At 54.3% G+C, this 70,213-nt stretch overlaps 1 protein-coding gene across 1 annotated transcript; it reads left to right on the top strand.

Annotated features, from left to right (window-relative positions):
- Nucleotides 1-43,078: 43,078 nt before the first annotated feature.
- On the top strand, nucleotides 43,079-65,511 carry NGFR (nerve growth factor receptor). Its single transcript, XM_059047815.2, has 6 exons — nucleotides 43,079-43,264; nucleotides 50,908-51,049; nucleotides 54,356-54,715; nucleotides 58,315-58,567; nucleotides 60,006-60,166; nucleotides 60,867-65,511. Exons 1-6 carry the CDS (start codon nucleotides 43,220-43,222, stop codon nucleotides 61,166-61,168), a joined length of 1,263 nt encoding a protein of 420 aa, XP_058903798.2. The 5' UTR covers nucleotides 43,079-43,219; the 3' UTR covers nucleotides 61,169-65,511.
- Nucleotides 65,512-70,213: the final 4,702 nt, after the last annotated feature.

Here is a 70,213-nt window from a genome sequence, read left to right as displayed (position 1 = left end):
GAAGAAAGTCTCAGCTTCTCAGAGGGTCCCTGACTGATTGGGGAGACACAGCGCCTTTGCTCAGGGCTCCCAATCCGACGAGGGAGTACGGTCACCTCTGGAGATGGGTGAAATAAAGGTGGGAACATCAGGATTGGGGAGACAGGGAGGGGACTGCTGGGCTGGGTTGGGATAGTTGTGGCCGGGGCTGGCGGTGGTGGCAGCTGCCAGGGGAGAAGAAGGTGTGGTGACAGGGTGCAGTAAGTTGGTTTCACCGCGGACCTCTTTCGACAGTCACCAGGAGAGCCCCAACTCAGGACAGCTGTGCCATCCACCCCATAGAGGGCAGAGCCCTCTGCCTTCTGCATTGTGTCCTGTGTGCTGGGCCAGGGCCATGCCTCCCCTTGCTTCCCCAACTGCCAGAGGATCTTCCAAGGTGCCTTAGGGCCCAGACTCGCCCAGACTGGTCCAGCCTGTCTCCAAGCAGCAGCCCCTCTGACTGGGCCCTGGGTGTTGCCTCAATCAGTTCACTTTGCTCCTCCAGCATCAGCTGCCTCACAGCCCCAAGTAAGCAAAAAAAGCAGCCCCGGGTCGGGGTGGGGTGGGTAGTCAGTGTGTGGAGGGGAGGGGGAGCCATTAGGGAGCTGAGCTACTGCAGGACTAGAGGATTCTAATCGATGAGCTCATGTTATATTTATCAGCCACAGTACTCAGGCGCTGCCCTGAGCAGGACTAATGGCCTCCACATTGGAGACGCCATTAAAGGAAGTGCAAGGGGAGGGGCCGGGGTGCTGAGAGGAGATGGGGACCTGGCAAGGTCTACTTCTCCTGGCAACCGCCCTCCATCACACCCACCGCCCCTACCACACGGGCAGCTGATCTGCAGGCTGCTGTCATGGAGTGTTCTTCCCCACCGACTTGGAGGAATCACCCAGAATCCTCAGCTAGAGTTCACCCCAGCCATCCCTCTGCCTCCCTTTCAGCGCCGTCTTTACCTCTACGCTTTCCGCTTTCCTTGGCTGAAGCCACACCCTCTCTGAATGACAGCCATGTGGGCCAACCAAGTGGCTCAGACTTTCCTGGGGTGGAGCCAGCAGTGGTTGCCATGGTGATATTTCAGGGTGGTGGGTGGAGGGGGGTCTGTGTACTTCCTGTAACAGCCTTAATTGCTCATTTATTTAGGGCAATTAGTCCCTGGTGACCCTCCCTTCCTTGACCCCAGCGGTGACTATTCTCAGCTAGCACAACATTCCACCAAGATGGGGTGGGGCCTGCACGGGAATGATTCTCGGGTGAGGAGGGGCGGGGAGGCAGGGTGCTCCCAAAGTCTGAGAATCCTTCCTTGCCCTGTCACTGACCCCTTGGCCCTCTCTGACCGTCCATTCAGCCCTGCGGGTGGACCCACCCCTCCACGCTCCCAACGTTGGTGGCCTTTGGACAGTCATACTCTCCACCACACTCTCCAACACCGTCTTCCCTGCCAGCATCAGTCATGGCTGGCTCCTGCAGAGCTTTGCCCCTCCCTCCCCGGGCAGCTGCTCCCATAGCTGAAGCTCCCGGGGGTGCCTCCCTGCCCTGCCAGGTTGCACCATGTCTCATCCAGTGACCACAAAGGCCCCCTTGGCTTGAGTCCCAGGTCTGCACCCCTGCACCCCGCTTCTTAGTCCAGACTACTAGAACTTTGGCTCCGGTAGGATCTCATTGCACAGATGGGGAAGACTGACCCAGAGAAGACAACTAGCCCAGAGCTCCTGGGTGAGTTAGAGGCAGAGCCAGGACTAGAAGCCAGCGCCCTTGATACCCAGCCTAGCGCCCAGTGATACCACAAGGACGCCTCCTCCAAACTCCACTTAGACCATCCCCTCCCCTGGCCTGCCCTCTTGTCCCTCTTATCCGCCTTCACCCCATCCTGACGGCAGAGGCTCCGGAAAGCCTCCCATCTCAGCTCCTCCCATCTCAGTACTTCAGACTCTGGCTTTGTTGCCCTTCCAGGCTGTGCACACTCTCCTCTGCCTTCTGCACCCCCAGCTTTTCCTGTGCTCTGGGCCCCAGACTCCCTCAGCTCCACTCAGTGCCTCCCCTGACTGTATCTGTACGACTCCCAGTTCAGCAAGCTCCTGGGGCGTCTAGGATCAGACCCCTCAGGTTTTTCCTTTTGGGTTTGGAACCATCTTTGTAGACCAAGCCACATGAGAGTCTGGAGATCATTGTGAGAAAGGATCAGCCTCTAAGCTGGGGACTTTTCCTCAGCCCCATTCCCTGGGTGTACCCATCTCGAACCTTCCGCACCTCTACCAGTGCCTGCTGCACCAGCCTCCCTCCTTGTTAGTTCTCCTTCCTGTGCCCCTGGGGAAGCCCTTATTTGGATGGGGGGTGGGTACCAAGGGGTTTGGAGACAGGGGACAGGGGAAGGATGCCTGGATTTAGCTTTGGTGTCTCCGTGGCTCTAGGACAAAGAGAGCCATGTTGGGGGTGACCTCACCCTTTGGGCATCCTCCTGTTGGACAAAGGGTCTAATTGTTCCCTGGCCTGGAAGCAGGAGGCAGGAAGACGACACTCTAATCCTCGGACCCTTTTTAAAGACCCTGCACTGTTAGCTGATGCTGCTTCAGCAGTGCAGTGAGGCAGGCTCCACGGAGGGAGGCTGACCCAATTTGGATGTCAAGATAAAGCCTGGTATATCTGTTAAGAAGTCCTTCCTAGGGTCTAACCTCAATCTTGGGACACTGGAGTCACTGCTCTGAACTTAGAAGCAGACACTCTCCGCTTTCTTTAGTTCCAGCAGTGACCTCTGTTTGGAGTGGGGTGGGAAATCTTGTCTTCTATTCCCAGGGAGAGAAGTGGTTTTCAATACTTCTTTTCCAACAGTATTGGGAGCCTTCCAGTGAAATCTTCCTGGAAGTCTGATTAGTAAAGAAGATGAAAGTGGAAGCAAAGCCCTCCCTTTGGTTGAAGTGGTGGGATTGGTGGGGTGGGAGGCAGAGATCTCCTCAAGCCCCTTTTCGCATCCACCTTCCCCCTATGGCGGTATCTTGGGGCTGGGGGCATCCACAAAGCATAGTTTGAAAACCACTGCTTTAGACTTCTTTGCTCCATGCTATTCCCCGTGCATCCAGGAGCCAGGTCTCTGTAGGTGCTTAAAACCTAGTTGCTAAGTAAATAAACGGATGTCTCAATCCCCTCACGGACTATGAGATTTTGTTCTCAGTTCTCTTAAGGACCTGGGTTGGGGCCTCTCCCACTTCCCCCTGCTCTAGGCTAATTGGGATCCTGGCATGTCCATCCCCAGTTCGGGGGCTCCCTGTTGATAATGCCAGAGTTATCCAATGTCCAGGTGGGAAGGGCCCCAGCAAGGGACATCAATGGTATCTGCTGAAGTAGCAAGCAGAGTGGGGGAGAGCATGCAGTGGGGCTGGACACTGGTTATTGCACAGAATCTGCCAACAGCCCAGACACAGATCGAGTCCCCAAGACAGAGCCTGAAGGGGCACAGAGCAATGAGGACCATCCTAACCTCATCCTCCTCCATAAGCCAGGAACCCTGGATTCTAGCCCCAGTTCTACCACTTACTGCCATGGACCCCTGGAGAGGTCACCTCCCTTCTCTGGGCCTCAGTTTCCTCCCCTGTAAAACGGATGGAACAGGACTAATGAGACACTCCAGGCTCTGGGGTCCTGTGCTGTGCTCCCAGGGTTGGGCAGGGGTGGGGCCAGAGCCCGGGGTTTTTTTTTGCCAGGGGAGGCTTACAGAGAAAGGGAGAGACATAATGCCTGCCCAGGAAAAGGTTCATCTGGAAGCTATGGAAGAGAGGCATGGTGAGACGGAGCCTCGCAATGTCCCCTCTCATACCCTTGGCTGCACAGCTGGGTCCTTGATTTGGAATTTCTCCTAGGGGTAGGCCAAGTTTCTCTGCTCCTTGCGCCATCGTCCTTTGCCACTTTGCCCATAGATGTTTCATATTCCTACCTCCCCTGAAGATAAACCTCCCCTCCTACACACCCATTCTTTTCTCGCCAATGTCTCTCTGCACTTTCATAATCCCCCTCCTCCAGGGAGCCCTCCCTGATCTCCACATCACTGTGCCCTGGCCTGGGTTCATAGCCCCTGAGCTGACTTCTGTCAAGGCCCTCCTCATGTGTTGTCATCGTTCTTTCACTTAGAAGCTCCTTGAGGATAGGGACACTGTCTTTTTTTTTTTTTTTTTTTTGACCTCACTACACGGCATGTGGGATATTAGTTCCCTGACCGGGGATTGAACCTGAGCCCCCTGCAGTGGAATCTTAACCACTGGACTGCCAGGGAAGTCCCCGGGACACTGTCTTTTCATTCCAGAATGCCCATTGCCTGGTTCACAGCAGGGCCTTGTGGAAGGCAAGATGGGAGTGACCCAGAGGGAAGCACTCGTTTTGGGACTTGTGAGGCTGGCCTTGTGTACACTTGGCCAGGAAAACGCTCCAGACCATCAAACTCACCCCCACGTATGCACAAATCCAGACAGTCAGGCGCAGACATACACACCCGGGAGCCAGCACCTCTCTCATACTGTGGCCCCCACGTGGGATGGGATGGGTTGCGGGGGAGGAGGTGGAGGGGACTGCCCTCCAGATGTTGTTGGAAATCCAACACATCCCCTCCACCCCTCCTTCTCCCACTTCCCATTTCATTTCCCCGAAATATTTACTGAATTTTATTTACATTCTTTGCCCGAGGTGCCCGGCCCCTGTCAGGTCCCATGTGCTGGCCCTTGCTCCCTCCTGCCAGCTGCCCTCCTCCTCCCTCAAATCTGGGACCAGGAGTTGCGTGTGGTTAGCAAAAACCTCCTCCAGGCTCATGGGGTGTTGGGGGTGGTGAAGCCAGTGGGCTGGCAGCTCTGGGCAGGGCTGGGGTGGACAAGGGACGGCTCGCCTACACACTGCCGCCTGTCCCCAGTCTGGGATCGCTCTCTCCTTGTTTCACAGAGGCTTCTGGAAGGGACTGATGGATGCCAGATGCCAGGAGCACAATCACCCAGAGAAGACCCTGAAGGGAGGGAGGAGGGAGAGCCCGGACAGACGTGATGGCGATGGGGACAGTTCTGTTCCTGGCATGCTGGGTGACGACTCCGGAGCTCGCCACGCACTCTGGCCACTCACCCCTAGCTGACTGAGGAGCCTGGAAAAATGAGTTTCCACTCCATTCTCAGCCTCCCAGCCCCACTTCTACCCTCTTAGTGTGTTACTCAGTCAAGATGTATTGAGTACCTACTATGTGCCAGGCGCTGTCCCAGGTGCTGATGATATATCAGTGAACCAACAGACAAGTTTTTCTTACCCCCTGGAGCTCGCTTTCTATGAGAGAGACTAGGGAAATCGTGGAACAGTTAGAAGGTTGTAAGTGCTATGGAGAGGGGCAGAGAGCCGGGTAAAGGGAGTGGGGAGTGCCAAGGGCGGGGTTGTGGAAGGGGTGGGATTTTAAATAACACTAGCAGGGGAGGTTGCACTGAGAAGAGGACACTTGAGCAAAGGCTCGCGGGAGAGGGAGTGAGCCGCGGGGCTGAGGTAATGGTTCTGGGAAGAGGCAGCAGCCTAAGGAGGCTGGCCATGTGTTTGAGGAGCAGGGAGGAGGCCAGCGTGGCTGAGCAGTGGGGTTTGGGGCAGGAGGGGAGTAGGAGGTGAGGGCAGAGCGGCAGGTCTTTGGCTTTTCTCTGAGTGAGATGGGAGCCTCTGGACGGCTTTGAGCAGAGAGTGACATGACCAGACATATTAATGTAACACAGTCATTCTTGCCTCCCTTGCACGCTCCCCTCCACCCTGGTCACACCGCCTTTCCCTTGCCTGCTGCCTCCTGCTTTTCAGCTACTCTCCCAGGCTGCCTATGGCTTCTGTAAAGCTCCTCTACTCCAGGAAGCCCTCCAGGATTGCTCAGAGGAGCCTGCCTGGCTCTGTCTGGACAGTAGATGGCCTTTTCTCTGTCTCTTCCCTTTTCAGGGAAGCAATGCGAAAGAGGAAGATTGTGATGTTCCCCCTTGGGCAGCCCAAGGACCAGAGAGGGTGAGTCACTTGCCCAAAGTGTCTCCCCAAACAGCCAACATCCTGCCTCCCACGAGCCTTTCTCCCTTCACCCTGAGTTTCTCAAGGATGCTCTGTCTTCCCTTTCCTTCCTCTTCATCCTTCTTCCTCCCACTAGGTCTCCACCCTTTAAGGAAGACACTGAAGCTTCCCACTTCTCTGCTTTGGGATGGGCCTGGGGAGAACTGTTTCAGACATAAAGGTGTAGCAAGCGCTGGGCTCCCAAGGCCAAGAACTAGAGCATTGAGATGGGGCAGCAGCAGTGTGTGCTGTGGTGGGATTCATTACTCTAATTGGTGCCCTCCTCTGTACCCAGTCTCTGGGGGACTGGTAGTTATGTAGCAAACTCTGTTTTCAAAGACCAACTAATTGCTGGCCTAGCAGAGAGATGGAGGTGTCCTCTTCCAGTAGGGCATGGCACTATGGCTTCCCCAGTGAGTCCCTGGGAGTTAACCTGAGGGCCCTGAGTTCCTGGTTCTGACTTGGTTAAGGCCTCCCTGGGTGACTTTCCACCGGGTGCATCATTCATCGGGGCCTCACTCATTTAAACAGCAACTATGTGTTGAGAGTCTACTATGTGTCAGGCACTGTGCTAGCCGTGGGGATACAGAGAGAGCAAAGCCAACTTGGCTCCTGCCCTCATGGAGGATGCAATCTAGTGGAGAGCAGACGTTCATTAAATAGCCATACAAAGGCAGTCCAAATGCCAAACTTGGTGAGTACAAAGAAAAGGTAGTTTCCTTGGCATTTGATCATCCAGGGAAACTGAGGAGCTTCCCCAAGGAGGTGATGCCCAAGCTGAAACCTGAAGGAATGGGAGGACAGTCCAAGCAGAGAAAACAGTATATGCAAAGGCCCTGTGGTGGGAGGAAGCATGTAAAGGGGGCTGCGAGAAGGTAGTTGTGGCTGGATTTCAAAGAGCAAAGGGGACAGGTAGAGGGAAAAGTGGGCAGAAACTGACCATGAAAGGTCTTCTGGGTCATGTTTAAAACCTTGACTGAAGAGCAGTGGCAGCCACTTAGTGTTTTGGGATGGTGTTGGAGGGGTGACACAATCATCTGAGGTTGGCTTCAGATTGTGGGTAATGAGAATGGAGGTGAGGAAACTTGTTAGAAGATGTTGGCAGATGTCCAGGCAAGAGCTGATGCCGGCTTGAACTAAGAGTTGGCAGGGAATTAGTAAGGCGGGGAGGCTGGTGACAGGAAGACTCCTGGATTCCTGCCTGCAGGGTTTTCCACCTGTGAAGAGGGAAGGAGCAGCTCTACTTTCTCCTGGCAATAAGTGAATTAATGGAGACCCAAATTCTCCTTCTCAGGAAGGCACTGGAGTGAACTCTCAGAAGAGCATGGCTTGCTCCCCCCAGCCAGAGCGCTGTACCTTGGATCTACCCCCAATCCTTCAGGCTATCCATACCCCTAGAGAACCTGAGAGGTAAGAAGATGCGCACCTTAAACCAAAGTGAGCATGATTTAGATTAGACTGCTCGCTGCCAGTGGGGCTAGAGGAAAGTCGGTAAGAACCAGGGGCAGGGGATGAAAAGACGAGACAGGATCCAGGCAGAGGGCCATGTGCTAGGAGCACGGGAGAGAGGCTGTAAACACCTGCAGAACAGTCAGGATCTGGCGGAGATGAGGTGGTGGTCTCTGAAGCTGGTGCTGGCCCAGGATGCAGCTTCAAAGGAGATCCTATACTCTATACCTGCAGAGGAGATGCTCTCCAGAAACCTCCACAGTCTCACGGGCCACAGACATTGGCCCACTGCCTGGAGCCCACATTTGATGGAGGCAGAGCACACCCAGGAAATAGAGAGATGGAGGCTGTAGGTACAGGAGCTGGGCAGACACACAGGGAACACTCTGGTGGGGTGCAGATGATCTGAGAAGTCTCCCTGGAGGAGGTGGAAGTGGAGGAGGAGGGGCACTCAGAAGTGGCTTTGGGACAGCTGGATTTGTCAGCCCTCCCTGGCGCAGCTGGGATGTACTCATTGAAGTTGAAAGCGAGTTGGGTGTTAGGTGATATTGTCTCCCGCTCCACGCAGTGTTTCCGTCCAGGATCCCATCTTGCTGTCAGTTTCCAGACCCCTGGTAAAATGATGGTGGTCTCATTACCTTGCCCTCTCTCCCCCCTTACTCTTTTCTCCCCTCCCACTCTGATTGCTAGTGCCACTGGCTTTGGGAGATCTGCACGCTTGGCTCCCTGCTCCCACTTTGCTTCTCTCAGCAGCCCTAGGGGGGCGGGCCCTGGAGTGATACTCACTTGGCTGATGGTGCAGGGTCTGCTCTGCCTTTGGCTCACATGCTGGCATTTGGGAAGGAACTGCAGATCCTGATCTTCCCCGAGCATTGCTTCACTCAAAGGAGGCCCCCGGGAGGAACCAGCCTTGGCCTGTAAGGTGTGGAAGTTCAAGCGCAAGAAAGACTTCCTGGGCTGCAATTCAAGGAATCAGTTCATGTGCACCCTGCTGTGTGGAAGGTCCACGACTGAGGGTTTGGCTGGAGGAGAGTCAGAGCTCCGAGAGGAATAGGGCCCATGATGACACACAGGTAAACAAAGGCAGCCAGACCGGACATCTGCACCGCCCTGTGACACAGTGCTCAGCCCAGAGTGGGCCTTTGGTGAATCCCTGTGGAGAGAAGAGGTTTTGGCTCCCAGCTCAGGTTTCCACTTGGTCTTCTTGAATCTCTAGCTTGTTGTCTGCAAAATGGGTCGTAATCCTTGTACTTCCTTTCTCATCAAGCTGTCATGGGGAACAAACGAAAGGATGACGGTGAGGGTCCTCTGTAATCACAGTCAACAGGGCTGAGCCCAGCACAGCGCCTGGCCCGTGGCGATGGCTCAGTGTTGAATAAATGCATGAATGATTCGGTCCCCAGCAGACTGAGCTCCACAAAGGCAGAGACCTGACTTGTTCTTCCTGGTGTTGTTTCTCCAGTGCCTGCCCCATTGGAGGTACCTGATAAATACTTGGGTTGAATGAATGATGGATGAATGAATAATGAAACTTAATCCTACCCTTGGGAATGTCTAAAACTTTGGAGGTGATGAGACTTAAACCACAGGGCAATGAACCAAACTGGCTTTGGAGACATCAAGATTTCCATTTGAATCCTGACTCCCTGCAAGCAGCTATTTCCCATTTTACAGATGAGGAAAAAGGCTCAGAGAGATTGGGCGACTTATTCACAGCCTCACTGCTCCTAGTAAGTAATGGAATCAGGATGGGAAGCTGGGATTCTGCCTCCAAAGTCTGTGCTTTTCTTTCCATAGAAGGTTCCTGCTGTAGCGGATCCATTGAGACATGGCCTCCGTGACTATCTACTTGACAAGCTGGAATATTCTTTTGGGTGGAGATCTCATAATCGGATACCATCTCAGTGACTCCCTCGTCAGGCGCTTCTGCGTCCAATGAGAGGACGTGATTCATTTGGGATGTGCCAGGTCACGCACCTGCCCAGGACATGCATGCTCAGATGAGGAAACAACCTAGAGAAGAGAATTGTTGATGGACCCGCCTGACCCACGGCCTCTGTCACACCTGCCCGCAGCCACACCTTCCCTTTGTCATCCTGGGCCAGCGCTGTTCCTCAGCTGCTCCTACAGACCCAGCTCCCTCGGGCAGGAACTTGTCATGTCACAGCTGCCCTTTCCCTCCCCAAATGGACTTACCATTCAGTTCACTGCTTCTCAAAATATGGGACTGTTTCTTGGGCTATTTAGAGGTATTTCTTGCAAAAAAATATTGTGCGTGATAGAATACGTTTGGGGGAAGCTGTGTCAAACACGCTAACTTTGCAGGACTTCTCAGAGCCTTTATTATGTTTGCGTGGAATGTGAATCTCAAAGGGGTGGGAAGCTCCAGTAAAGAGCATTTTCCAAACTTATTAGGCCCCCAGACCGTTTCTTCAGGAGCGTCACTTGGGACTGATATGCCCCAGGGCACACTTTGGGAATTATTGCTGCAACCCTGGAGAGTCCCTGCAGGCATTTAAGCAGAGACAGAGAATCTAAGCTGCATTTAGGGAAGACTGTTGGGTGGACTGGAGGAGCCAAGTCAGAAGCAGAGAAAGCACTTAGGAGGCTGAATCAACAGTGTGCAAAAGGGGAGCAGAGCTCTCCTGCCAGCCAGGCACCATATGCCAAAGCAAAGCCTCTGTCCTCAGCGAGCTTGCAGTCGAGGGTGGGAGGCTGAGGTCCCATCAGGAACTCTCCTCTAGGGAAGAAGATGCTAAGGGCACAAACTGAACCACATCTCCAATCCAAGAAGGGTCCTGATGACTTATTCAAATGGCAGCCAGTGGCTTTGGCTGGCTTCCTCTCCTTCCTCTTTTCAAGAATCAATAAATTATTTGAGATTAGGTCAGGTGGTCCTTTGTTGTTTCTCCACCTCGTTGATGGGTGAAAAATGGTTTCAGCATTCATCATCCCCCAAGCTAACATGGGATCAGTTTACTACCTCACTGGGGCCTTGAAACTCAAATCAGGAGACTTGCTTTCAAGGTTTAAGCTGCAATGCCTAGTTTATTTTTAGTCTATCATGTTGTCAAAGGTCCAATCCCTTGGCACTGAGGACAGCCTAGATTCAGCCAGGCTGGGGAGTAGAACACAGTAATACTGGCATCCTCCCCTCTCCCTACCTCTGCCCTGTCCCACGCCCACTCGGCAGCTCCAGTTATGGGGAAATGGGCTAATGCAGCACCCACCTCCCCAGGCAGGCCAGGCAGCAACCAGGTCCCCAGAAAAACTGGATAAGAACAAAGACTCCCTTCACCGTCCCTCCAAAGAGCTGATGTGGGAAACGGACAGTTCTTCTAAGTCTCTGCATCCAGCTTGGTTATTCATCCAGCTGTCATGGCTGTTAGGGTACCTTGGACCTCATAAGGACAATGGGTATTTGGGTCTTGCCCTCTGACTTGCTGAGATCCTGAAGCCCCCTCCTCCTTGGAGGTCTCCTCTGGGTTCACAGCTGGGGGCAATGAAAGCACCTTCTCATTCCTGCCCCAAAGGCTGAATTTGAATGGGATTCCCTCCCGAAGTCTCTTCTTTCTTTAGAACCAACTCAGAAGGCAGGTTTGTTTTCCAACATAAAATTTGATTGAGTCGCTCTCTTCTTCAGCAACCTTCAGTGGCTCCCTATTGGCTTCAGGATAAAATCATCCTTAGAAATGGCATAAAGAGCCCTTTGTCATTCAGCTCCTGCCTACTCTCCAAGCATCTCTTCTGCTTCTCAGCCACTTTGGTCTCCACCCTCCTGAATCTCACTGCAATTGCCTCTGAAGTTTCCACGTCCCACCCCACTCTGCTATTTTTTCTGCTCGGAACGGCTTCCTCCAGCTGGTTTACCCAACAAATTCCTACTCGGTCTTCAATCCTGGGCTCAAATTCTGACTCCTCTGTAAAGCCTTCCCTTTCCTGAGCACTTACTATGTATGTGCCAGGCTCTGTGCCAAGCACTCTCTGTCCACCACTATTTACTTTTCACAATCCCAGGAGGTAAGTGTTATAATTTGTCCTGCTTTGCAGATATGCAAGCTGAGGCTTAGAGAGGACAAGCAACTTGCCCAGGTCACAGAGCTCAGGACTGGAGCTTACTTGCTCACTTCTTTCTTGCAGCTCCTGTCCCCATGCAGGTTGCGGCTTGTGCTTGCCCACGCCGTCTCCTAAAAGCCACTCTTTTAAACTTGTACTTACAGTATAGTTGATTTACAGTGATTTATGTGTTACTTTCAGGTGGGCAGCATAATGATTGTTGTTGGGGTCTTTTTGCAGATTATATTCCATTACAGGTTATTACAAGATATTGGGTATAATTCCCCGTGCTATACAGTAAATCCTTGTTGCTTATCTATTTTATGTACAGCAGTGTGTATCTGTTAACCCCATACTCCTAATTTGTCCCTCCCCTTTGGTAGCCATAAATTTCCACTCTTTCACCAATGGTTCTCATGTGCTTGCCTGTCTGTAGTCCTATTAAACTGTAAGCTCCTCGAAGGCTGGGACTGTTATTTTATTACGTGCCTGTCACAAAAGAGGTGTGCAATTAACCCAGGGGAGGAAGGATGAAAGAACTCAAGGGGAGGGCTCATCAGAGTTCCCACTTGAGCCAACAAAGCCCTGTGTAATTAGTAATTAATTAGCAATTAGTTACCTAGTGCTGCTGTAACTAATCACTGTTTAGTAGTTTAAAAAATATAAATTCAGGTCAGAGGTTAGAAGTCTAAAATGGTCAGCAGGACTGCATGCTTCGGAAGGGGAGAATCTGTTTCCTTGTCATGTCCAGCACCTAGAGGCTGCCTGCATTCCTTGGCTCGTGGCCCCTTTCTCACATCATTCTGACCTCTGCTTCTGTCGTCACATGTCTGTGACTTTCCTCTTTCCCTTATATGGACCCTTGTGATTATATTGAGCTCATACAGGTAAGCCGTGATAATCCCAATCACAAAATCCTTAACTTAATCACACCTGCAAAGTCCCTTTTGCCATGGACGGTAACATATTCACAGGTTCCGGGGATTAGAACGTGGACATCTTTGGGGGAGGACATTTTTCTGCCCACTGTACCCTGGAAACTGAGAATGGATCCATTTGGGAAGAGGGAAGGTTTTGGAGTCTCAAATGAAACTGCTGTGGCCCCATTTGTAATCAGGGGATGGGACTGCAGGATCCCTAAAGTCCTCTTTGGGGACATTTTATGAGCCCAAGATTCTGCCCCTGAAGCAGGAGGGGGTGAGGCCAGACCACAGGAGGACCATCTCCTTCTCCTACCCCAGGTGACACCTGCTCCCTCTAATGTTAACTCTGACTCTCCCCAGAGCCCCTTCACCCCCCATCAGGCTGAAGTACTGCTGCTCCTAGGACCCCTCCTACCCTCGAGTCCTTGCCTTCTTCTCCTGGAGCAGGACAGGGGCCTCTGTCCCGGCATTCTGTGTCCCCGTGGAGCCCTGCGGCATGGCTCAAATGGGGGCATAGGGCTTCGTCAAGTGCCTCGAGTGGGCAAAGCCAAGGGGTGAAAAATGCACTGCTTCTCAAGTCAAAGATTTTTGAGGGAGGGCTACCCTCGTGGTGCAGTGCTTAAGAATCCGCCTGCCAATACAGGGGACACGGGTTCAAGCCCCAGTCCGGGAAGATCCCACATGCCGCGGAGCAACTAAGCCCGTGTGCCACAACTACTGAGCCTGTGCTGTAGAGCCCGCGTGCCACAACTGCTGAGCCCGCGTGCCACAACGACCGAAGCCCGCGCGCCTAGAGCCCGTGCTCCACAAGAGAAGCCACCGCGATGAGAAACCCGTGTACCGCAATGAAGAGTAGCCCCGGCTCCACGCAGCTAAAGAAAGCCCGCGCACAGCAATGAAGACCCAAAGCAGCCATCAATCAATCAATAAATTTTTTTTTAAAAAACATTTTTCAGGGAAACATTTGGTAATTTAACTGAAAATAAAATATTTTCGCTTAGAACATCATGGATATGCTATGGAGTAGAATACAAAATTGGCTAGAATTTTGGAAACAAAACTGCAGAATCCATTGCGCAGCAGCCACTGAAGGAAAAGCTGAAGGAAGCAAAGCGGAGGCCCTATAGGGGGCCCTGGAGGGGCCACACGAGGAGCTGAGAGAGAAAACAGGTGTGTGTTGGGGGCTGGCAGGAGTGAAGGAAAGGGAGATTAAGGGCAAATCTGTGTTGAATGAGGCCCCGGGGAGGTGGGGGTGAGGAAGGTGCACCTCCTGCTCTTTCCAGCCGCTGCCCCCGCCTCAGCCGTGGCCTCCACTGGCTCTTCTTTCAGAGCCTTAACTGGGACTTCAGATGTTTCCAGATGAGGCCAGATGCTGAGAAACGGGGAGGGGCCTGACCCCTTCCGGGCATGATGGAAGGACAGGAAATGAGGGAGGAGGGAGTGTGATCTCTAGCCAGGGCCTTTGTAGACAGGGTCTTGGCTAATCTTCACGGCAACTGGGAAGGCAGGTGCCGGGCCCATTATAACAGATGAGCCAACCGAGACTCAGCAGCGCTGCCTCAGCTTCTGAGATTGCCTTCCTGCCCCACCGCCTACCACCCCTTCCACACTCAGATGGACAAACCACCCATACCTCCCCGGTAGGCCCCTCTTCCCTCTCCCAGTCTCACCATTGATGCTTCCTCTGTTCCTTGGCCTCTCCTTGCCTCCTCCTCCAGGAAGCCCACCCGAGGCCGTCACTCAGCTCTGTCCTGCTGTCAGCGGAGGTGGGTGTCCCACCTGCCCCCCATCAGGCTGAGAGCTCGCTCCTCCCATCAGATCACCTAATTACTCCAAGCTTGAGGGCGGCTCACTTGCAGTCCTTGCGGAAGGGGGCCAAGTCTGTCCCCCATGGCCGGCGCTGGGCATGGGGAGAAGCACAAAGGCATCCACCTCAGAGGCCCCAGATGAGGTGACAGTCTTGGCTATGTCCCCGGGCCCGGAAAGAAGGATGTTAACGGCCTCTGAGGGAGCAGGTGAGGGTCGATCAAAGTGGTGGGTTGGGGGTTTCTTGCCGGGGGAAGGGCTCCTTCCAGGTTCTGGGTCAACACTGGCACCTCCTTTCTGCCCCACCAAATGGGTATCTCATCCGAGGCTGCCGATCGAAGGAGAGTGGTTTGTCTCAGCTCCTTACTCCTCCTCCCTGCCCACCACCGCCAGGGTCCACTTCTCCCTGCTCCCCAAGGACACCCGGCACTGTCCTCTCCTCCTGTAGAGCGAGAGAGGAACGGGGTGCTATCAGCGGGAAGATGAGGAGGGGAAAGGTAGGATGTCAGGTTGGTCTATAATGACCTGTACTTCCGCCAGCCTGACAAGTGAAAATCAAAATCAGTTGGCCGTGCCAGCTGACTGATTCAAAACCAGGATTCTGGAGAGGCTAGAAGGCCTGCCTGGAAGGAGGAAGTAGGGAAGCGGGGAGGCGGGGTGGGGGCCGATGTGAGCAGAGACTGCTTCAGGGAGGAGCCCGGAAAAGCCAGCCAGGCATGGAAAGAACCCAGGGCCTGGTGGTAGACACCAAGGTCAAGGAATCCCAGGTGGTAAACATGTGGTGCTGGGGGCTGAGACTGGCAGGACCCTTGGTGGGAACCTGTAGTTAGTGTGTCAGGCCCACGGCCCTCAGAGATGGTCAAGAACACCCCATTATTAGTATTTTTAAAATTTATTTTATTCAAGTATAGTTGATTTACGATGTTGTGTTAATTTCTGCTGTACAGCAAAGTGATTCAGTTATACACGTATATATTCTTTTCCATATTCTTTTCCATTATGGTTTATCACAGGATATTGAATATGGTTACCTGGACTATACAATAGGACCTTGTTGTTTATCTATTCTGTATATAATAGTCTGCATCTGCTAATCCCAAACTCCCAATCCATCCCTCCCCCTCTCCCCCCACCTTGGCAACCACAAGTCCGTTCTCTGTGTCTGTGAGTCTGTTCCTGTTTCGTAGATAAGTTCATTTGAAGAACACCCCATTATTTTACAGATGAGGAAACGGAGGCCCAAAGGCAAATAGGAACTTGCTCAAAGCCCCACAACCACGAGCGAGCGTCAGAGCTCGGACTAGATCCCAGGTCTGGATTTGGGGTTGGTGGCTGGAGAGGCCTTGTCTCCAGCAACATGTGTCCATTTAAATGTGCGGCCATGAGGTTCTCTTTAATTTGCATATGATGACTATTTTTCTTGCATCCCAATTCTCCCCATCCTCCCCCACAACCAATTCTAATAGCAGGCTTTTCCCCTTGCATTCCTCCTTCCCTGAACTCCATCCATCCCCAACCTTGCTCTGTCTATAGTAACCCCTGGGTCAGCCCTGGGAGAGGATGTGGAAACGATGCCACACCCCATCCATTCATTCCCTGGGAGTCTCCATCCCCCAGGCTTTTCCCCGGCTCCTGCCTCCAGCCAGACCATTGATTTTCTCAGTTAACTGAATCAGAAGGGCTAGAGCCATCCTCTCAGTGTGTCTGCCCTGACCTTCTCTCCAACTGATCCCTCTTTTTCTTAGGCACTACCTCCCTGGATTACCCACCCCCAAGACACAGCTCTTGCTTCTCATTCACACATCGTGCCAATGATGCAGGGTCCTTCCCCCACAGGCAATGAACTCATAAAGCAATAAATTCATACGACATCGGAGCTGGAAGGGTTTTTAAAAATGTCATTGCCCTCTACTTGTACCCTCACTTAACATAAGATCACCGAGGCAAGAAATAACAAGTGTTGACGAGGATGTGGAGCAAAGGGAACCCTCAAACACTGTTGGTGGGAGTGTAGATTGGTGCAGCCACTATGGAAAAAAAGTATGGAGTTTCTTCAAAAAACTAAGAATAGAAATACCATAGGCTCCAGCTATTGCACTTCTGGGTATTTATCCAAAGAATACAAAAACACTAATCCAAAGGGATAGCTGCACCCCTATGTTCATCACGGTATTACTTACAATAGCCAAGATTGGAAACAACCTAACTGTCCATCAAAAGATGCATGAATGAACTTATGATTACAAGGAGAAGAGGGAGGTGGGGAGGGATAGTTAGGGAATTTGGGATTGACATGTACACACTGCTATATTTAAAATGGATAACCATGGACTTCCCTGGTGGTCCAGGGATTGAGACTCCGTGCTTCAACTGCAGGGGGCATGGGTTCGACCCCCGGTCAGGGAACTAAAGGCATGGCCAAGAAAAAATATATATTAAATGGATAACCAACAAGGACCTACTGTATAGCACAGGGAATTCTGCTCAATATTATGTAACAACCTAAATGGGAAAAGAATTTGAAAAAGAATAGATACACATATATGTATAACTGAATCACTTTGCTGTGCACCTGAAACTGGTATGACATTGTTAATCAACTATACTTCAATGTAAAATAAAAAGTTTAAAAAAAAGAAAAAAGGGCTTCCCTGGTGGCGCAGTGGTTGAGAGTCCGCCTGCTGATGCAGGGGACACGGGTTTGTGCCCCAGTCCGGGAAGATCCCACATGCCGCGGAGCAGCTAGGCCCTTGAGCCATGGCCGCTGAGCCTGCGCGTCCGGAGCCTGTGCTCCGCAACAGGAGAGACCACAGCAGTGAGAGGCCCGCATAACGCAAAAAAAAAAAAAAAAAAAGATGCATGGACAAGAAGGTGTGGTATATATTAAAATGGAAGGCTACTCATAAAGAAAGAACAAAATTTTTCCATTTGCAACAATATGGATGGACCTGGAGGTTATTATGCTTAGTGAAATAAGTCAGACAGAGAAAGGCAAATACTGTATGTTTTCACTTATATGTGGAATCTAAAGAATAAAACGAATGAATATAATAAAACAGAAACAGACTCACGGGTATAGAGAACAAACTAGTGATTACCAGTGGGAGAGAGATGGAGGAGAGACAAGATAGGGGTAAGGGCTTAAGAGGCACAAACTACTAGATATAAAATAAATGAGATACAAGGATGTAATGTTCAGAACAGAGAATATAACCAATATTTTAAAATTACTGTAAATGGAGTATAAGCTATAAAAATATTGAATCACTATGTTGAACACCTGAAAGTAATATAGCATTGCAAATCAACTATACTTCAATGAAAAAAATGTGGTACATGCACACACACACACACACACACACACACACACACACACAGTGGAACACTACTCAGCCATAAAAAGATGAATCTTGTCATTTGCAACAATATGGGTGGACCTTGAGGGTATTACGCTAAATAAGTCAAAAGGAGAAAGACAAATATGGTATGATTTCACTCATATGTGAAATATAAAAAACTAATAAACAAGCAAACAAACAAAAACAAAATAAATGAACAAACAAAAACAAATGTGTAGATACAGAGAACAGTAGTGGTTACTGGAGTGGAAGGAGCGGGGGGAAGATGAAATGGGTAAAGGGGATCAACTGTATGGTGAGAGATGGGAAATAAATTTTTGGTGGTGAGCACATTGTAGGGTATACAGAAGTAGAAATATAATGCTGTACTCATGAAGCTCATATAATGTTATTATAATGTTATAAATCAGTGTTACCTCAATTACAATTAAATTAAATTAAAAGAAACAAAAAGAACACTGAGGTCCACAGAAGAGAAATGAAATGTTCAAGTTTTGTTGTTTGGTTCCAAATCCAGATTCCCTGACTGCAATTTGTTTTCTTTTTTATTTTATTTTAGATATATATATATATTTTAACATCTTTATTGGAGTATAGTTGCTTTATAATTGTGTGTTAGTTTCTGCTGCGTAACAAAGTAAATCAGCTATACGTATACATATGCAATTTGTTTTCTGGTCCAGATCAGGTACTTGAGTTCCAGCGGTCATGCAGACCATGGCCAACTCCCAGGATCGCCTTCCAGCAAGACTCCTTGAACTGGATGGTTTCAACTTGGGAGCAAGGCCAGAAGAACAGGAAGTTAGAGACAAGAGAAAGAGGTGAGAGGAGGGCCGTCCATTCATCTCTCAAGCCTTTATTGAATATCTCTAATGCCCTAGACCCCATCAGGGGAGCAGAGTCGAGCAAGCCGCGGCCCCTCCTCTCAGGCAAGGATGGGCAGGTACCTGCTAACTGCTTTGCTGGTGTGGAAGTGCTGGGCTAGCAGTTTGAGCAAAGTGCGGTGGGAGCACAGAGGAGGGAGCAATTCATCCTGCTGGGCAGGGCAGGGGAAGCCGCGAGGAGAAGATGACATTTGACTGATCTTGGGAGGAGGAGGACCAGTTTGCCAGGTGGAGATGGGGAAAGGGGCATCCTGGGCAGAGGTACAGTGGGAGCAGAAGCTAAGGGGAGTGAAAACCTTGGCAAATCCTAGGCGAGGTGAACAATCACACGTGGCCAGCAGCTCACTAGACGTGAGAGGGAAGTGCTCAGAGGTGGGTTTAGAAAGGTATGCTGGGCCCACTTCTTTTTCTTTTTCTTTTTTTTTGCGGTACACGGGCCTCTCACTGTTGTGGCCTCTCCCGTTGCGGAGCACAGGCTCCGGACGCGCAGGCTCAGGGGCCACGGCTCACAGGCCCGGCCGCTCCGCGGCACGTGGGATCTTCCCGGACCGGGACACGAACCCGTGTCCCCTGCATCGGCAGGCGGACTCCCAACCACTGAGCCACCAGGGAAGCCCTGGGCCCACTTCTTAATGCTTTATGTTGAAAGTGATGGGGAGCCAACATTTTAAAAGCAGGAAGTGAAGGATTAGATTGTATTTGGATACATGCATTCTGGCAGCAACATGGAGGAAGGAATTGAGTGCAGGGAGGCTGCAGGCCCACTGGGAAGGTCCTGGAATTGTGCAGGTGAGAGGGGCCCAGGGGCTGAGCCACCCCACTGCCTCACAGCTGGGGCCCAGGGGGCCCACTAGGGACAGGCCCATTTCATAGACAGAATGGACCAGATTCCATACTCTCATGCCTGGTCAGACATGGAGGAAGAAAGGGAAGATGGAGGAATAGCCCCGTGGTGCTGGTTTGGGCAGCAGGTACCTTTTGCAGTAGGGAGGCGTGGGCTGGGTAGTAATGATGAGCTCAGATTTCAGCATGTTGAGTTCGAGGCCCCTACCAGACAGTAGGCTGATGATGTCAGCTAGGCAGTGGGATAAAGGAGGCTAAGTTCAGGACAGAATCAGAGTCTCAGATGTGGGTCAGAGGGCATCTGCTCAAGCACCGAAGTCAACCAGACTGGGGTTCAAATCCAGTTCCCACAGTCTTGCTCTGGGACCTTGGACAAGTCCCTTAACCTCTTCACACCTTAGTGATCTCATCTATAAAACGGAGAAAGTAACAGCAGGATCAATGAGATCAAGCCATTGGCTAATACTTGTCACAAGGCAAAGCTCTGGTAGTTTCTCCCCTCATCTTCTTTGACTCGCCCACTGCAACCACTAGTTCTCTCTGATCCTACCCAAGAGTGTCCAGACAGAGGACCTTCACTCCTTTTCTCCTCTGCCGCTGCCCAACATGGATTTGATGCCAACCATTGACTCAGTGACTCAGTCACCAGAGTCCAGCTTTGAGGCTTCAGCCTGCTGTGATTGATGTCATCACAGAGACCCCCACGGCCTCAGGAGAGGTGGCGAGGCACTGGCTGGGCCGACAGGGTGTGGTTGCCTGCTGTGAGAGGAGGGGCAGGTTTGGATCTTGGGGGCTGACTTGGGTCTGAAGCCAAGTCCAGGGCACATCTTTCCTATAACCTGACAGCTCAGGTCTAGCCCTCTGTGCCTGGAAGATGGAGAAAAGGGGGAAAGGGCCGGGCTAAGGGGTCATGCACCAGGTCTTTTCTCTTGTTGAACCAGCCTGGCTGGCTGTAGGGGGTGAGGGGGGTGCCCCATCTGGGAGCATCCAGTGCCCTGTGCCTTGCAAATGACATGCTTCTGGGGTACGAGGGTCTTCTCAGCAGTTCTGAGAGGGAAGGACTCTGGGGAGGAGGAGGCTGTCCGGAGGGAGGAAGGACACCCCCCCTGCCCCCCAGTTGGCGGGGGAGGGGCAAGCCGGCCTGCCTAATGGGCTCATGATTCATCACTGGGCTCTTGTCTGCGCTAATTGGCTCTGCTGGCCGCCTGATTCATGGCAGGGAGCTGGGCTCTGGGGGACCCCCGTGTCCCTCCCCTGCCTCTCGCCCAGGATGGCTGCGTGAGGCTTTTAGATCCAGGATCCGTTCCAAGGGACCGCTGCCCAGCATCCATCACTGCTAACAGGCTGGGGCTCCAAGGTGGGGGCGGGGACGCCGGCACGGAGCTGCCGACCGACGCTTCTGACCCCACCCCAGCCACAGAGGGGCAGCTGAGGGCAGCGGGGGCATGGGGCTGGGACTTAGGCAGCAGCACATGGGGATATCCAGGCAGGTGTGAGTGGTGAGGAGTGGTTTCCCGGAGGAGGGGAGATCGGACGCGGTTGGAAAACGGTAAGAACTATTAGGGCCAGAAGGAAAGGCTGGGCCAGGGCTTCGAAGCAAGTGAGGTTTGGGCTGGAAGGGAACAGAGAATTGTGAGCTGAGGTTGGTGACTCAAAGCAGAGGTGTTGGCATAGTACTCTGAAGCTTCATCTTAAGTTGCCCAGAGCAAGAGACCCGAGACGTTGCCTGAGAAACTGCTGTGAACTTCAGTAAGTCACTTAACCAGTCTGAGCCTCCACGGCTCAAGACCATCAGAAGAAAACTATGACCCCCCCCCAGGCATAGGCACTCTTGGGGACCTTCCTCTGGCAGTGTCTTGGTCCAGGCTCCCAAGACCTCTGAGCAGTGTCTGTCATTCATTACCTTACACAGTGACAACAAGTGTCTATCAGGGCCTGTCCTCCCAGCTACAGGGATTGGTAGGGACTCCATCCCAGACAGGAACACTCCCTCGGTTCCCCCTATCCTCCTACAGACCATCTCACTACACAGAGACTTTCAAGCTCTCCAAGGCCTCTAATGTCTACCCCACATCTGGGTAGCAGTATATGAGCCCACGCCAAGCAGGCTGGAGGGAAGGGCAGCTGTCCACCCCTACTGTCAGAAGTGGGCTAGAGTCTGCATGGGGCAGGGTTGGGGGCTGGAAGGGGCCTGGTTTGAGCTCCAGAAATACCTCCTGCAGGAATCCATGAATGAACAACTGTCCTGCAGCCTCTGCAGAGGCAGGCCTGGGCTGGCAGCAGAAGATGAATGGAGAATGCAGTCCACAGTGGGGCACCACTAGCCTCTCAGCTGCCCTGGCGAAAATCCCAAGCATCATCTCCACCCCTCCCATTGACCCTAAGGCACATCCAGGAGTCAGGGCCTGCTGGCTCGAATTCGAAACCAAACCCAGCATCGGGCTCTTGCCTCTGTCTCCAGTGCCGCCAGCGGCTGCCAGCCCGACACTGCAACAGCCCGGGTCTGACCTTCCCTCCCAGCCTCCACGTTGGCACCTATAATCCATTCTCCACCCAGCAGCCGATCTTTTAAACACATAAATCAGACCTTGTCACTGCCATTTAGCAGAAAATTCAACCCCCTTGCTTTACCTGACAAGGTCCTACATGGTCTAGCCCCTGGCCACCTCTCTGACCCCACCTCTGGCCAGTGTCACCCCACTCACTCTGGCCTTCTTGCTCCAGCTCAAAATCTGCCAAAAGCTCCTTCCCATTTCAGGGCCTTTTCACTGACTGTTCCTTCTGCTCAGAATGCTTTCCCTCCAGTTTTGCACATGGCTGGCTCCTTCCTGGCCTTTGGGTATCAGCTCAAATGTCACCTCCTCAGAGAGGCCCCCCAGGACCACTCCACCTGCTGCAGCCCCCAAGCACTCGCTATCACATCAATTTGTTTTATTGTTTTCAAACCCTTAATACTTCCTTTTTTGTTTAAAAATCTGCCCACCGTCACAGTGTTCTGTCTCCTAAGCCTTTTCTGCACTGGCTGCTGTTTTCCAGGGTGTCTGGGTCTCCCCCAGCATCTGAGGGTTGAATAAAGGACTCAAAAAGCAGGCCTTGCCACCAGCTTTTCCTAGTGGAATATTTTTCTTCTTCTTCCTTTTTGTGGAAACGTTCATCTTCTCCATGCTTCCCCCCCTTCCCCACTGGACAGCTGCCCCCCACGGCCATTCTGTCCTCTTCACAGACCCCTTCTTTCTCCCCACCTCATCTCACCCCACTGCCTCCGCCAAGCAGGAAGCCTAGGGCCAGAACTGTGAAGGGAGGGCGGTCACCAGAGGGTGGTCCCTCCTTCTTAGGTTCCCTGTGGCTTTGTAATGGGAAAGGAGGCTTGTGGGTTAGGAAGTCCTTCTAACCTTGTATCCAACCATTCTGCTGCAATCCGAGCTCTCAAGTCACCTGAGTGACCCTAATCCTTCCTCAGGATTTATTTCCTGTCCCCTGACCCCACTACAGCGGGAACCGGGGATCAGGGGTCAGGAGAGAGGAAGTCAAGTTCATGTCGTCGATGCTTAGAGGCCAGTGCCAGCAGGGAAAGGCTCTTATCTACAATTAGCAGTGGGGCCAGGCTGGAGAAACAAATCCCCATTTTCTGGATGGAAAAACTGAGGCCTGGAGGCTTGTTTCCACCTGCCTAAAGTGGAAGACCAGGTTCCTCCAGCTGCTCCTGCCTGCCCCATCCCCCAGGGGTTCCAACTTCAAGCTTCCACAAGAGACCTGCGCCCCAGCCCATCCCCCACCAGCCAAGAGGGTCCCCTGAGATTTCTGATGCTCCCTGTGCTTCTTCCTCTGTTCTCCTTTCCCTTCAAGAGGATTGGGCTTTCTGAAGGAATGAGGTGACCTTGGATCCTGTCGGTGGCCGCTCTGGCTCTGCCCAGTGTCTAGGAGGCTGCAGCTCCCCAGCTGTCCCTTCTCTGAGCCCCAGTTTCTCCATTTGCTATGAGCCTGAGGGTCTCTCCCAACTCTACAGCTTTTTATTCTGTGAAATCCATCTAGCTGAGATCTGGGGGGGGGGGGGGGTCAATGCACAGACAAGAGGATGGGGTGTGCCCACAAAGGGGAGCTGGGTAGAGACTGTAGTGCCATTCTGAGACTTATCACCTTGGCCACTCTCTGGTCTTCCTCATTGTATTTCTTTGCTGACCCTGTTCTTCCTCAAGCCTGGCCCTGCTAACTTAACTGGGAGAAGGAAAACTGGGGAGAGGGCTATGGAAGAAAGCAGCAGAGGGGATGGGAAGAGCCCCCCACCCCGAGTCACCTCCCCATCTGGCTCTAGTGTCAGCCCCCAACTCGGGGAGCTACCACTTATTGGGAGCCCCAGTCTAACGTGGGAGGCCCAGCGCGGCCCTCAGGTCCTTTGCAAAGCGGAGGTCTCCCTGGCCTAAGACATCTCTTCCCCGAAGTCTACTGACATCGACACGAAGACTGATGTTGCGCTAATACCAGGACAGACTTGGCAGCTGCCCCAGCTCCTGGGGGCTCAGAGAGGGTGAGACAGGGGTCTAAGACCACCCTGAGAGTGAGCCTCTAAGGCTGTGGGTGGTGGTGGGATAAGCCCACTCTTGGAGGCACTGGGAAAGGGGCAAGGAACCCAACAGGTTGAATTTCTGAAAAATGCACCAGGATCAAGCATATTTTCCCAGCCATCTCAAGTGTGGTTTTAAATGGAAAACACAGCTCATCAGGGCAGAACCCCCTCCCTCCCCCACTGCCTGGAAGCTTTCTTTCTGCTGAGGCAAACATGTGATTATATTTATTTCGCAGGCCTGGGAGGCCTGATTGTCACCCCTCCCCTTTGCCCATCTGGGGGTGTGCAGATCTAGGCTTCTCCACCAGCGGTTTCTTCTCCAAGGTGCCTGGGTGTGGTGGAAAGTTGCTGGGTTCACAGAGTAGAAGAAACACGGTTCAAGCCTCTGCTTTGGGTGGCTGGGAGGTAACTCTGGTGAGCCTCAGTTTTCTCCATACACAAAATGGAAGTGATCAGATTTCCTGTGGTAGCCAGCTTCTAGCACGGTCCCCATGAACCTCACCTCCTGGTTTTCATGTTCTGAGTGCCCCCCACACTAAATAGGGCCAAAGGGCGTAAGCAGTAGAATATCGCAGAAATGACAGAGTGTGACTTCTGAGGTCAGGTCATAAAAGACAAGTGGCTTCCTCCTTATCCTTTCCTAGATCATTTGCTTGGGAAGCAACCAGCTGCCATGTTGTGAGAACACTCAGGCAGCCCTGTGGAGAGGCCCATGTACCGAGGAGCTGAGGCCCCCAGTCAACAGCCAGCATCAGGCGAGTGAGCTACCTTGGAAGTGGACCCTCCAGCTCCAGTCAAGCCTTCAGATGACGGCAGTGACATTTGACTATGACCTCTCAAGAGACCGCTAGCCAGACTACCCAGCTAAGCTGCTCCCAAATTCCTAACCCACAAAGACTATATGAGATAATAAATGGATGAAATTGTTTTAGGCCTCTAAGTTTTAGGGTACATCTGTTGTCCAGTAATAGATAATTAATATAGCCCACAGTCCCTTATCCTTCTGGCTTGGACCCCACCAGCAGCTGCTCTCCTCATCCATGAGCCTTGGGTCCCTCTATCCCATTTTTGCCACACCCTCAATGCTAGAACCAGCCTTCTTTTGCTTTGCTCACCTGTGTTTCCCAAACTCGTCCGACTTAACAACCACCTGGGACCCTTATTAAAAACACTTAGTGGGCTTCCCTGGTGGTGCAGTGGTTAAGAATCCGCCTGCCGATGCAGGGGACATGGGTTTCATCCCTGGTCTGGGAGGATCACACATGCCGCTGAGCAACTAAGCCTGTGCGCCACAACTACTGAGCCCGCGTGCCTAGATCCTGTGCTCCACAGCAAGAGAAGCCACCGCCATGAGACCGCGCACCGCAGTGAAGAGTAGCCCCTGCTCGCCGCAACCAGAGAAAAGCCCGCGCTCAGCAACGAAGACCCAACGCAGCCAAAAATAAAACAAATAAAAATTTAAAAAAAAACTTTATAAACACTTAGTGCCCCCAGAGGATCTAAACCACCCCAGTGAGTCTTATGACCCAACAACTCTGGAAAACTCTAACCTGTGTAGAAGCTTCTTACACAGCTCCTAGCACATAGTAGTTATTCAAGAACTGTTACCTTTTTTTTTTTTTTTAAAGTTCTGATTCTACCGTTATCTTCATGGGACTTCCTATAAGGAACATACATGCCATGTACCAGAGACTATGCTAAGTCTTAACCTACTTAATTCTCACTCCTCTGAGGTGGTGGGTACTAGAAAGTTGTGAAGTCAGGATTTGAACCCAGCTCTTTCCCTCTCCAAAACCCACTCCTAGCCACTTCACCACGTGGAGCCACCATTGCCTCCTGTGTCTGGTGTCCCTCAGGACTGCCTTCAGCCCCTTCCCTCACTGTCATCCCAACTCATCCCACTTTGGCTCAATTTGATCCAATATACAAGTTCTGGTACCTCCCTTGTGCCAGCTGAATTCTCCTTTTCTCCCAAACTCCACCTCCCTCCATCCCAGTGAAACTCTATGTCTCCCTCTGCGAGGAAGCCTGCCCGAACTGTCCCCTTTGTTCTCCTCTCTGCTTCTCTGTTCCCGGGTCTAGGCCAAGGCCCCGGGTGCATCCGTCTGGACACCCACCCCACCCCATCTCTCCCAGTCGAAAGGTCCCATGAGGCCCAGAGACTCTACACAGGGCTTACTCAGCTCAGATGTAGCCATGGCAGCAGCCATGTGACTTCGGATCAGTCATATGATTTCTCTGAGCTTCAGGCTCCTCATTCCTGCACTGGACGTCTATTCAATAAAACCTGCCTCCCATGGGTTGTGGGGAAGTTTAGATGAGATTGTGACTTTGAGAGGAACCTAGCAAACTGTCAAGTGCTGTATAAATGTGAAGCATTATTAGATAGCTTTTTCCAACACTGTCTCCGCCCACCGCACCCCACAGACTCTCAAACTCTTTGCCGCCGCCCAGGGGTTATGTTAGTTCCCAATTGCCTAGGAGTCTCTTCTCTTTCATTTCTGACTTGCTTGCTCCTATTCACCCTTCACAGCCCAGTTCAAGTGTCGCTGCCTCCATGAAGCCCTCTGCTTCTTCTCCTGCTGGAAGTCGTGCCTCCATCTACTTTGTGGTGCCTTAACTGTTCTTGTCACCCTACTTGTCATCTGCTTCCCCCATGGACCATTTCATTCACCTCTGTATGTATGCATGTAGTAGGTACTCAATAAACACACCTTAGCTTTGCATTCCCTGCTATACACTCCAGCCCTACTTAATAGCAGTTTGCTGGTTCCCTCGCTATCCACAAACACTTCCTCTTCCAAATAATTCTTCAGGATTCACTCCTGTCTCCCTAAAAAAGTCTCCATCAATTACCTGCCCTCTGAAAAAAAAAGAACCAAAATGAGGTGTGACTGTGGTCTGGCATTCATTCAGCCTCTCTCCTAGGGCCTGAGACAGAAAGAAAGGCTTGGGGAGGGATGCAAGTGGGTAGCAGTTCCAGCACCCCACCCCCACCCATGGGGAACTGGCTTTGACTCCACTGTTGTGAGGTTGGAGGGGGGTCAGTGTTTGGTTTTCTGGCATTTCATTTATGCCTTGGAAGTTCGCTTGGGCTGTCAGCTGATCCTGGGAGGGGAGCCAGCCTGGTGGCAGGGGGTAGCTCCATCAGTGGTCCCTGACATTTCACTGGCTTCCTCCCTGCGCTGAGGGCAAGATCAAACATCAAACACGGTCTGGCCAACGCATGGGCTAATGGAGCTGGGCAAGCATCTTCCAGATGTGTGCAGCTGGTTTCTCCCACTTTGCATCCAGAGTCTTGGGTTAGAGAAGCATGTCAGCTGCTCTGCAGGTCCCAGATCCCCAGGTTTGGGGCTAAGGGGGCCAGCCTCCCTTTCTCCCACCCGTAACCACAGCTCTCCATGGAAGGAGACTCTTTCATCTTCCTTCCTTCCTTCCTCTCCTTCTATCTAAGGATTCTTTTAATGCACTACCAACTGGAAGTCCTTCTTGCTGTATAGCCTGCATCCTTCCTGCCATAAGAGAATATCTCCTGGGACTGGAGGAAGGTAAAGGAGGAGAAACTCTCTCAGGCAGAGAGGAAGGAAAGAGAAAGGCTCAGGATGATTCGACAGGGGGAAATGGGCGGAGATAATGAAATACGTGAAGCTCAAGTTAATTTGCAAATGGGAGCGCTCCACTTCCAGGCACTCAGCCGTCAGAGAGCATGTCAGCCTCTTAGCCGCCTGAGCCCCTCTTTCCAAATGCTATAAACTTCTAATAAGGATGTAATACAATTGAATTTATTACAAACTTAATTGTTTACAGAAATTTACCCAGCTGCAGACAAGGACCAGGAGGACTGACCCAGTGGGAAGATGGGAGAGCTGGAGAAGTAGATGAGGAAAAGGACAAAGAAAGGAGGACGAAGGGGAGATAGGAAGAGAAAAAGGAGGCGAGGGACACAAGAGGACCAAGGAGGCAAGGGGTCTGGAGAAGGAGTGAGTCAGTCGGAGTCAGTCCAGGGATTCCTGCCTCCCCGTGGGCCCGAGGAGGCACCATCCCCATGCTGGTGAGGGAGTGCTGCTTGAAGGATGGGCCCAAGAGGGAGAGGCTGCAATGACGCCTCACAGGGCTCCAGGTAGTGGCCAGCTGGGACACTATGGGAGGGGCTAAGGGAAGGGCAGAACTTCTAGGATTCGTACTGAGACAGTGATGCCTGCGTGGAATGCTTCTGCGGGAAGGCTTATTGGATGGATCAGAGCAGGGGCTGGCTTTTCTGGCAGAGCCCTAACTGGATCTAGAACCCTCCAGGCCCTTCTGCTCGACATCATCTTGTCTTTATCTTTGGCTGTCCACTGCCTCCCCCCAACACACAGAAACACACAGAGAGGCACACACTTGTTCATTCATTCAACAAACAGGAGCAAGTGCAGCTGCCAGGCACTGGGGATACACCAACATGGCGCCCGTGATCAAAGTGCTCAAGTCTAACAGGCAGAGGCGGGGACAGACGTAGACATGGTCTACAATAGGACAACAGGAGGAACCACGGAGCCTGGTGTGCAGTAGGTGGCCAAGGAATATTTGTTGAATGAATAACGTGAACCTACCACCGGGGAGCAGAGGGGAGAAGGGGGCCCATTGTGGAAGCCGGCCAGGTAGCACAGAGGGACAGCATTTGGACAAAGCTCAGGCGACTCTGAGCTCTTCTGGAAGGCAGGGGCTGTGCCCTGGTCATCCTCAGATTCCACCACTCAGCTCAGTCTGGCACAGGGGAGGAGCACAGTAAGTGTTTAATAAATGAAATGATGCATTAGTCAGGGGCTTTGGGGCTGTCAGCGACAGAAAGCCATCTCAAACTGGCTTAAGTAAAAAAAGAGAGTGAGCGAGAGAGAGAATATGGGTCAACATAACTGACATTGCCTGGAGTAGGGTAGGGTGTGAGGGTCAATACCCAAGCAAAGCTAGGTGCAGGCACTCATTGTCACCATTGAGCACCTCTTGGCTCTGCTTTCTTCTTTCAGGCTCTCCCCAAGGATGGTAAGAAGGTTTACTGTATTCTAGCTTGACATCCCAGCACAAAGAAAGCACTTCTTCCCTTGCAGTCCCAAAGAAACCCCGGGGCTGACTCCTATTGGATGGGTTTAGTGATATACCCATCCTTGAACCAATCACATGTTAGGGATATTATATACACTAATTCACCAGGCTTTGGTCACAGGACCATTCCCAGAGTGGGAAGAGGGCTGAAGGTAAAGTGAAAGTAAGCTTTTCCCCACAAAAGAGTTGGGAAGAAGAGGCTTCCCATAAGCCAAAAAGGGCAAATTGTGCTGAGCAACAGATGTCCATGACAAGTGAATACCTGAATGACTGGATAGATGAATTGGGCCTTGAAGGGTGAATAGGAGTTCACCAGGTAGAGAGAAGAGAGAGGGTCACCTTATATGTTTGTGTACACACACAGAGTCTGATTTTACATTCTGTTTTATTTTCATCCCTGGCTGCCCATGCATGTCTGTCCCCATCTGTGTGTCTGGATCACCCTGGAAGCCCCAGAGGGCAGGGACAATGTCTGCCACACTCCATCTGGACACTGCCCAGGCCTGTCCATTCAGACACTTAATCAATGCTGTTTAGGCTCTGCAGCTGCCCTCTCCTGCAAGTATGGTACTCTCTCCTTCCTCCAGCAAATCTGGGCTCAGCCAGGCCACAGTCCAGTCCTGGAGGAGGGGGTGGGAACAGTGAGGAGCCAGAGACCTGAGAAGGGGACGATGGGGAACCCCTCACCACAATCTCTCTTGTTCATCTGGGGATTCCTCCCTGCCCGCAACGGCATCGGCATGTCCTTAAAAAGTCACTTGTGAATTGTAAACATAATAATCCGACATTAAAGGAGGTTTTTTTCTAATATATAAATTTATTTAGTTTTGGCTGTGTTGGGTCCTCATTGCTGCACGCGGGCTTTCCCTAGTTGCAGCGAGCGGGGGCTACTCTTCGTTGCGGTGCGCGGGCTTCTCACGGCAGTGGCTTCTCTTGTCGCGGAGCACGGGGTCTAGGTGCGCGGGGTACAGTAGTTGTGGCTCATGGGCTCTAGAGAGCAGGCTCAGTAGTTGTGGCGCACGGGCTTGGTTGCTTCGCGGCATGTGGGATCCTCCCAGACCAGGGCTCAAACCCGTGTCCCCTGCATTGGCAGGAGGATTCTTAACCACTGCGCCACCAGGGAAGTCCCAGGGAGTTTTTGTTTGTTTGTTTGTTTGTTTTGTGGTACGCGGGCCTCTCACTGTTGTGGTCTCTCCCGTTGCGGAGCACAGGCTCTGGACGCGCAGGCTCAGCGGCCATGGCTCACGGGCCCAGCCGCTCCGCAGCATGTGGGATCCTCCCGGACCGGGGCACGAACCCGTTTCCCCTGCATCTGCAGGCAGACTCTCAACCACTGCGCCACCAGGGAAGCCCCCAGGGAGGTTTTTTAAAAAGGAAAAAACACATACAATTGCCCCCTTCTGGTCCTTGAGCACATGGCATATTCACTTTAGATAGAGTTGCAATTCCACTTTTTTCTACTTGTTTCTCTCCTGACACTGCCCCTTGCTTCCTAATTAGAACTTTTGACGGCTGTGTTAGGTTCACGGAGGGGCACGCCTTCTTTGACTCCCCACCCTCTCCCAGTTGCTGCTTAGGCTGCTATTGGTTCATCTGCCCCTTCCTCCATTCACTGCTTATCCGTGCGTTCATTCACCCACAGTTATTGAGTACTTGCTTCACAGGCCTGTGCGCTAGGCTAGGAGGACACCAGATGGATAACAGACACACCCACTTTCCTCCCCAAGAGGCTCAGCATCCAGACAGAGTGCGAAGACGATCACCAACCATGTTGCAGTGTGCCGGTGGCTGAGGGGAAGCGGGGTGCCTGAGGTCTACGTGGGCCACGTAGGCTGGAACAAAATGGAGGGCTTCCCGGAAGAGGCAATTCCTATGCCGAGTTGTGAATGAGTAGAAGGGAGTGAGGCAGTTCTAAAAGGAGACAGGGTGGGGTGATGATGCTGGAGAAATAAACAGGGGCAACAAGCATCATCGGCTTTGGGTTTTTTCCTTGGCTGAGTTCGTTCCCCTCTCCTGCTGCCATGTCTTCATTCATTTGTTTGCTTGACTATTCATGCAGCTCGTTCATTGTTGCCTGCCTCCCTCAGTGTGGAGCCCGACAGAGACCTTCTGTGGAGACCCAGTGGAGCAGTCAGAAACCCTTTCTCTCAGACTCCGGGGTGTATGCTGCAAGTGGGGGTGGGGAAAGTCAGGGACCCAAGGGGAAGGACGAGGGGAGAAGGGAGTTATTTTTTATTTAGGAGGAAAGGCAGCGTTCTGCCCCCAGAGCTCCAGAGTTGGACTGAGAGGGTCACATCATAGGCACCCCCATAAAGCTCAAGTGAATCTATACCTCATTGAGGGTCCACTGGAGGAGGGGCCTCCAAGGAGGACTGGGATGGGAGAGGGACCTCAAAAGGCCGAGGAAGGAGGGCAAAGCTGCCGGGGAAATTACATGTTTCCGAAGCCACCTGGGCTGCAATAATGAGAACCAGAGAAAGGGCTAGTGGAGATCATATTGCCCGGGGTCTGGCTCCCAGCAGCCCCCTCCCCAGCCTGCTGAAGGAGAGGCCCAGGGACAGGATGTAGCTGGGAAGGGCCACGCTCCCCACCTGGTCCATTCCTTAATCTCAGCTAGAGTTGACGGGTTGGAAGCCGGAGGAGGAGGAACACCAGGTGGACCATTTCCAAGGGGAGGCAGCCGGGGTCAGGGGAGAGGACAGAGGCCAGCTGGAGTCAGCCCCCTTGGCCCTAGGTTTCACAGGCCACTCAGTCAGTTGGTCAACAACCCGCCCCAAGTCCCAGGCCCTCTGGCCACGAAGGGCCAGGGTGGGCACTCGGGGGGCAGAAGGGAACTTGGGCTGCACCTCCTCCCCGCCGGGGGATTCCCAGCCCACCCAAAGAGACACAGTCCAGGAAGCCCCCACTCTGGGGAGGGAGACAGAGCCCTGCCCTCGGGAGCCCCAGTCTGGTGGGCAGGGAGGCTGGTGCCAAAGCCCACCTGCTGCGGGAGAGGATGGTATGTCCACCTGGAGGCGCTCACAGCCGGGGCTGAGATGAGGAAGAAAACCCAGCCCTGCTACTAGGACTAGTACTTCTACTACTAGTATTGCTAGTAATAACAACAGCAGTCATCTTGAACCGCACACTCATTTCGGGCCAGAGCCCTGGTTAAGAGTTTGGTAAGCATTTAACTTCATTTAATCTTCACGACCGGACATGACCACTATTTTGCAGATGTGTTAAGAGGAGGCATTCACTTGTGCAAGGTCACAGCGCTCAGGGAGCCCACGCAGCACTGGCCTCCCAGGCTTCCGCTCCAGCAGGCCCTGTCATCCGGACCCCAAGGGACCAAGGCCCCCTGAGCCCAAGCCATCTCCCTCCCCTCTCCCCCTATGTCTCTATGTCTGCCTCTCAGTCTCGGCCTTTCTCTCCTTCCTTTCGTCTCTTCTCGAACTTGATCCTTCTTTCTCCTTCTCTCTCTGCCTCAGCTTCTGTCTCCTTTCTCCTTTTCTGTCTCTCCCTCCTCGCTTCTCCTCTTACTCCATCTCTGCCCCATACTGCCCTCCGCCAGGCCACCGTCCAGCAGGGCACTTGGTTCAGGAAGGCAGTGAGAAGACCCCCCGTGAGGCTGGCTTGCTCGTGGCCTGGGTCCCTTCTCCCAAGGCCGGGAGCCAGAGCCCGTGCCCGCCTGCAGAGGGCTACAGGGCACTTGGGTGGGGGCACGTAGGCCACATGACTTCTCCATGGATGCCCACGGCCTGGGAAAGGAGACACAGGGGGATGCTGGAGTGAGGCAGCTGGACACAAGGCAGGGCAGCCCTGAAGCAGCTCCTCAGGTCTCCGGCAAAGGTCATGGTACAAGGTGGGGAGGAAAATGACCCTCCCACCCCCTCCCCCCCGTCACCATTTTCCCTTTTGCCCTTTTTTCTTATCTTTCTTCCCCTTCTCCCTCCTTTTATCCTCTCCCCTCCTCTCTTTCTTCCCCTTCTTCCCTTCTCTTTCTCCCCTTCCCTGCACTCATTCTAGGGCTTGCATTGTCTCTCTCTCTTTCCTCACTCTCTCTCTCTCTCTCTGTCCCCCTTCTCCATGCCTCCTTCTCCTCCTCTATCGATCAGTCTCCCCAGCTCTAGCCAACACGGAGGCTTTGGATGGTGCTCAGTCTTGCTTTAAATTTATTGCCCAGTAAAGGAGGCGGCAGATGGAAGTCTCCGGGCCCCACCCCCACCCTCCATGTCTCCTCATCCCAACAAAAGCCAATCTAGACACGAATGTCGCCCATCAAATGCACCAATATGGGGTTATTTATAGGCCACCCCCTTCCAAGAAAGGAGAGTGCTTTTCCTTCCTCTCTCTTTTCTCTTCGAGCTTTCACATCTCAGGAGCAAGGGATTCAATATTTGAAAAGCTGCACAATGAGGTTCCCATCCCTCAGATTCTAGGGTAGGGGGGCGCAGAAGTGTCTTGATTGGAAATGAATTAATTAGAAGTGAGGCTCTTCAAGTCTCCGAGTTGGGTTATTTATAGTGTTCGGTTAATTTTGATAATTAACACTGGGGAGGAAAAGCGAGTTCCGGGCAAAGCAGTGCCCGCCAACAGAGACACGCTTCCCGCCCCTTCGGCTACCCTCCCCACTCTGCTCTATTTGGACTCTGTCAAAATAGACTAGTCCCTGCCACGGAATCCCTGGTTTTTCTAAAAGTAGAACGAGGGAGGTAAGGCCAAAGGCCTAGGGGATGCTTGGGTGAATTTCTATTTCTGAGAAGTGGGGAACTCAGACTGGGGGATGGTCTGGGGTCAGCTCTCCCATTCACCCAGCATCAGGCCAGCACCCCTCCCCTCTCCTGGCCAAATTTCTTTCCTGGAGCAGCAGGTGCCAGGCTGCTGGTCTGGGCTGCATGCTACTTGGTAGCCCACGGAACCACGGGAGAGTGGGAAGGCTGCACCTGAGGTTTGGGCCTAGACGCCCATTCTACCAAAACTGCGGGGGAGAGAGAGGCCTGCAGACAAAGGTGATGGGAACCAGAGACAGCCAGACACCAAGTTTGGGAGGAGAGAGCGGGTGGATGGGGAGAGATTCTCAGAGAAGCAGGAAGTTTTGACTTGGATCCTGCTGCCTGCCCCCAGGGCAGGACGGGCATTTCAAGGAGAGAGAGTGATCCATCACCACAAAGAAAAGGGGCCTCCAGGGCTTCCCTGGTGGCGCAGTGGTTGAGAGTCCGCCTGCCGATGCAGGGGACGCAGGTTCTTGCCCCGGTCTGGGAGGATCCCACATGCCGCGGAGCTGCTGGGCCCGTGAGCCATGGACGCTGGGCCTGCGCGTCCGGAGCCTGTGCTCCGCAGCGGGAGAGGCCACAGCAGTGAGAGGCCCGCGTACCACAAAAAAAAAAAAAAGAAAAGGGGCCTCCAGAGTGCCCCCAGCTCCATCTCAATCCACTTGCTCCCCCATCCCTTATGCTGCCCCAAATTGACGGCTCAGCGTTTCCACACGTACGGGTCCCTCCATGCTCCTGCACCCTCGCTCAGACAGCCTCTTTGCTCAGAATGTCCTCCCCTCCCTGCTGTGCTGAGATCAAGGCCCAGTGCACATGTGACCTCCCCTGGGAGCCTTAGCTGAGTTGGTGGTTCCCCCTCTTCCTGCTCTCCTAACTTTGGTGGAATTCACCCTGGGAGCTGGTGGTAAATATGGGACTGGAAAGACCTGGGAAAGACCTAAAGGGCTCTATGACCCCTTCCCTGGAGGTGCTGGCAACTGCTTCCTCACCTGGGAGCCGGGCAGTGGGCTCTAGGCTGCCCCACAACACCAGGGTGGTTTACCAGGAAGGGATCACTTTTCTTCCCAGGATAAAGACCAACTCAACACCCTCTCACCTCCAGTGGGGGGCAGGTGGGACCCCCCCCAGCACCGGTACAGGAAGCGGTGAGAGGCCTTTCTCCCTTCTGCAGTGTTCTCTACCCCTGGAGCACAGAGGCAGTGAGGAACATGGAGAGGAATTTCAAATACAACCGTCCTCCCTTACGCTCTCTCGGAGGGAAGCTCTGCTCAGGGCTTGCCAAGGACCGGGGCCACACCGGAAATGGGATCAGATCAGTGACCAAGGGCCGTGGGCTCCCGTGGCTCCTGCAGTCTGTGCCAGCTCCCCCGCCCTTCCCTCCGCCCCCTGCGGACACGTTCTCAGGTGTCTCAGCCAAATCCCTTCCCCTGCCACTCCTCCCCTTGTCTCCTAGCTTCTGGTCCCTGACAGGAGAAGGAAGAGAGAGAAAGGGGAGACTCCTCATTCTCCTGATGGCTTCTCCCTGCTCTCCATCTTCAGAATAAGACATGCTATGTCCCTGTCTCACTCCTCTACCCATCGCCTTCCCACCACTGCCTGCCCAGCTGTTTCATTGTTTCACTGACGTCGGAAGTCCTCCTTCCGGAAGCTGCTGAGGCTGCCCAGCTGCCCTCTCTCGTGCAGCCCTAGTTCTTGCAGTCTCCATCTCCAGCCATCGGTACACTGGGCGACCCCTGGGTGTGCCTCTAGGTTGCTCTGGGAGGTACTTATCCAACTGTCATTTCCCATCTTAAATACTTTGTGCAGACCCCAGCCCTTCTTGAGGAGAGCAACCTGTTCCCGCCCCAGACTGGGGGCTCCCCGGTAGTTAGGGTTTGCAGAAACGGAACCCTTTCTACCCCACCCCCCACCCCCGCCCCGGGGTGCAGACCTGCTGGCCCACCCACCTGCCTCTGTTTTTGCTCTGTCTCCAGTGCCCAAGGCCTCTGGGCTCCTGCTGCCCTCTGTGGCCAGGGCCTCTGGGCACGTGGCCGTTCCAGGCCAGGGCCCTGACCCCAGGCCACCGCAGGCCAACCCTCAGACATCTCTTAGAGTTTTCCCCCACTTTTCAGCCCAGGGGCCTTCGGGGAGCTGCTATTTCGTTTCCAGCTTCCTCTGAACGGAGAGCCCATTTTTAATTAAAGTGGAAAAAGAGCTGAAAATCTGTTCGCATTTAATCATCTTGATGACCTTTTTGCTTAAGAGTTTCCAGCTGAGGGGGGGTATGCTGAGAGGGGGATTTTGAATGGCGGGGTGGGGGGAGGCCTTTCTTGAGAGTGGGCCTGGGTTGGGAAGGAGGAGGGAGAGCCTCTTCCAGGGATGAATAATGGAACAGGAGTGGAGGTGGCTGCGACTCTGAGTGCCGACTCAGCACTTTCCTCTGCCGGCTCTTCCAGGAGGTGCCCCGCCCGCCCCTGCCCCCCGCTCCCCAGGGCTCCGTGTGGGCTGGGCCAGGCTGGGCCGCACAAGAACCTGGCCTCAGACTCCACAGGGAGCGGGAGCCAGGGCGGCCTGGGAGGGACAGCTTTCTTTATGTCACAGGTGGGAACAGGCCTGGAGAGGCACAGTGAGAGGTCCCAGGTTCCACGGGGGGGGGGTTAGGGCAATGCTGAGGGGAGACTGCCCTCTCCCACCTACCGGCCCAGGGCCTTCTCCACTACACGGTGCTGAAACTGCTCGAACTGCACTCTTATTAATTCCCTCCTTTGCAGCGGACCCACTTGGAGCCTTTCCTGGGCGTCTCTGGGTCTCACTTTCCCCGATGGCAGATGACCTCTGGGGGGGTTGCTTCCACTTTGGAAAACTGAGTCCCGGCCTAGAGCAAGTAACTGGAAACTGGCTTGTGCACCTGCCTCAGGTGCGAAACACTCCTGTTTGATTGGGGAACCCCTTAGAGTAGGAGGTCCTCACGGCCCTGGGCCATCTTCCCCCCCTCCCCCGCCCCCGGCCCCTGAGATTATAGGAGAGGACGGCGGCATTGCGTCCCTCTCCACATCCTAGATGTGCTCCTATGGGAGAGGAGGCTGCAGCCTAGAGACCGTATCCTCTCCTCAGAATGGAGGGACTTCCAGGGCGAGGGCTCTACCTCCCCCTCAGACTGGGGTCTCCTCAGTCAGCAGGTGGAGTGCGTGGGAATGAAAGTGTCCGTGCGGGAAGAGCTAGCGGCCCAGGCCTTCTGCTATTAACTGTTCAGCCCTAGTCTCAGGGGTCCCCCAGCCCAGCGGACCCGGCTATGGGATGGGTGGGCTTGGGAAGGGATCCTCCTCTGCAGCTCCTCTCCCTTCCCTCTTGGGGGTCTTCTCTTGACTGTGAGACTTAACAGACTGTGCATCGATGCCCTTTACCCTCCTCTGCTGGAAACCAACCCAGACAATCGCACTTGACCCCACTTGCCAGACGCGCCAGAGTGAAGATAAGCTGGGGCCTGGGATGTCTCCTCCCCCAGAAATTCCCGTGGGAATTGTGCCGGAGCCCAAGGCCTGTCACAGCTCTGGTTCTTATCGGCAGCAGGAAGGCCTCCCGAGCCTGGCTCTCCAGTGCTGAAATGTCATCTCACCCCTCATCCGGTCTCCAGCCTGCAGGCCAGATGCCACCATCAGCAGCGGCAGCAAATAGAATAAGAATCATTGACATCTGCCCAGCTCCTGTGACACACACACACTCAAGACCTCTGATTCCTCACAGTAACTGTGAGACTGGAATCTTATGCCGATTTTACAGATGAAGGAAACTGAGGCTCAGAGCAGGGAACGGAACTGGTCCAAGGCCACACAGCAAATAAATGGTAGGCCTGGGCCTGCTGATGCCTCATCCTCTCACCTTCATGCTCTGCCACAAGGTTGTAGCCCTACGCAGGTTTTCTTTAAAATGTCTTGACTGTCCTTGGATGCAGGATAAAAAGTGAGAGGAATGACTGAATCCTTCAGAACTACAGGGCAACTCTGCAATCCTTCAGGGCTGTGAACGATCAAAGTGGAAGATCCAGAGGACTTTCCTAAAGGAAGGGTACTTGAGGGGAAATGTGCCACGGAGGTGAAGGAGGAGGCTGGAGAGAGGGGAGGGCCCCAAGTCAGCAGGGAAGGTGGCTGCCCTGAGGCACAGGGTACCCAAACTCTCCCCCAGGCCCTAACCACAAAGCCTGGAAGTCTCTCCATTCAAGCACCTGGGTATAGCATTGCCTTCTCTGGGCACCTCTCCTCCAAGACACAAAGTCTGGGGAAATTAAGTCCCTACTGCCAGGACTTCCCTGGTGGCTCAGTGGTTAAAAATCCGCCTGCCAATGCAGGGGACAGGGGTTCGATCCCTGGTCTGGGAAGATCCCACACGTTGCAGAGCAACTAAGCGCACGCGCCACAACTACTGAGCCTGCGCTCTAGAGCCCGCGAGCCACAGCTACTGAAGCCCGCTCGCCTAGAGCCCGTGCTCCGCAACAAGAGAAGCCACCGCAATGAGAAGCCCGCGCACCGCAACTAAGAGTAGCCCCTGCCCACCACAGCTAGAGAAAGCCCGTGCGCAGCAACGAAGACCCAACACAGCTAAAAATAAATTAAAAAAAAAAAAAAGTCCCTACCGTCTATGTTTGACGAACCGTTTGACAAGAGGTATGGGTGCAGACCAGGACATGTGGGAGGGAGGGTGGCCTTTGAAGGAAAGACTGCAGATGGGAAAATGGAAGATTTTGACCAACTCTACAGTTATCTTCAAGGAAGAGAGAAGGCAACTCTCATAGGGGCATAACCCACAGAAGCGCTCAGAGGTGAGAGAAGCTGAGTAATGTGGGTCAGATGGGGCCCCTTGAAGGACAGGGTGGAGGCAGGAAGTGAGTACCAGCCTCTGAGGCTGGAGCAGACAGCGGCGGGAGGGCACTGTGGAACTGGCCCACTTTGATGCTCCAGTTAATCTAACTGGTCTCCAAAATTGATTAATGCCTCTCACCCCTCTCACTACTGATGCAGTTCCAGAATCCAACTGGGCTGACCCCAAACCAGTCCCCAGCCCCCACCCTGCTCCCTTACTGGCCAGGTCTCCCTTGCAGCCCAGAAGGAGTCAGCTTAGAGGTAATCACCGCATCACGCTTCAAAGCCACTGAGCTAGCTCTTAACAGGGGCAGGCGGGTTTCACTTACCTTGCTGGCCGCCTGCCTGGGGCAGATGGGGTGCAGCTGGGGGAGGCCTGGCACCTCCTTTTCCCCCTCCTCCTCAGGAATTGTTCTCTTCTTGTCCATCTCCCTTCACTGCTTCTCTGGTTGGACACTGGAACTGAGGGACAGGGGAGGTGATTTTCCCAAAGCAGGAAAAGTGCATGCTCACTAGAAGAGCTTGGAAATCATGTCTTCAATCAAAAGACGGAGATCATCCCCTGGCTTGCCTCAGCCCTTTCTACCCCGGCCAAAACCCAGATTCTATGAATGTGTGTCAGGAGCGGGTATCTGAGCAGTGGTATGGAAGGCCCGAGTGCAGCCCCTCTGAGATGCAGGTTCTATCTCCCGAACTCACTGGAGTGAAGGCTGGAGGGGCTGCATTGGAGGGGAGGAGTGGCTGGGACATGGAGATTAACATTGAGACGTGTGGCTCTGGAGGGCCTTGTGCAGTACAGTGGCCACTTATGACACCAGTGACTCCTTCTGGGGGTCCTTGAGCCAGTGGCTTAACCTCTTCAAGCTTTAGTCTCTTCATCTGTATATGGTGAACCCAGCACCTCCTTCATGAGATTGCAGTGGAGATTAAAGGAGATAATTGTGTGGATCTCCTGGCTCACAGGACATCTCAATAAATGTGAGTTCTCATTGTCCGCACCCACGTTTCTGCTTGGAAGTAAGTTGGGGCTGCAGGCTGGTTCCCCAGGGGCTGCTGGCCAGAGGCACAGGGAGCTGTGAGCAATGCCCTGCAGGTGCCCGAGGTGAGGGGTCCCAGTGGAAAGGAAGGACTGGGAGTGTGTGTTAAGAGCTTGCCTTCCTGGAGGGGCAGGGAGATGGAGGGATGGTGAGATGAAGAGGGAAGGGGCAAACCACTCCCACTTCAATTCCTGAAGATGCAGTCTGACCCACCACTACCACTCCCAGCTTCACATAGATCTGCACTGAGATTCTCCACCTTTTCATCTTAGGGTCCCTATTAGGTCCAGGAGGACTTGGTGTGTGTGTGGTGTGGGGAGGGGCCCTTTATACAGGCAATTCTGTTATAGGAGATGGTTCTGGGGAACCCTCCAGTGAAAACTGCTGCCCCCTTGGTGCTGCCTGGCTGATCCTACTTGCTGGTCAACTCCTCAGAGTCCTCTCCCCATGCCCCCTCCCACAGTTGTGGCTGCAAGTGCTGAGGATTAAGGGAAAGGGAGCTGGGTCAGAGAGAAATTTTTGAAGGATATTCATGTGTGTGGCCAGGAACCATGACAATTAGGGAGTTAGGGTCAGGCAGGCAGTGGCGTCACAGAGCCTCCAATAATGTTCCAAGGAAAAGGGATGGACCCGAGTATTCAGCACTCATTAGGAACAGGAATCCCTGCTGCTTCTGGTGCAGATGTCAAAAGGTAAGTGGTGGCGGCCATGGCCCTGGCAGCTGTGGTGGTGATGGTGATGGTGGTGATGATGGTGTGGTAATCGTGATATGGTGGGGATGATTGGGGGAGCAGTAGTGATGGCAGTGGTAGCTGTGGTGCTTCTTGTAGTGATGCTGGTGTTGTGGTGATGGTGGTCAGAGTGGTGCTGGTTCTGGTATAGGTGGCTGTGATGGTGACGATGGTGGAGATTGTGATGGTGGTGGTCCCAGCAAAGGAGCACTCTGATCACCGCCATGCCATCTATCTAACGGCACATTATAAAATAATCCTTCATATCAAATCACTAACATGCTAGAGCACCAGCTCCGTGAAGGCAGCTGCTATTGTTCACTGCTGTATCCCCAGTGCCTAGAACAGGGTGTAGCCTATAGTAGGTGCTCAATAAATACATGTTGAATGAAGGGGATTGAGTCTCTTCTTTGATGAACTTTATTTGCCATTCAAGATAGGATTTTTTTTTAAATTCCCATTTTATAGATGAGGAAACTGAGGCTGAGAAAGATGACATAAAGTCAGACCATGCGGGAGTAATTGATGTGGGGGTGGAGTGGGGTGGGAGGTGTAGGAATTTGTGGCCAGGCCTGTCTGACTCTCAGTTCAGTGCTCTTTTCTCTGTACAATTCACAGCTGCCTCCCCAAAAGCACTCAGCATTACATCGTGGTCTTGTGCTGGAGCTTAATCATAGAAATACTGCTAATGATAGTAACAATTGCTGTTTGTAATTGTTGGAGTAAGGCTTAAATGATCAAGACCATGGAAATTATTAATAACCCAGGCCCAGCCATGGTGGTGTGGGTCATATTAAATTGTGTTGAGCTGCATAACCTTGGCAATAATAGTAACTGGGATCATAAATTAATAACAGGAGTATTTAAATGGATGCCATACTGTCGATACCCTTGGTAGTAAGCAGCTCAACACTGCTTTTAGTACTAATGTTGCCCCTTCCTGCCTTCCACGAATTCAGCTGAGAGGAAAGGCAGGGCTCTAAAAGCAGCAGGAGGAGACAGCTTAGAGGCAATCCCTGTCTGGGAGGAGGGAATCCTCAGGTATTTCTGAAGAAGGGCTAGCTGCCTGGCCTCTTATGCCCAGTCAAGGAGGTGGCAAATTCACGCTCATGGTCAAGGCCACAGTGATGTCTACCTGTCCTTTCTGGGATATCCACTGGACTTTGTTGGTTACACAGGAAAGAAATTCACAGGGCAGACAGAGTTTTTCCCCCATGAATGGATGAGTTAGCTTCGGCTGATCTGGGAAATCACCTACCAGCAGTAAGCTTGCCCTCTTCACAAGTGTCTTAATCTCCCTCTTCTTCCTGTAAGGTGGGAGGGTAGTACTTCTTTTATCTTCAATTCGAAACTGAGGTCCACACCTGGCCAAGATCAGGGTGAGGGGATGGGCTTTGTAGACTTGCCCCCCACCCGAAGCTCTGTGCTCCAAGGCCTTCCTGTCTGGGAACCAGGAAAGCGTGGGGACAGGCAGGCGGGGAGCATCAAGGTGGAGGTGGAAGAGCTTCCCACTGAAAGACTGGTGACGCAGTCTCTGGGCCGCCAGGGCCTATGATTTGGACCTGCCAAGGTTTCTAGGGCATTGGTGAGTGCGGTCCTGGGGATGCCTACATAGTACATGGACAGGTACATGAATGTGAGTCCATCCAACCACTTTTACATTTATTCCCTTCTACAGACCTTTATTGAACACCTACTGTGTACCATGCATTCAGATAAGAAACCATAGTCCCTGCCTGCAGGGAGCTCATCAGCTAATGGAAACACAATCTAGTGAAGGCAAATTGTTGAGGATACATCTGTGTGTGCATATCAGTGTGTGTGTGTTCATGAATGTGTGTGTGTGCACTGTGTGAGAGACTATACATGTGAGGGCTTGCGAGTAGGTGACTGCACACATACACATGTATGTGTGAATGTGTAGGTGAGTACATAGGTCTGAATGTTATGAGTACATGGGCGATGAGTGTGCATATGTGGAGGTGCACAGGCAGGTGTAGAATGCACAGGTCTACAGGACTGCGTGAGGATGGTGTGGGCATAGGTGAATGCATAAGCACATATATATGTGAGCTTGGGAGTGCGCGTATTCCTTTTTGTGTGTGTGCACACCTGCGAGCCCTTCAAACCCACCTTTTGAGAAATCAGATGATGTCGGGATGGTCTCCACCTTGAACGTGCCCGCTGCGTGCGGTCGGGGTCAGGCCACCTACTACCCCTCCCCTCCGCTTCCCCTAGGCCTCTGCAGAGAGAGAACCCCCCACTGGGGCAGAGGGAGGGGTGGGGTATAGACCAGGAGGTGAAAGGCGGGCGGGCAGTGGGCATTATTGCTGATAAAGGCTGGGTAGCGAGCTGGGCACCGGGGAAGAAGCTGAAGCCGGAGGCAGGGGAAGATGAGCAAGAGAGTGAACCGTGCGAGGGGCCGTAGCCCGAGGGAGCTGCAGTGGGGACGACTCGAGCGCACAGCATGCGAGACGGACGCGCAATAGCGCGGCCTGGGCGCCGGGTAGCGGGGCGGGGTGGGGGATAGGCTTTGAGGGCCGGGACGCGCGGGCGCGTTTCCCCGTACGCTCTCCCTTCCCTCCTCTCCCCTCCCGGAGACTGCGGGGAGGGCGGGTGCGGTTCCGGGGGGTGGGCGGGCTGGGCGGGGAGGAGGCGGGGCCGACGCACTGGCTTCTCCCAGCACCTCCCGCTAGCAGCCAGAGGGAGCCGAGCCTCCGCCAGGTCTGGGGGCCGGGCGCTGGAGCGCAGCGCAGCGCAGCCGTGTCTGTCCGCGGAGAGGGCTGAACTGGAAGCCGAGCGCTGCCGCGGGAGGCGGGCGGTGGGGGCAGGTGCCGCCGGCTGCGCCATGGACGGGCCGCGCCTGCTGCTGCTGCTGCTGCTGCTGCTGGGGGTGAGTGCTAGCCGGAGGGGAGCCCGCTCCCTTTCCCGGGACCGGTACCCCAAGGAGTTCAGGTTTCCCCGAGGGAAAAGAGAAAAGAGCGTTGGGATCCCAGATGCTGGGGGGTGGATGGCAGGAGAGGAGCTCCGATGCCAGTATCCACGGAGGAGCGCCTAAGGTTCTCAGAACGAAGAGGCGACCCTGAGATTCAGGGTAGAGATGCGGACAAGAGGGGCGCACCTATGCGGGTCCTCATGTACCATGGGAGGGTGTGGAGGAGCTGGGAGGGGTCTCTCAGGAGGGAGTCGTGGGGCTCTCGGATGCCTGGGTTCTTCGGAAGAGGGCGCTTGAATGCTGGGAGCTCGAGGCGACTTTCCCCCTGAGCATCTTGATTTCTGGAGGGTCGTGGGACGGAACCCAGGCTAAAGAAGCAGGAGGAATGGGACGGGAACTAGAGAAGTGAGGAGAGAGTGTGGTTGGGGTGGGGAACCGGGGACGAGGGGATGGAACAATGTAAGAGGAGGATGGAGGGACTGGAGGCAAAGGGGACCGGGCATCGGACAATGAGGACCGGCCAGACAATGGGGGGGAGGGGCGTGGGAGGGGGAGGTTCGTGGAGGGGGGCTCTGTTGAAGAGAGAGAAGTGGGTTAGGGACGGCAGAAAAGGGATGACGGCGAGGGAGGTAGAGAGCTGGAAGCAAAATGAAGGGACGGAGAAGGGAGAGCGGACCCTAAAGTGGTCGGGCCCCGCCTGTCCGCCGAGAGACGGTGGGACGAGGAGTGCAGAAGCACAGCTGCTTCCCGCGCGCCTCGCGCGCTCTTTCTCGCGGCCTCGCGGGGTCGGGGAGTTGCGGCTTGGGGTCCGAGGCTGGGAAGGGATTGCCCACTTCGCCGGGGCGAACCCGCTTCCCGGGTTCCCCCGCGACTGCTGGGCTCCTCCTACGCACTTATTCTTAAGGTTTGAAGCAGAGCCGCGGACTGGATGGGACGGAGCAGGAGTCATCCGACGTGTTCTCGCCGCCGCCACTTCTCGGGGTGCAGAGAGGCGGGACGCGCAAAGCGGGGACGGTCCCGGCAGCGCTCAGCGGGGGGTCGCGCGGGCGAAGGCGGCCCGCAGGGGGCGCTGCGGCGCGAGGGCTGAACCATCGCAGCTCCCCGCGCGACTGGGGCTGCGCGCCGCACCCGCCACCCAGACCCCCAGTTAAGCGGCCCGAGCACCGCGCTGACGATTGGCTCCGTTTCCGCGCCCAGGCGGGTCGGGATTCCGCCCGCGCCCCGCCCAGCTTTCGATGAAGCTGTTCCCGGGGCACGGAACAAGACGGAGGCGCTCAGGCGCCTCGGATTCTGTCTCGGCAAAGGACTGTGGGTCCTCGTAAGCATCGAAGTCCGCCCGGTAGTCCTGACAAGACATTCAGGAGATGTGATCCGTTGTGTGGCCATGAAGGGAGTGCCCTGGAAGGTTGGGCAATGGAGGAGCTGTCCTCACTCTCCCTGCCATCTTCATCTCTCACCTGAACATTGCGCCCCCAAATCCCCATTACAGACAAGGAGACTGAGGCTCTGAGAGATTAAACCAATTGGTCTGGTCACGATCCCACAAGCGAGTTGAGACAGAATCCTAGCTAGACTGCCCCTCACCTGATTCCCAGCTCGGTACTCCCCGTACCTCTTAAGGGGCAGCCCGGCGTTCCAGCTCGGGATGAGAGCTGCGTGTCTCGGCGGCGGGCGGGCGTGACTCCAGCCCCAGAGTCAGGCCGGCGGAATATGGGGGCTGGGATGGGCAGAGACCCCTTCTGGGCGCTAGCCCCATCCCCGAAGCTCAGCCTGGTTTCCCTGGGATAGCAGTACCTCCGGCTTCGTCCGGAGATTTGGGAGTGACTGCGGGCACGTTTGCTGACTAACGCCGCGGGTTAGAGATGCATCTCGGCTGGGGCGCGGGGTGGGGGGTGGGGAAGGGAGTGAGGACTGGGGCGGCCAGTAGTGAGGATCCTGGAGGGGCGAGGGCATGGGCTCCGGATCTGGGCTGGAGAGTGTCCCCCAAATAGAGAAAAGGCGAGGAAGGAGGGGATCTGGGGGTGGAGGGCCTGGGGGCTCGGGAAGGTGGACCCGGCGCAGAATCTGTCGCCTGCAGCCCCTGCGGCTCTCGCCTCCGCCTTGCCGCGGGGCTGCTGTCTATGGGCTGGCGCTGCGCACCGCAGCGGTCCGAGTTTCTTCCTGGGCCGCGGCGAGAGTGCTGAAACCAGAGCGCGTCCCGGCGGGTCGGCTGGCGGGCCACGCCGGTAATGGAGGCACTTTGTCATTCAGACGTCTGTAACCGGAGCCGCCGGGCTGGCTAATGCGCCTAATAGGGATGCAGCGAGGGCGGCAAATGCGGGGACGGGAGCGGCCGGGTGGGGGAGGCGACTCTGGCAGGGAAGGGGTCCCCGCCCCGCTGTACCAGCCTGGTCCCGTTCCCGCGCCTAGATTCTTCCCTGGGGGTGCGGGGTGGGGAAGCGGGAATAATAAAACTGGTTGAGAGCCTACCGTGTGCCACGCACTGCCCTGGGTAATTTCTCTTGTGTTATTTAATCCGTATAAGGCCCCAGTAGAGTAAATCTAGTTATTCCCATTGACAGTTGAGGGAGCTGAATCTCCCATACCTTCAGGCACGAAACCAGGCTCCCCCAGTTACTATGTGGTGGCACCCTTGTTGGAACCCAAGATGCTTGGCTTGGAGTTTACTCTTTCCTCCTTATGCCAGGCATACCCCCGCCCAACCTTCCAGATCACGGAAAGACACGTGGCCTTGAACCACCACTAGACCTGGAGGTTAGATCGTGTCCTATGCCCCTGGCACCACAAATTTATAACTGAGCCCCTTCACCCCCCACTCAGACCCCTGCCCCCTTTCAAAGTCTTCATGCAGCATCCTCCTCAGTAATTAGCTCTTGTCTCCAACCCCAAATCCACCCTATCTAAAGGAGTGGGGGGCATGTGCCAGTGCCTCCCCAGGGCTTGCATTGGTCTCAAAAGACCCTTTGCATATTTGAAAACTCGCCCACCCCATGATGGTAGCCAATGGCTCCATTCACCTAAGGAACCTTTTGCTGAAGCTGTTGTGAATGGATAGGACTCATCACACTGTAGCCTTCCTATAGTTTCAAATTCTTTCAACTGTTTTGGTGTATTTTCTGTTTTGTCCAGTTTTTTAAAATTAACTATTAAAAGTCAATTCAGGGGGATTCCCTGGTGGCACAGTGGTTGAGAATCTGCCTGCCAATGCAGGGGACACGGGTTCGAGACCTGGTCTGGGAGGATCCCACATGCCGCGGAGCAACTAGGCCCATGAGCCACAATTACCGAGCCTGCACATCTGGAGCCTGTGCTCCGCAACAAGAGAGGCCGAGATAGTGAGAGGCCCACGCACCGCGATGAAGAGTGGCCCCCACTTGCCGCAACTGGAGAAAGCCCTCGCACAGAAATGAAGATCCAACACAGCCAAAATAAATAAATAAATAAAAGCTGAGCTGATGTCCTTCAAAAAAAAAAAAAAAGTCAATTCAGGGCTTCCCTGGTGGTTCAGTGGTTAAGAATCTGCCTGCCAGTGCAGGAGATACAGGTTCGAGCCCTGGTCTGTGAAGATCCCACATGCCACAGAGCAACTAAGCCCGTGTGCCACAACTACTGCCTGTGCTCTAGAGCCCGCGAGCCACAACTACTGAAGCCTGCGTGACTACAGCCCATGCTCTGCAACAAGAGAAGCCACAGCAATAAGCCCGCGTACCACAACGAAGAGTAGCCCCCATTCGCCACAACTAGAGAAAAGCCTGCGTGCAGCAATGAAGACCCAATGCAGCCAAAAGTAAATTAAATACATAAATAAATAAATTTATTCTTTTTAAAGTCAATTAACCGAAGGATATTTCCACCTTAGTTTCTAGAAAGCCTGGATATGGCACCAAAAAAAAAAAATTGCAAACATTCTAAAAAATGGAATAAGTGTAATAAGTATAAATTTCAAGCAAATGTGCCTATCATTTTGGTAAATTGATCATTTTGGAGCAATTAGCCTGAATCCTAGTCATCCCTCCCTGCTTCCCAAGATTGCCTGGCCTTGGACCAATAGAGGGTGTGGCCGGGTTGGTGCATCAGGTCACTTAGCAGAATGACCTCTGTGGGCCTCAGTTTCCACATCTGTCAGAGAGGGGATGAAGGCAATCCCTCAAGCCTTTCCTCCTCAGCTTCTGGAGCCATTGTTCGGGGTGATATTTCCTCTCCCTCATGGGACTGTGATTCCTCTCAGGAGTCAGGGACCATGTCTCATTGGAAACTCTTAGTTTAGTGCTCAGTAAGTAGTTGAATTAGTTAACAGTTCTCCATCCTCCTTCGGTCCCCATACCCTCTTCAGACTTTTCTTGGTGGGTAAGTCTCTCTTCATTTCTATCCTGCCCGGTACTCTGAGATGGTTTCCCCTGTTTGGGGATGGCTCAACTCTCCTCTCCCACTACCTAGCCCCCAGGCTCAGCAGCTCACTCTCCCTAAGACAAGACACTTCTTTGATAACCAACATTTATTGAAATCCAACTATGCATCAGGCAGATTTGCATAAATTATTCCTTTGAATTTTCACAGAAACCTGGACAGTAGGTATCACCAACCCAGCGTTTTAGGTGGGAAAACTGAGGCTTAGAGAGATAGAGAATTTACCCAAAGTAGCATACTACTAAGTAGCAGATCTGGAATGTTTTGAAATAGAAAACAAAACAAGCACAGGAAACACATGGTTACTAATTATGTAGCCTGGACTCCCAAGTGCAAGACTTTGGAGAAGAGAGAGGACCACGGGCTGCAGCACGGAGAGCAGGCTTTGAGAAGAGGGGCTTGCGCGAGGCAAGTTGTGGGCAGTTGCCCACAGCTGCCACAGTCAGATTGCCTCAGTTATCTGGAACCCAGGTCTCTACTGACCTCAACTAACTGGAACACAGCCAAAAGCCACAGAAGACTTTGGGAAAGAGAAAAGAGGGGTCCCAAAGTGAATAAACACCTTACTCATTTATTTAATGCCTCCAGCAACTCTCTGAGGCAGGTACTGTCATGGTTACCTAATGATGAAGAAACTGAGGCACAGAGAAATTCAAAACCTGTCCCAGGTCACCCAGCTCTAAGCTATGAACCAGGATTCAGAGCAATGAAGGCAACTGAGGAGGAAGGCAGACTTTTTTTTTTTTTTTTTTTGTGGTACGCGGGCCTCTCACTGTCATGGCCTCTCCCGTTGCGCAGCACAGGCTCCGGATGCGCAGGCTCAGCGGCCACGGCGCACGGGCCCAGCCGCTCCACGGCATGTGGGATCCTCCCTGACCGGGGCGCGAACCCGTGTCCCCTGCATCGGCAGGCGGACTCTCAACCACTGCGCCACCAGGGAAGCCCGGAGGCAGGCTTTTTACTCTGAGAACGGCCCCCCTCCTGGTTCCGATACTACTTACACTCACTTTATACACCTTCCTCCCAGGGCTAGTTACATACTTTCTAAAATTCAAGTAGACCTAATAAATAAGACTGGGGAGGGACTGTTCAGGTCACACTGGCAGCAGCAAGAACTGAAAACTGATATCTTGACAGGAAGGGAGGAGGCAGAAAAACTATAAGAAAAGCTGGAATCTGACTCTCCTGCCCTGAGAACTCAAAGAGACCAAAGTGTGGTAATTTGGGATCAAGAACACAGGGCTTTGCTGCATTGCATCCCAGAATACTCACTGATGTAAATATTGAGTCCCTGAGTCATGGGGAAACCGTGAAGGTATGTTCCAGAGACAGAGGAAGGTGCAGCCCCCATGGTTAAAGTGAAAAACATTGGGTGAGAAGAACAGTAAAGCCATGACTTTCCAGAAACTCAGGTATCCAGAAAGTCAGGCCCTGGAGTTCTAGTTAATTGAGGCCATATTGTATTATGTTCTTAAATTCCATAAATATACATGTTGGGTCCCTAATATGTGCCAGGTACCGTCTCAGGCACTGAGGTGACCGCAGTCCCTGCCTTCAGGGACCTGAGAGTCCAGTGGGGGACTCTGTAGAGCGTCAGACCAGACAAGAAGAGTGAACAGGGGGGACATGTGACAGAGCAGCTCTGCCTGATCTGTCAGATCAGGGAGGGGCTGGACCACAGGACCACTTCCCTGATGAAGTGACATTTAAGCAGAGCCCTGAAGGATGAAAAGAAATCTGAACAGAACTTTCTGGAACCTTGCTCACCTCCTGGGGGAAAGCCTGTATCTGGGACTACCCCCTGCCCCTAGGCTCCTGGTCTGCAGATGTCCCCAGCACTGTGTTCCTGCCACCTGGGAGGAGATGGTGGCAACACCCAAGGTTCCCCTCGTTTGCTGCCTGCACCCCCCCCCACCGGTTTCTTGAGGACCATAGGCTGCCTCCTGGACTGATCCAACCTGTCCATCCCCGTGCCTCCACCATACCCTAGTGAGACCTCAGGATATTTGAAAGGACTGAGGGGAAAGGAGTGTTTGGGGCCGTGATCTGGCCAACATGGAAGCAGAGGGATGCCCAAAATGACCTTTACAGCTCCTCTCTGGTCCCGTGATCCCAGAGCCCGTACTCCCTCCGAGCCTCACATGGGAGCTACACGGTCTGGAGCCAGGGAAACAGGCTTTGGAGTTTTATTAGACATTAAGATTTTTTGTAAGGAACAGAAATATAAAGCAATCTGCCAGCAGCCCCTCCCTCTAGGGAATGTGGTGCTAAATCATTCCATCCTTGAGCAAAGATGCCTCGGCGGCAGGAATCTGACTCTCCTTTCCCCTGTTTCCAGTGCTGTTCCCACTGGCTGCATGGGGGGCAGGGAGAGGGGAGGGCTGGCGGCTGGAAATCAAACCCTGGTGGAGCAGGGTTGCTGGGTGGTGAGAGCAGCCACTTTTTCATTATTGGTAACAGGCGTACTTTTCTCCTGTCTTGGCGCCAGACTCTTGATGACTCGCTGGTCATTTGCTTTGGCCCTGAGCTGTCTCCATCTCTATCGGTCTAGAGAGATGAGGACTCAGAGTGGGAAAGCAGAGAAGGTCAGAACTCCCAGAGCAGAACCAAGATTTGAACCCAAGGTCCCACCCTTCTGTTCTTGGACACCTCCCATTTGACACTTAATATGTGGAATGGTAGAATTAGGGGCGAGGAGTAGAGCCCTGATAGACTTTGATAGAAAAAGACTCTCCTCTGGGTAGACGCATCCCTGGAGGTGTGCGGCTTAGCAAGTGGCATTTGGGCTAGATTTCAGCTTCTAGTTGCCCCCTTGGCTGGGAGCCCTGTGCGAGCTGCAACCTGCCTGCTGGTTCCTGACTGCTGCCCGAAGGTCCTCTGCTGGGCCTCAGGTTGCCTTCCCCACATGGTGTATCCTTGGGATTCCAGGAGTTACTGTAACCCCAAGATGTACTTCGCAGAAGGTCAGCATCCGAAGCTCTGATCTCACACCCCTAGCAGCCTGCAGGGGCATGCTGTCCCCCACTGCCTTTCTTCCCCATCCGCTTTCAAGTGCCAAATGCCTCCCTGGTGAGCTCATCCCAGGCCAGGTGGTTCCAATAGAAGGCTCTAGGGGGGGGTGTTTGCTCCCTCAGAGTCTACCCCGTCCGCTTTCTCTTGCCAGTCGGACCTTCTTCTGATCTTCCTCCACCCAGGTGTCCCTCGGAGATGCCAAGGAGGTGTGCCCCACGGGCCTGTACACCCACAGCGGTGAGTGCTGCAAAGCCTGCAACCTGGGCGAGGGCGTGGCCCAGCCTTGCGGAGCCAACCAGACGTTGTGTGAGCCCTGCCTGGACAGTGAGTATAGGGTGTCCGGTGTGGGGAGGGGAGCGGAATGGAAGGGAGGGCAAGGGGGCTGGAGGGCATGCCCAGTAGAGACCTTACAAGTGCTCTGCGCCCTGGCAGGGACTCCTGCCCACAGCCGTATGGGTGCCAGAAGTGGGTCTGACCCAGCATAGGAGGCAGAGAGGGGAAGCTCAGAATGGATGAGGGAGGTATGCAGAAGGAAGAGGGGGACCTGAAGGGGGATCCCCAGGCTGTGCCCCTTCCCAGCCCCCAGGTAGAGAGGCCTGGTAGAAGAGTATGGCCAGGAGGGAGGAGTAGCTGATGCTAAGACCAGCTAAAAATATCATCTGCACTGCAAAATCAATGGCTGCCACTTACCCTTGGTGCATTTGTGGGGAGGGGAGGTCGATCAAATCCTAGCTGCCCCGGAGACTGACCTTGGGGGATCCTGGGAGGGTGTCGCTAACCCTCCCCCCGGGGCCAACTGTTCTCCAGCTCTGACGGAGGAAGCAGAGCTCTCCCCAGGCAGCAGGGATGGGGTTTGGAGCACTACGGGGATGTCCTTACCGGGGGGTGATGTCGGGTGCGAGAGGGGGGAGGGGCACTGTGGCCGTTCCTACCTGGGATTCCCTTGGGGAGGGGAGAGAACCCCATCTTCCAGAGGTGCTGGATGAGGGGGGCAGAAAGATGGCAGGTCTGGGGTCTGAAATTCTTTGCGCTTGACTCAGGAGTCTCATCTCTGCTGGATTCACTCCGCCCCCTCTGTTGCTTTCAGGCCATGGGCCCTTTTCCTGACTCTGCCTGGAAACCTTTCCTGTTGACAGTTAGATCCTGCCTTCTACCTGGCACGCAATGCCCACCTGGAGGGCCAGTGGGAATTCTACCCAGATTGTTCTTTAATCATGTTGGGGACAAGGCTACAGGAACTGGGAACTCTGAACACCCCCGCCAGCCTGTCTTACCTTTGAATGCCTCACCGCCACCACCGCTACCTCGAGGCACCTCACTGCACACAGCCTATCTGTCCTTCAGGCAGCCCCAACTCCTTGGTGTCCCAAACACACTGTTTTCCTATTTCTGTACTAGTGGATCCTGTAACTCCATCCCCCAGCAGAGGGATGCCAGGTAGGGAGGCTGGACATCTCATTATGCCTTTGCTACCTTGCCATCTGGCCACCTCCCTGGTCCTGGCCTAGCAGGGTTTCTTTCCATCCCAGGGCAGGGTTGGCCGACCATCAGCTACCCTGGAACCTCCCACGTTTGCCTCTCTTATTTCCTAGACTCCGCCCAGGGCCTCTTCTCTTTGGACCCTAAGTCTCCTAGGATGGGACCCCAGTCCCTTCTGTCAAAACAAGCGGTGGGATAGAAGAGGCTGAGAGAGGGCATCTCCGGGTAAGGGGAGGGGAGACAGGAGCAGAGACCAGCTCGGAATACTCCCTCCCACCTCCACCCTCTGCTCCCCTCCCTTTCCCCCCTTCCCCCTCCCCCCCCCTCCCCGCACCCCAGCTATGTTAACAGGCTGCCTTTACGAGTCCGCTTTATGGGACGGAGACCCCAGTGGACTTTCCCTCTATCCTCAAAACGTTTCCACAAGGAAACCCATTAAGCTGCTGCCTTCATTCTCTGCCCAAAAAAAGACCACATTTTTCCCACCCCCTAAAACCCCCTCCCAGGAGTTTGCTGCTAAGTTTCTGTATTTTCCCATGGGCAGGGCCCTCCCCTTCCCCTCCCGTGTGACTAGACCCACCCCTGCTGCCACATGCCTCCCAGATAGGAGCCTCTGGTATAAATTGGTCATCCTGCCTTAGCTGTTTCAGTTTGGAAGTCCTTTCTGATGTCTGACTAATATCCCTGCTACTGAAGTTCATTGAGTTTATCATTGCCCACCCCAGGGGGCCCAACCTTTACAGGATCCCTGCTGTGTGTCAAGTGCTACTGAGGAATTTCACTTATTCCTCATCACAACCCTGTGAGTGGAGACATTATTCCCTGTTTTACAGAGAAAGAAAAAAGCTCAGAGAGGTTAAGTAAAACGCCCAGAGTTACACAGCTAATAAAGTGATGGAAGCAGGTTTTGAATCCAGATCTGCCTGATGCCTAGGAAGAGAAACACAGGAGTCCGTCTGCCAGAACTGACTTGAAACTGAAGTCTTCCTCCAGGCCCATCTCTGTCTCTTCTTCTCTTCTCCCCAACTGCTGCCCCTTTTACTTCTCTCTGCTTTTTCCTTCTCTGCTTCTGCAGTTCCAACCCCAACCTCCAAGACAATGACCCTGTGCTCCATCTTGTCTCTTGATGGCATTAAAGAAAGTTAAGATAGGACCCCCACAGCAAGCCTCGATTTCCCTCCATTGGGATCCCAATCTCTCGACCTCTATTTCCACATTCTGAGCAATCCTTCCTCCCCAGTTCTCAGGTTCTAAATCTGTGCTCTTCCTGCTGTTGGAGCAAGAATACATCCTCTTGGATTCACTTTGGCATGGAGTTCTCCACCCTGGGCTGGAAGGGGTGAAGAAGATCTGGCTCTGTGCCTTCCCCACTCTTTGCACAAGGCGGAGAGGACCCTGGCATCCCTCCCCTTATTCTAGAGCTCACATCCATTAATTAAGAGAGCACGAATCAAGAGTGAGCTTGGAAATCTTCCCTTCATGTCCTTTGAAAGAGCAGAGGACTAGATATGCAAGTCCTCCCTTCCTTCTAGCTTCAATCCCTCCTGCAGTACCTTTCTTGCCACGAGTCCCATCCCTGCCCTCTAGAGCCAAGCCCTTCAGCAGCTGGGGTAGTGCCATGGGTGGGAAATTCTGTTGTCTAACCCTAGTCACTCCCATTCAGGCCACACCTGTGCAGAGCCCCCACCTGTGCAGAGAGGAGTGGAAGGGCAGCTGAGGTGGGAGCCTCCCTGGTGAAGGCCGGCTCTGCCCCGGCTGGGTTCACAGCTTAACTCTGGCCTGCGGGGAGGACTGGGTGGGATCCACGCTCAGATTATTCCTTAATCGTGCTGGGAACTCTCTAAGAGAATCTGCCAAGAAGTTTACCGGCACCAGCTGGGTTAACCCCTGAAACCACAGGGCCAAAGCTTCCGGGACCTGGGGCACTGGGGTCCTGGCCCCCTTCCTCCTTCCCAGTCGGGTGCCACCAGCTTTCACACACCGGGGATCCGGGCCCAGAGGGAAAAGTGGGAGAGTCAGTGAGGGGGCGAGGTAGAACGAGGGTGTCCCGGGATGGAGAGGGAAGGCCTCCAGCCCCTGCGTCCGAAGTGCCCCCAGGGCAAGCGGCTAGACTCGGGGCGCGGCTCCCCCCGCACGTCCGTCTGTCCTCAGGCGTGACCTTCTCGGACGTGGTGAGCGCCACGGAGCCGTGTAAGCCGTGCACCGAGTGCGTGGGGCTGCAGAGCATGTCGGCGCCCTGCGTGGAGGCCGACGACGCCGTGTGCCGCTGCGCCTACGGCTACTACCAGGACGAGACGACGGGCCGCTGCGAGGCGTGCCGCGTGTGCGAGGCGGGCTCGGGGCTCGTGTTCTCCTGCCAGGACAAGCAGAACACCGTGTGCGAGGAGTGCCCCGACGGCACGTACTCCGACGAGGCCAACCACGTGGACCCGTGCCTGCCCTGCACGGTGTGCGAGGACACTGAGCGCCAGCTGCGCGAGTGCACGCGCTGGGCCGACGCCGAGTGCGAGGGTGAGCGTCGGGCCTGCGGGGTGGTTGGGTGGGGCGCCCCGGGGTCCGCAAGGGTCTGCCGTGGCCTGCGGGGCCAGTGGACACCCTCCCGATCCTTCCCACCAGTGGACCCTATCCACTGCTTACCCTTTGGGGCTGTTTGTTAAGCCATTCTCATCCTCCCAGGCCACACTCATTGTCCAGGGCTTTGTTAATCTGTGGCTGTCGGCTGGGAATTGGACGGGTGGCGGATGAGCGGCGCGAAGGTGGCCTCCGTGGCCAGAGCACAGATAGGACATGTTTGATCCTTGAGGCAGACTCTCTGCACTGGAGGAAGGGGTCTGAGGACCCTCAGGAGTTGGGACCTTTCGGCTCTGAGGCCCATAGTGGTTTATGGCTCTGGGACCTGGGATGGAGGTCTGCCCTGTCACTTACTATCCGAGCGATGTCAAGGAGGTCACTTCAGTTTCTGGACCTCAGTCTCCTCGCTGCACGTGGTTTCCACCGTTGCTGTGGGTTTGGGACGGGGGCTGGGCTCACTTCAACTTGTGGGGGAGGGGTCAGCAGTCACTGGTACAGTTTAGTCAAGGACGAAGTTAGACGCAGGGGACACTAAGGAGGTCGTGCGGACAGGGGCTTCGGGACAGAGAAAGAAGGGGAACAGCAAGCCTGGGGCTTGGGAGCCCAAGGATGAGGCAGGTGCACATGGAGGGCCCTCAGCTTCCTGGGTGGATGGGAGCTGGGTGTGCCCACCTTAGCCAGAAGGGGCAGTTCCTGGGATGGGAGGAGGAAGCACTGGGGCTGTCAGGGCAGAACCGTTTTGGTCCCTGGTTTGGTGACATCCATCTTGAGGGAGAGATTGACAATGCCTTTACTTTCTATCACCCTGGTCAGCTGTTTCCCCTTGGGGCCTAACCCTCCGAGTGCTCTCACTCTGAGCAGGCAACGCAGTGCCTCCTTCAGGAGCCCTAAGTTGGACGGGACAGAGACAGCCTTTGCCCCAGTCTGATGAGGGAGACGCAGTCCCAGCACTTAGCTCCCAAGAGATCCCCCCCGTTCTGGTGGGGGCAGCACAGCTTCTGCCTTCAGTCAGCCCCCAGTTGGATGGGAGAGATAGATCCCCTGCCGTGGGGAGCCTCCAGTCTGACACACCCATGCCTGCCTTCCACATCCTGTGATCTCTGGCGCAGGGAGCTCAGGGTGCAAAGGGCCGTTAAGCTGGGCTGAGGCCAGGTATGTGTGTGAAGCTTGCTGCATTGGGATGTGGGGTCAGGGTGGAGAAGTGGGGTGTAGAACGTGGTGGTTCCAGTGGCCTTTGCACCGGGCCAGGAGACAGGCGAGTAGCGTCAGGTGCAGGGAGGAGCAGGGAGGGAGTTTCAGCAGCCTGCAGCAGGCAGGTAGGTGGCACGCTTCTGCGGGCAAGTCCGCACCAGCTAGTGGGGGGGGTACTTAGGGGTGCGGTTAGAGCAAAGAAAGGTGCTGGCTGGGGGAGGGGTGGGCTCTGCCTTTTGGCGTTCACATATTCCTTCCAGATACCACTCTACTTTCCCAGCCACCCTGAAGGGGTGCCTTTATCCCTGCCCCTCTTCCCCTCAGCCTCTAGCCTCTGAAGGGCTGAATGTCAGCTCCAGGGCAAAGGGAACATTTCAGGAAATGGAATTTGATTTGTGGTGGCTTGGTTGCCCCCCTCCCCTCCGATGCAGGGCACTTCCTTGCATAAATGCTTGGGGTGTCAACAGGGTGACTCACCCACCCTGGGGGCAGAACCTACCCCCCTCCCCAAGCAAAAAATATTGCGCTTAGGAGGAGTAACCTAGCCCCGTCTTTCCACCCCCAAGTCTGACAGCTCCCATTTTGGAAACGGCTGTCAGGACCTGCCAGGGCTTCGTGGGTTGGAATGCTAGTGGACACAGCCACACCTGGATCTCATCCCCACCCCCAAACACGGGGGAGGGATCGGAGAGATGAGGGGAAAGCGCCCTGGAAGGTGCTGTCTTCAGCCTGGGCCATCTCTCACCTCTTCCCCACTGCTCTCCGATCTCTGTGATGCCTGATTTCAGTGACCCTCCACCCAGCCATGCCTTCAGCCTCTGGGTTCGGGTCAGTTGAGCAGAGCTGTACCCTTCGCCTCGGGGCTCAGGCTCTGCCCCTCCAGCTGGCCCAGTCCCCTAGCCGGGCAAGAGAAGACCCTCCCCGGGCCAGTGCCTTGTCTGGGGCTGCCAGAAGGGGGGCTGTGTCTCCTCCACCCCCTGCCCCACCTCTTCCACGCCTTCCTTCCCAGGACTGAGATGGGGGAGGGGTGGTATAGGGCAGCAGATGGCAGCCCCCTCCCGAATGCCAACCAGATGGATTCCAGATTCCCATGTGGGGACCTTACTCCTCAAACTGTGCTGAAAATGGGGGCCTTTGAAGCATCTTTGCCTTGAGCCAAGGAGGCCTAGGAAACCGGTGGGCCGTTTTCAACTCCAACTTGGGTGGGCAAACTGGGGGCTAGGTGAGGCAGAGTTGGGGAGCAAAGTGCCCGCCCTTCACCCCATCAACATGTCCTGTCTGCTTTCCCTCCCTGCTCCAGGCTTGGGAAGTGAGGAAGGAAGGGGTAGGCAACTTTGCCCAGACAGGTACCCCCAGGTCGTCCAGAGCCCACAACCCCAGGTACTGCCCCCGGCTGGGTGGCAGAATGGAAAATCCCACCCACCTGCGCCAGGGGCTGCGGGATCCCCTGCCAGGGAGGCTGGCAGTGCCCAGCTGGCATGAGAGAACCTAGGCGGGTGGCAGGGCAGTCGCCCTCCCCTGAGGCAGTGGCAGTGCCTGCTCTGGGGGCCCTCTCTCCACCAGCAGTCCTCGACCTTCCCAAGTTGGGTTTGGGCTATCTGACCCTGTCATCTCTGGGTAGCAAGATCAGATGGTGTAGGGGCCACGCAGGGCAGGAAATAGAGGCCAGCCATTCTCCACGGACCAGCTAGAGGGAAGCAAGCCAGCTGGGCACCTCCCCGCCCTGCCCGAGCCTAGAGCCCAGGACACCAGAGACTAGAAAGGAGACTGGATGCCAATTCTCAGGGGGTGGTGCCGGGGAAGGTACCTCTCTGCCAGACCTGATTACCCTCATCCTTCTTTAGGACAGGGGTGACTGGTGCCACTGGGGCAACCTGTGGCCAGAGAAATTACATTTCCCTAGCCTGATTCCAGCTGGAGGCGTCCTAGGGCCCACTCTCTTCTTTGTGTGTTTACCTCCATGATGGTTTTTTGGGTACCCAGGGTAGGCAGAGTAGAATTCTAGGATCACAGTTATACCCAGGGGGGAAAGAAACTTAAAGACCGTCTCTTTTAATATCCCCGTTCATGGGGAAGTTGAAGTCCTGAGAGTTGAAGGGACTGGTCCAGAGTCACACAGCAAGTCAGTGACAGAGCCGAAGGGGACCCAGGGCCCCTGATGCTTAGGCCCTTGCTCTTCTCCGCTATCGTGACATCGTACATGCAATCCCAGCCCTCTCTCCTGGGTGTAGCCGCTGGACATACAAGGATCTGGAGCAAGGAGGGGGCTGGGGGAGAAGCTCTGGGGGTCAGAACATAGGAGAGGGGTGGGGGGAGTGGGCCCTCACTCCTGTAGCCCTTTCTCCCAGAGATCCCTGGCCGTTGGATTACACGGGCCACGCCCCCGGAGGGCTCAGACAGCACAGACCCCAGCACCGAGGAGCCTGAGGTACCTCCAGATCAAGACCTCGTAACCAGCACGGTGTCAGATGTGGTGACCACAGTGATGGGCAGCTCCCAGCCCGTGGTGACCCGAGGTACCACCGACAACCTCATTCCGGTCTATTGCTCCATCCTGGCTGCTGTGGTTGTGGGCCTCGTGGCTTACATCGCCTTCAAGAGGTGAGAGGGGGAACGGGAGCCAGGGAGCCAGATCTTTACCCTCAAGGAGGGCTTTGCTGCGACCGTGACCTGAAAATGCACACACTCTTTTTTGTTTTGTTTTGTTTTTTTGCGGTACGCGGGCCTCTCACTGTCGTGGCCTCTCCCGTTGTGGAGCACAGGCTCCGGACGCGCAGGCTCAGCGGCCATGGCTCACGGGCCCAGCCGCTCCGCGGCATGTGGGATCTTCCCGGACCGGGGCACGAACCCGCGTCCCCTGCATCGTCAGGCGGACTCTCAACCACTGCGCCACCAGGGAAGCCCAGCACACACTCTTTTAACTCAACCCCAAACCAAGCTCATCCTCACTTACCATCAGCTTCCCCACTCCAGGGTGTGGCAGGTCAACAGGAGGAGGGAAGGGGATGGTCCCTGTCCTGTCCTGGTGCGAGCACCACCCCACCCCCACTCTGCTCCCCCACCTGCCTCCCTGCACACAGAGCTTCCTTTACCAACAGCTTGTGTCCTCATTCCCTGAACCCCATTACCTGTGTGTATGTGTGCATGTATCTCTTCCTTCCCATGTCACACATGGGATCTGATGGCACCCATATCCAGAAATCCAGGATGTGGATAAGTCCTAGAAAGCGTTTTAAATGTTTAAGTGCATTTTCCATTCTTAAAAAAAAAAAATCATCAAAGTAATAACGTGCTTATTTGGGAAAATGCAAAGAAGACCAATGTCTTGTAAAGCAAAAAGTAGTAAAGCCTCCTTTTATCTCCCCAAATCCTACCCCTCTCCTCCTGGGAATCTGTTTGGAATGGATGGATCCCTTCCAGCCATTTTCTATGCATTTATAAACACATGTGTGGAAAACCTATACATAACACACGCAGGTTTTTTTTTTCTAAAGCATCAATGCGATAACACTATACATAGTCTACAACCTACTCTTTCACTTAATCTCCCTCGGGAGAGCTTTCCTCAGAACATATAGATAATCTGATTAGTTATAATTGCTCGTTCAGTAATATGGGTGGATCATAATTTATTAAACCAGTCTCCTATCGATGGACATTTGGTTTGTTTTTCATTTTTTTCTTACTGCTTATAACAGCAGAGGGAATCCGTGTACATACCCCTGCACACACGTGGGAGTACTTTAGAAGGGTAGACTGGGAAGAGTGGAGTTCCGGGGAAGGCATTTATTCGTGCACCATTCATCCCACAGACGTTTATTGAACACCGGCCGCACACACCAAGCCCTGGGTGCCTCTCTGCCCTCGTGGCGTTTCCGGTGTGGGCCAAGGGCAGATAGGTAGAGGAAGGAGAGCCTCCTGTGCTGTGCGGGGTTACAGACGGGCACTCCCCGGCACCCACACACCAGAGCACAGATACCTGAGCGGCGCGGCCCGTGTACCCCTCAGCCCTGTGACTGGGGCCGTCCTCTGGTTCCAGGTGGAACAGCTGCAAACAGAACAAGCAAGGAGCCAACAGCCGGCCCGTGAACCAGACGCCCCCACCCGAGGGAGAAAAACTGCACAGCGACAGCGGCATCTCTGTGGACAGCCAGAGCCTGCATGACCAGCAGTCCCACACACAGACAGCTGCAGGCCAGGGTAAGCAGTGGGGCCGGGCGGCGGGCCGGGGGCGGGGCGAGGCAGGGAGAACAACAGGGGTGGTTAAGCTTAGGCTATAGGAGGGACTGCAGAGGGCCTGGCTGCGGGCCGCTGTGTGGAAGGATGGGAGAGGCAGGCTGAGGGCACGGGTAGGAGGGGCCCTTTCCGGTGGGGATGACTTGGGAAACGGAAGCTTTGGCCAATCGGAGCATCTAGACTCATCCAGCTAATTGTCCCCCAGGGCTAATCACTCCCCAGTGTGGCTGCAATTAGCCTCCTGCCCGGGACTTCTGGGGAACAAGTAGTTAATTATGTCCCCTAATCGGTGGCCCATAGCCCAGCCCCAGTACACTTGCTGCAGTTGAGTCTGGGACCAGAAGTCCTGTCTCCTCAGCCTTGATTAATTGCTGGGGAGGGGTGGGAGGGTTAGTGGGCAGGGAGGTTAGGTGGTAGGGATGGTGCTGGAGCTATGGGTGAGGAAGGGACGTGAGTCAGCAACCCCCAGGTGCCTCCACGGCCCTGTCCACATCCAGGACTGCATCTTGGGCATCCCTCTGCTTCTTCTGGACTCTCGGGTCCTCCCCAGATCGGGAGGAGAAATGCCTCAGCCCTTCTTGGGTCTTACTCCAGGCCCCCACTCCCACTGTGGGGGAAAGGGTGTCCAGCGGGTAGCGCCTGACTCCCCCTGGGTTCTTGGCAGCCCTCAAGGGTGACGGAGGCCTCTACAGCAGCCTGCCGCCGGCCAAGCGGGAGGAGGTGGAGAAGCTGCTCAGTGGCTCTGCGGGGGACACCTGGCGGCATCTGGCCGGTGAGCTGGGTTACCAGCCTGAGCACATAGACTCCTTCACCCAGGAGGCCTGCCCGGTCCGCGCCCTGCTGGCCAGCTGGGCCACCCAGGACAGCGCCACACTTGACACCCTCCTGGCTGCCCTGCGCCGCATCCAGCGAGCCGACATTGTGGAGAGCCTGTGCAGCGAGTCCACGGCCACGTCCCCGGTGTGAGCCGGCCCGGGAGCCCCTGCCCTGCCCCCACATTCCAAAGACTGATGCTCCAGCCGACCCCACAGGCCAGCGTCAGAGCTGCGCGCCTCTGGGCAGGGCCTCGGAGCCCGGGCCCCCAAACCACAGCCCTGTCACTGCTCCTCTCTGGCCCCATCGCTTCCGATCACCCTCCCTCTCCAATGCCAGAAGTGCCCCTGCTACCTCTCCCACCCTGTCCTGCCCTGTCGCCATCTCAGGCCTCCTGTTCCCTTCCCCCCCACACTTCTAGGGGGGCCAGCCCCTCCCACCTTAGCAGGTTGTCATGTATGGGGGGGGGGCTGACACCAGGGATGGTGTTGAGGGCGTGACAGGGTCCCGGAGACTCAGAGGGAGAGACTGAGGAACCAGAGCCGTGGGCTCTACACTGTGAACTTGGGGAATGAGGGAGCACCTTCGTGGCCTAAACCTCCCTCCCCCCCCTCCCCCCTCCCCTCTGGCCTAATATGAAGAGGATCAGAGGTTTGATAGAGCTGGAAGAGGGGGTTGAAATCTAGTCCATCCTCCTCATTTTACGAACAGGAGAGTGAGGCCCAGAGAGAGGCAGTGATTTGCCCAAAGCCACCCAGAGATGGTGAGGCCAAAGATGGGCTGTCCCCCGAAACGAGGGGTGCAGGCCTCAGGTTTGCAGGGAGTGGGGGGCCAGGCGACCCTCTGGGAAATGTCTCGAAGCCAAACCCAGCCTGCCCCTCACCATCTCCAGGCCTGTCCAGCCCCTGCGGAGAGGGGATGCTTCACCCATGGCCTGGCCCATTGATCCATCCTGACCCCAGTCAGGTTTGGGGTTTGTGGCAAGGGGTGCTGCTTCCCTCTGCATGTCCCCTCAGGCGTGTCAGTGTGACATCCGTGGTGTGGCTAATCTGTAGGTACCCACCATCCCAGCATAGACCCAGAGCCAGTATAGGCAGCATCTTCCCCTGGAGTCAGCCCTGGGGGACTAAGGAACCCCACCTGCGACACAGAGATTTACAGGCACATACACACACACACACACACACACACACACACACACACACACACACACAGGATGAGAAATCTTGCTTCTCTCCAAGAGTTCTTCCTCTTGGGCTGTGGCCGGATCCTCCTGGGGCAGCTGCCAGAGAAGCAGTGAAGGGAATTGAACTCTACTCGCTGTCTTCCCTCGCCCCCGGGTTTGGCAGGCCAAGGACGGCTGAGGCTTGAGCTGGCGCCTGCCTTCCAAGGGCCTGCACGTGGAGGAATGCTCCCCCGCTCCACCCCTTCCCTGCAAGCACGGGTTTGGCTGGGCCCTGGAGGCTGCAATGAAGAAAAGTGGACCAGCGTGGGAATGCAGCAAGAAGGAATTGAGTTAGACTGTGGCCCATAGAGGATCTCTCCCAAGTTTAGAGAACCCTACAAAGGACTGTTTTTTCCCTAGCTTGGTACCAGAAAGGGGCCATGAAGTCCCTCCTGGCCTGTTCTGTTTTGCTTGATGTTGGAATGAGTGTTCCCCTGCTTCTATTTAGCATGAACGAGCCCTGACCGGGACGTGCACGGACAGCCACCCCCTCCCCAGCCCAGGGGTCTCTCAGCCCTGTGTAAGGGACTGGGAACGTTGTACGTAGATGGCATTTCTTTGACCTGAATCTGTGATGGGAGGAGGAAACTCACCTGCTGGCCCCTCACCTGTGAATGTGGGGAGTGGGACAGAGTCTGAGGTATTTCTTTTCCTCCCCAGCAGTGGGGGAGGGGGTCGGAGGTTGCAAGTATGTTTCAGCATGTGATTGGTTCTGGGGCCCCTCCTGCCTCCCTTTGGGCTGAGATGGAACCCTTTTGCCCCCTCCTGCCCCCCCCCCCAGCTGGGGGCTGTGAGCTCCAGACTCCTTGTCACACTCCCTGTCACCTGCCCCTTGCATCCTGTGTAATCATTTCTTGGGTCCTCCTGAAACCTACACATAAAACATAAATGATGAACATTAAATAGCAAAGAAAGGAAAATCGTGCAGAGATTTTCTGGAAATACACGTGGTTTGAGTTGGTGGGGGGTTATGTGTGGGGGGCAGGGACCCGGGTATAATTTCCAACTCAGTGAGTTCCTGTCCTATTTTCCCCACACACAATGGGGAAGTTTTAACAGAAATCCAGCAAATTCACATGTGTCACCATGGAGTTAATTTAAGTGGGATAGAGAGAGAGTGGGGGGCCCTTGCCGCCAGACTTTGGAGAGGGAAAGTAAAAATGGCCATGCAGGAAGCTGGCCAGCTGTGAACTTGACCAGATGTCAGAAGTGAAACTGACCACAGAGGAGCCAGAGGCTTGCTGGGAGGGCCAGGTCACAACCCCACAGCTCGCAGCCACCCACATGGCCTCGAAGGCACACCACACCCCAGCACACAAGCACACACACAAGGTCTGGCTCCAGATGGCCTGGCAGGAGCCTGGCTGGTCTGGCCTCGAGTTGGGCAGGGCCCTCCCTTGTGGCTCTCCCACGCAGGTCCCAACCCCAGCTCCTACCAGCCTGGCTTTGTGCCCTGTCTGGTCTGGGAGCTGCAGGGTTCCAGGCCCCGGGTCTGTGCCCCTCTCCCAGGCTGGCCTGGCAGCTGGTCTGAGCTGCTCAGCCTCTCCTGATGGCTTGGCCAGGTCTTCTGATGGGCCCGGCTTGTGGTTGCTAGGGAATGCCACGGGAGGCTTGCTTTCCCAGAAAGAACAGCAAACAAGCCTTCCTGATCTTGCGATCCTGGGAGGGGCCAGCCGGGCCCCAGCCAATAGTTAGGCATGAGGTGGAGGGAAGCTGTCTTCCATCTCCCACCCCTAGGCTGTGAGGGTTGTGAGGAAGGCGGTGGGAAGGGGGCAGTGATTTAGAGTTGGTATAGGAAATGATCCTGGGTCCTGGGTAACTCCCAGTGTGATGGACAGACTGTCTTGAGGGAGCCTCCCATCTAATGGGGGAGACACAGCCCCAGACTTGAAGATACCTATAATCTGATGGGGGAGGTATAATTCCTATCCTAGAAGAGCCCCCATTCTCATGGGGGAAATGCCTCTAATTTGGTGGGGGAGAGCCGGATGCTGCCTGTGGGAATATGGAGACACAAACTCCTGTCTTCCACGATCTTACGTACTTGAGGGGGTGGCAGCAGACAGCCCCTGTGTGGTGTGCGGTGCCATGCTAGGGGTGAGTGGGGGCCCCAACCCAGACTCACCCCTACCAGGGGTAAGGGAAGATTTGCCAGTAAAGAGACACTGAAGCTGAGCCCTATTGAAGTGGAGTCAACAAGCCAGGGGAGGAGAGAGTTCCTGGTAGAAGAATCAGTGCAGCAAAGGCCCTGAAGAGAGAGAACAGAGCCCATGGGGCCTGGGGAGGCTCCTGTGCCTGCAGCCCAGAGAGTGAGTGGGAGGTCAGTGGGGCCAGATGGGGAAGGGCTGACAAAGGGACACGTTAAAGCACCTGGACTACATCTTAGAACACTGGGGAGCCACTGACGGGGACGAAGCAGGGGGTGCCATAGACAGATTTCCATCTTAGAAAGCACCAGCTCTGGCTGCAGTGTGGAGGGTGAGGGTGGGGCAGGATAGGTGGGCCAGGAGGTGGGAGTCAGAGGTAAAGGATGGGCCACAGGGACGGTGAGAAGAGGGCACTGAGAAAGCCCCTCGTAGCATGCAGGACTGGGTAGGAGATGTGGAGGTGACTGACACTGGCCTTGGGCTTCTGGGGGTAGCGGAGCAGAGAGCCTGAAAGACATTGTACCAGAGATTCGCACCCACCTCCCCCACCACATTGTGGAGAAACCCCCTCTGCCCTCCTTCAGCCTAACCTCCATCCTTCCTTCTCTAATTCCCCTGCAAGGGCAAAAAATGCTTCATCGGCTCCCCATCTTTAATGTGGCCTTGGAGGCTGCGTGAGGCCCCTGCCAACCCCTCCAGGCTCACTGCCTTGCTCCAGCTGTCCTCTTCCTCACTCTCTGCTCTTCCCCAAACCAGGCCCCTCACAATTCTTCAAGCTTCAAGCCACAGGGCCCTCTAGCCACAGGGCCTTTGCATAGGTTGTCCTTTCTGTAATACTCTTTCCCCTTCTTTCTCAAGTTACCTCCCAGTTCAGTGCTTCCTTGGGGAAAAGCTCTCACCACACTCTGGAAAGAAATCAAGTTTCTTGAGTCCAGGTTCAGAGAACATCAAGTTCCACTCCTTTTCTTTAGACCACTTATCTCTCTTTGCAATTAGGCACCCGTCTGAGTGATTATTTGATTACTGTAAACTCCAGGAAACCAGAGACAGGGTCTGGTTTTGCTCACCATCTAATCCTGCGCACCTTGCCTGATGTACAGCCAGCACCCAATAAAAATTTGTTGAATAAATGAATGAATGTGGTCTAAAGTAGCACTGTCCGACAGAAACATAATGCAAGTGACATATGTGATTTTCAATTTTTTAGTAGCCACATTACAAAAGTAAAAGAAAAAGGTGAGATGAGCATAATAATACATTTTATTTAGCCCAAATATATCCAACATATCTTTTCAACATATAATCAATTTTTTTTTTTTTTTTTTTTTTGCGGTAAGCAGGCCTCTCACTGTTGTGGCCTCTCCCGTTGCGGAGCACAGGCTCCAGACGCGCAGGCTCAGCGGCCATGGCTCACGGGCCCAGCCACTCCGCCGCATGTGGGATCCTCCCGGACCGGGGCACGAACCCGCGTCCCCTGCATCAGCAGGCGGACTCTCAACCACTACGCCACCAGGGAAGCCCATAATCAATATTTTTAAATTATTGATATTATATGTTACTTTTTTTCTGCTAAGTTTTCACAGGCCAGTGTGTATTTTATTCTTACAGCACAACTCAGTTCGGATTAGACCCATTGCAAGTGCCCAGTAGCTACATTTGGCTAATGGCTGCCACATCGTGCCGCTAGCTCCAGAGTCAGACCTCATTCTGAGCCCCCAGTGGGCTCAGAGGGCAGATAGATGTTCCCTGGCTTCTTCCTGTATCATCAGTCTGCTTGGGCCCGAGGCCTATTGTTCTCCCCTCCCCATCCCCAAGGCTCTCTCCTCTCCACTCTTTGTCTCTTTCATTCTCTAGGTTACAGAATGATACCATCTTTGTCTGCTCATCAGGGCCCCTTCTCTTCCCCTAGTGCCTCCCTCCCCTCTTTCATCCCATGCAATGAAGCTGAGATGAGACTTGGAACAATAGAAAAGGCCTCTCCACCCAGTGGGGAGGGGCCTGATGGGGGCCACTGAGCCTGTGCTCCAGGGGAAGAAGGGGCTGAGCCAGAGCTGGGGTCATAAGACATCTCCCATGATGCTCTGGGCTGTGGGGTCTGCTGACCATATGCCTGGGGGAGGCAGCTCCTCTGATAATGCAAAGCAGATTCCTCTCAGCTTTGTGGCAGCTGGTGGGCAGAAGGCCAGGGGACAAGACTGAGTCCCCAGGCATCAGGAGGGCTCCTTCAGCCTCTAGCCCCCTGACTCCCTCCAATGCCCCTGCCCTCATGCTGACCCCTCCCAACTACACCAGGCTCCCCTGGGCCCCACCCCAGGCTCCAGATCACCCTCCAGCTCTATCAAAGACCCCCAGTTCTCAGCACACATCCTTGGGGATCTTTGATGCAACATCCTCATTGAGAAGGGCCTCCAGTATTCTTCTTCTCCAGGCAGACCCTGGGTAGGGCTGTTCATCTCCACGCGTAGGGTGATTCCTCCCAGGCCCCACTGAAAGTTAGGGCTTTCCACAATAATTTCCACACCCCAATTTTACCTATTCCAATCCTCCAATCACCTCAGAGGCGAGGCCAGGATCATCTTTCTAAGGCTCTGTCATGGAAGAACGTTAAGGAACCTTCCAACTCTCAGTCCCCATTCCTCCCAGGACACTCAATCCTGCCCTCTTCCCACAGCATCTGGGCACTTCCCAATTCCTGTGCTCCCTTCCCAGCAAGCCCTGCTCCAGCTGTTTCCAAGAACATTCCCAAAGGGTTCCTGGGAGAGGTGGGATTGGGTCTCCTCCCTGGGTGGGGACTACTCCCTTTGGAAAAGTCTGGGAATGTGGCCATCCTCCTCCTATCTTCTAGTGACTCATAGAATCTAGGGGTCCTTCTGTGTCATCCAGGAGCCTGTCGCCCTCCTGAGAAGCCCTCAACACTCTCTGGCCTGTGCCTGGGGCTCAGCGTCCACATTCCAGGGGCCCGGCCCCACCCCAGGGCCTAAGGCTTCAATCAGCACTCCAGATGGTTCTCATTCTACGCCTACACACCTTGGGATGCCAGCGGTCCACATCGGATGTGCGGGCCAGGGGCACGGGGCAGCCAGGCCTCCAATTGTAGACCTTGGACCCACAGGAGATCACACGGTGACCTCCCGGAAGATGATGCCGAGGGCCCGGAAGCCAGCCACCTGGGAGCTCCCCTCTCTTCACTCTGCGTACCAGTTTGGATTTCTCATGTTGTAAAAGGGAGAAAACCCAACTCAGGGTTGTTTACGGGAATTTACTGTCCGTCTGAAGTGAAAGGTGCAGGGGTAGGGCTGGCTCTAGGCACAGATTGATTCAGAGATTCAAACAACATCCTACCACCCAGTTTCTCCCTCTCCATCTCGTGCCTCCTTCCCTCGCACAAGACTCTTTCCTTGCGGTGATAGGACGGCTGCGCGCCTTCAGATTCATGCCGGTGGGAAAGAGAGCGCCTCAGTCTTAGCATCCGGGGAAAGTCTCCAGGCGTCCCTGGTTCTGATTGGCCCATCCGGGGAATGGCGATCACTGATTGGATAAGGTGGACGTCAAATGCTCCATCCACAGGAGCGGGGGTGTCGCCCCGCCTGCGGCACTGGGAGAGTGGGGGAAACTGAGGCACAGTCACCAAAAGGGGACCCCAAAAACAACAAATGTAAGGCTCTAGCCTAGATCAGCACTTGGGCTCTTCCCTCTTCACCAGGCAACCTGAGCGAGACGCCACCGCCCCCACCCCCCAAGACCAAGTGCGTCTTTCTGGTCAGAATCGCCATGAAACAGCAGGGACATCCTATGCGAAGACTTGAATGCCAGGCTGAGGAATTTGGACTGATCAGGGAGCTACGGAGGTTGTCTGTTCTGGAAGGAGAGGCAGGGAAGACCAACTGCGAGGTTGGTGTTTCGGGCAAGGGAACTAGCTAGCAGTGGGGAAGAAAAGAGGGGAACAATTCAGGAAATATTAAAAAGGGAGAATGAACCTGCCTTGGCACAGGATCGGATGGGAAATAGTAAGGCGGAGAGTACATGACTCCCAGTCTCCAGCTTTAGCAACCGAGGGGATGATGGTGCTGTTCACAGAGATAGATCCCTGGAGGAGGAGCAGGCTCTCGTGGAAGATCAAGACGTCCATGTTGAAACAGAAACAAGAGTCATAGATACAGAGAACAAACAGGTGGTTGCCAGAGGGGAGGGGAGTGAGAGGAGGAGAGAAATAGGTGAGGGAGATTAAGAGGTGCAAACTGTCAGTTATAAAATAAAAAAGTCACAGGTATGAATGTACAGTGTGGGGAATATAGTCAATAATTATGTAATATTTTTGTAGGGTGACAGATAGTAACTAGACTTATCATGATGATCATTTTGAAATGTATAGAAATATCCAATCACTATATTGTGCACTAGGAAATAGCATAGTGTTGTAGGTCGATTATACTTCAAACAAACTCATAGAAAAAGAGACATCCAGCGTGATAAATATAATCAACACTGCTGTGCGTTATATATGAAAGTTGTTAAGACAGTAAATCCTGAGTTCTCATCACAAGGAAAACATTTTTTCTATTTCTTTAATTTCGTAACTATATGAGATGATAGATGTTCACTAAACTTCTTGTGGTAACCATTTCATGATATATGTAAATAAAATCATTACTCTGTACACCTTAAACTTATACGGTGCTGTACGTCAATTATATCTCAATAAAACTGGAAGAAGAAAATTCCCGTGTTGAGCTTGAGAAGCTTGTGGGACATTCAGAAGAGAAAGGCAGGTGGCTTTTTTTTTTTTTTTTTTTTTTTAAATCAGGAGCAGGGAAATTCGAGGGCTACAGTGGAATACTTAAAAATCATCTTCCATCCACCAGGTGAGGTCCCTGGGAGAGAGAGCCCTTGGGGGTGGTCCTGCTTAGGTGACCAAGGAGAATGCGGAGGTAGAGATGATCTCGAGGGGCCAGTCAGTGTGTTGAAAGGCCTGGATCTTGCAACATCAAGGGAGCCTAAGAAAGGAGCATGTTTCTAGGAGTAACAGTAGGTGATTCCCAATGCACGTGCTGCAGGGAGACCTGGGAGGGAGAGGCTGGGGAGAGCCAATGGATTGGACCTTGAGAATGCAGGAGACAGACGGCAGTGGTCGGAGGAGAGGCTGGCAGGTGAGATAGTAGAGACACCCCTGTATAACTCTCCTAGAAGCTTGGCTGTGAGGGGGAGATAGGGCTTGCCCTGGGACAAGGAGGGGCTTCCTTGGGGGGAGGGAGAGGGAGGACATGATCTCCATGGTCAGGGAGCTTTAAGGTGTAAAGCCAGGCTGCCTTAAGCCGTCCCTCTCATCTTGGACCCTGCAGCCTAGTTCTACCAGCTCAGCCCTTCCGTGTGGCCTTGAGGGTCCAGGCCAGCTTTGGTCCTCAGGGTCCCGCCCCTCTTGTTGCCCCGATCATCTTGCCCTCTACCCCCACCCATTCTTCAGACCCCCTGACCTCCAGCTCATCGCCACTGATGCAGGATTAATTAGCAAGAATTAGTGCCTGGTTCTCAAGGAGTTCAAAGTTCAGTTAAAACAAAGAGGGAAATTGTCTAACAATTCTAAATGGGATTGGATTCTGCCAGGAGAACCACAATCTAGAACCTCTGTTGAAATGCCTCCTCTTTGAGACTTTAATAAGCAGCCATGAGGCCCTGTGAGTGAGAGACTCACTCCATCCCTTCCAGGACTGAAGAAGCTGCCAGAGTCACATTAGGTTCATGATGAAGCTACCTGGGCAGCTCTGGGCACCAAGCCCCACCTCTTCCTGGGGTTACACATGGGCTGGCGTGTGCCCAGAGAGTGCCACA

Source organism: Kogia breviceps, chromosome 19 (genome assembly GCF_026419965.1).
Source record: "Kogia breviceps isolate mKogBre1 chromosome 19, mKogBre1 haplotype 1, whole genome shotgun sequence".
Taxonomy (NCBI): Eukaryota; Metazoa; Chordata; class Mammalia; order Artiodactyla; family Physeteridae; genus Kogia; species Kogia breviceps.
This window is presented reverse-complemented; position numbering and strand designations above follow the sequence as displayed.

Excerpts from the sequence above, each read along its gene's own strand:
- NGFR (XM_059047815.2), top strand. The coding sequence starts at position 43,220 with ATGGACGGGCCGCGCCTGCTGCTGCTGCTGCTGCTGCTGCTGGGG. Across the intron at positions 51,050-54,355 it reads GTGTGAGCCCTGCCTGGACA|GCGTGACCTTCTCGGACGTG; the intron begins GTGAGTATAGGG and ends GTCTGTCCTCAG. Across the intron at positions 54,716-58,314 it reads GGCCGACGCCGAGTGCGAGG|AGATCCCTGGCCGTTGGATT; the intron begins GTGAGCGTCGGG and ends CCTTTCTCCCAG.